This window comes from Triticum aestivum, chromosome 3B (genome assembly GCF_018294505.1).
Source record: "Triticum aestivum cultivar Chinese Spring chromosome 3B, IWGSC CS RefSeq v2.1, whole genome shotgun sequence".
Classification (NCBI taxonomy): domain Eukaryota; kingdom Viridiplantae; phylum Streptophyta; class Magnoliopsida; order Poales; family Poaceae; genus Triticum; species Triticum aestivum.
In genome coordinates this window covers 468194634-468266722 of record NC_057801.1, presented here as the reverse complement: position 1 = coordinate 468266722, position 72089 = coordinate 468194634, and positions in this window count along the sequence as shown.

Sequence of the window (72089 nt, the reverse complement as noted above, 5' to 3'; positions counted from 1 at the left end):
TCTTTTATGGTCATGCACCCTTGAAGAGTGGTCTATTTTTATTGAATCTCGATAGTAGTGATACACATATTCATAGTGTTGAAACCAAAAGATGCAGAGTTGATAACGATAGTGTGACTTATTTATGGCACTGCCGTTTAGGTCATATCGGTGTAAAGCGCATGAAGAAACTCCATACTGATGGGCTTTTGGAATCACTTGATTATGAATCACTTGGTACTTGCGAACCGTGCCTCATGGGCAAGATTACTAAAATGCCATTCTCCGGAACTATGGAGCGAGCAACTGATTTTTTGGAGATCATACATACTGATGTTTGTGGTCCAATGAATGTTGAGGCTCGCGGCGGGTATCATTATTTTCTCACCTTCACAGATGATTTGAGCAGATATGGGTATATCTACTTAATGAAACACAAGTCTGAAACATTTGAAAAGTTCAAAGAATTTCAGAGTGAAGTGGAAAATCATCGTAACAAGAAAATAAAGTTTCTACGATCTGATCGTGGAGGAGAATATTTGAGTTACGAGTTTGGTCTACACTTGAAATAATGCGGAATAGTTTCGCAACTCACGCCACCCAGAACACCACATCGAAATGGTGTGTCCGAACGTCGTAATCGTACTTTACAAGATATGGTGCGATCTATGATGTCTCTTACTGATTTACCGCTATCGTTTTGGGGTTATGCTTTAGAGACGGCCGCATTCACGTTAAATAGGGCACCATCAAAATCCGTTGAGACGACACCTTATGATCTGTGGTTTGGCAAGAAACCAAAGTTGTCATTTCTTAAAGTTTGGGGCTGCGATGCTTATGTGAAGAAACTTCAACCAGATAAGCTCAAACCCAAATCGGAGAAATGTGTCTTCATAGGATACCCAAAAGAGACTATTGGGTACACCTTCTATCACAGATCTGAGGGCAAGATTTTCGTTGCTAAAATCGGATCCTTTCTAGAGAAGGAGTTTCTCTCGAAAGAAGTGAGTGGGAGGAAAGTAGAACTTGATGAGATAACTGTATCTACTCCCTTGTTGGAAAGTAGTTCATCACAAGAACCGGTTCCTGTGACAACTACACCAACTAGTGAGGAAGCTAATGATATTGATCATGAAACTTCAGATCAAGTTTCTACTGAACCTCGTAGGTCTACCAGAGTAAGATCCGCACCAGAGTGGTACGGTAATCCTATTCTAGAAGTCATGTTACTTGACCATGATAAACCTACGAACTATGAGGAAGCGATGATGAGCCCAGATTCCGCAAAATGGCTAGAGGCCATGAAATCTGAGATGGGATCCATGTACGAAAACAAAGTATGGACTTTGGTTGACTTGCTCGATGATCGGCAAGCCATTGAGAATAAATGGATCTTTAAGAAGAAGACTGACGCTGATGGTAATATAACTGTCTATAAAGCTCGACTTGTTGCGAAAGGTTTTTCGACAAGTTCAAGGGGTTGACTACGATGAGACTTTCTCACCCATAGCAATGCTTAAGTCTGTCCGAATCATGTTAGCTATTGTTGCATTTCATGATTATGAAATTTGGCAAATGGATGTCAAAACTGCATTCTTGAATGGATTTCTGGAAGAAGAGTTGTATATGATGCAACCAGAAGGTTTTGTTGATCCAAAAGGTGCTAACAAAGTGTGCAAGCTCCAGCGATCCATTTATGGACTGGTGCAAGCATCTCGGAGTTGGAATAAACGTTTTGATAGTGTGATCAAAGCATATGGTTTTATACAGACTTTTGGAGAAGCCTGTATTTACAAGAAAGTGAGTGGGAGCTCTGTAGCATTTCTGATTTTATATGTAGATGACATATTATTAATTGGAAATGATATAGAATTTTTGGATAGCATAAAGGGATACTTGAATAAAAAAATTCAATGAAAGACCTCGGTGAAGCTGCTTACATATTGGGCATCAAGATCTATAGAGATAGATCAAGACACTTAATAGGACTTTCACAAAGCACATACCTTGACAAAATTTTGAAAAAGTTCAAAATGGATCAGGCAAAGAAAGGTTTCTTGCCTGTGCTACAAGGTGTGAAGTTGAGTCAAACTCAATGCCCGACCACAGCAGAAGATAGAGAGAAAATGAAAGATGTTCCCTATGCTTCAGCCATAGGCTCTATCATGTATGCAATGCTGTGTACTAGACCTGACGTATGCTTAGTAATAAGCTTGGCAGGAAGGTACCAAAGTAATCCAGGAGTGGATCACTGGACAGCGGTCAAGAACATCCTGAAATACCTGAAAAGGACTAAGGATATGTTTCTCGTATATGGAGGTGACAAAGTAAATGGTTACGTTGATACAAGCTTTGACACTGATCCAAACGATTCTAAATCGCAAACTGGATACGTGTTTTTATTAAACGCTGGAGCTGTAAGTTGGTGCAGTTCTAAACAAAGCATCGTGGCGGGATCTACATGTGAAGCGGAGTACATAGCTTCTTCTGAAGCAGCAAATGAAGGAGTCTGGATGAAGGAGTACATAGCTGCTTCTGAAGCAGCAAAGGAATCCAGATTTCACAAGAGGACCAAGCACATCAAGAGACGCTTCAATTCCATTCGGGACCAAGTCCAAGTGGGAGACATAGAGATTTGCAAAATACATACGGATCTGAATGTTGCAGACCCGTTGACTAAGCCTCTCTCACGAGCAAAACACGATCAACACCAAGACTCCATGGGTGTTAGAATCATTACTATGTAATCTAGATTATTGACTCTAGTGCAAGTGGGAGACTGAAGGAAATATGCCCTAGAGGCAATAATAAAGTTATTATTTATTTCCTCATATCATGATAAATGTTTATCATTCATGCTAGAATTGTATTAACCGGAAACATGATACATGTGTGAAAACATAGACAAACATATAGTCACTAGTATGCCTCTACTTGACTAGCTCATTAATCAAAGATGGTTATGTTTCCCAACCATAGACATGTGTTGTCATTTGATTAATGGGATCACATCATTAGAAGAATGATGTGATTAACATGACCCATTCCATTAGCCTAGCACTTGATCGTTTAGTATACTGTTATTGCTTTCTTCATGACTTATACATGTTCATGTAACTATGAGAAATATGCAACTCCCGTTTACCGGAGGAACACTTTGGGTACTACCAAACGTTACAACGTAACTGGGTGATTATAAAGGAGTACTACAGGTGTCTCCGAAGGTACATGTTGAGTTGGCGTATTTCGAGATTAGGTTTTGTCACTCCGATTGTCGGAGAGGTATCTCTGGGCCCTCTCAGTAATGCACATCATTATAAGCCTTGCAAGCAATGTGACCAAATGAGTTGGTTACGGGATGATGCATTACGTAACGAGTAAAGAGACATGCCGGTAACGAGATTGAACTAGGTATTGGATACAGACGATCGAATCTCGGGCAAGTAACATACCGATGACAAAGGGAACAACGTATGTTGTTATGCGGTTTGACCGATAAAGATCTTCGTAGAATATGTAGGAACCAATATGGGCATCCAGGTTCCGCTATTGGTTATTGACCGAGAATAGTTCTAGGTCATGTCTACATAGTTCTCGAACCCGTAGGGTCCGCACGCTTAACGTTACGATGAGAGTTATATTATGAGTTTATGAGTTTTGATGTACCGAAGGAGTTCGGGGTCCCGGATGAGATCGGGGACATGACGAGGAGTCTCAAAATGGTCGAGACGTAAAGATCGATATATTGGACGACTATATTCGGAGTTCGGAAAGGTTCTGAGTGATTCGGGTATTTATCGGAGTACCGGAGAGTTACGGGAATTCGCCGGGGAGAAGTATTGGGCCTTATTGGGCCATACGGGAAAGAGAGAGGGGCTGCCTAGGGCAGGCCGCGCGCCCCCCCATGGCCTAGTCCGAATTGGACTAGGGGGAGGGGCCGCACCCCCTCCTTCCTTCCTTCTCTCTTCCCCTTCCTTGTCTCCTACTCCTACTACATGGAAGGACTCCTAGTTGGACTAGGAAAGAGGGAATCATACTCCCGGTGGGAGTAGGACTCCCCTAGGGCGCGCCATAGAGAGGGCCGGCCCTCCCCTCCTCCACTCCTTTATATACGGGGGCAGGGGGCACCCCATGGACACACAAGTTGATCTACGGATCGTTCCTTAGCCGTGTGCGGTGCCCCCCTCCACCATATTCCACCTCGGTCATATCGTCGCGGAGTTTAGGCGAAGCCCTGCGCCGGTAGAACATCATCATCGTCACCACACCATCGTGCTGACGGAACTCATCCCCGAAGCTTTGCTGGATCGCAGCCCGGGGATCGTCATCGAGCTGAACGTGTGCTGAACTCGGAGGTGCCGTACGTTCGGTGCTTGGATCGGTCGGATCATGAAGACGTACGACTACATCAACCGCGTTGTGCTAACGCTTCCGCTTACGATCTACGAGGGTATGTGGACAACACTCTCCCCTCTCGTTGCTATGCCATCACCATGATCTTGCGTGTATGTAGGAATTTTTTTTGAAATTACTACGTTCCCCAACAGCCATCAGCAACACCACCACTTTCAAGAGTAGCCCAGCCTCGGGAGGAACTCCCGTAGCCATGACGATAGGAAAGGGATGGGGGAAGGTTCGAGATTGGATTGGATGCGGAAGCTGGAGTTCGAGAGAAAAAAGGATAGGGAGCGCTCAAGCAGCAGAAAGGGGAGCGGCTGTGTGCGGCAGCGAGTCCGCCTAGCAAGGTACGAAATAAGGAGGCATGGGGGAACAGTGCCGCCCATGTCCAATCAACCGCCACGCGGCGCCCAAGGCCGCAGGCTGTTAGGGCCCGTGACGCTTCACACTTGCCCTTTTGCCTCTCTGCCCGGCCAAGTTCGGGCGCGCCGTGGGCCCGGGGGCTACTGTCGGTGTTCTGGGAACGGGGGTCCACAGACTTGCCTGCCTGCTGCCTGCGGCATGGCTCAAAGGAGGCCCGGCATAGTTCATCTTCATCAACGCAAGCTCAAGACCCTCGCGAGGGGCCAAGCCTCACGGGGCGGACGACAAGGAGCTTCCTTAGGCACGGCCTCGTCAGGCTGGCTCATGAGGAGGCGGAGAGTTCAAGGCGGGGTACCTCGCGAGGTGCCCATGATGCAAGCCATGACGACCAAGGGCGCCAGTCGGGCGCCAGCCCGCGCAGTGTCCTCCTTTCCTCTTTGGTGCAAAGGGAGCAAGCGCAGGCGAGTGCATCAAGCAAAGGCATCCATTTCGGTGCAACAAGACCAAGACCAGCCCAACGGCCGGAAGGAAGTCATTGTGGAGCCCAAGCATGCGTCACCACCAGAGCCTTTGACAGGCGAGGACCAACTTTAGTAAGGATAAGTGTACCCGCTGTTCCCCTTCAAAATGGCAAATTGTTGGCGCCCTTCCCGCTCAATATTTGGGAAGAGGCCCAGGGCCTTTGCCTATAAATAGGACTAGCCACCCCAAGGTAGAGGCAACCTTGATCCTGAACAAGAAACCAGTAGATAGGGCGACTGAACTCCTCCCAACAGTTCGTCACACCAGCCAAGAACGGACCCTCGCGAGGTTGTTCTGCCTTGTATTGTTCATCATCAAGCCCAAGAGGCAATCCACCACACCACACACTGGAGTAGGGTATTACACCACAATGGTGGCCTGAACCAGTATAAATCTTATGTCTCTTGTGTTGTTCAGTTTGGTAGTTTAGGTCCTAGCGATTCGGCGAGGAGCGAGCCGGTAGAGGGTTGAATCTCCGCGCGCACCCTAGTGTTTGAACCTCAAGGGTCTGCCGGAACCCGAAATCCGACACTATTGTCGGCGTTCTGGGAATGGGGGTTCCCAGACTTTCTTGACTGCGGCCCGCGGCGTGGCTCTGCAAGCGGGCCCGTACGGCCCATCTTCACCAACAAGCATTCAAGACCCTCACAAGGGGCCAAGCCTCGCAAGGGGGATGACACAAGACCTCCTCAGGAGTGGCCTCACCTAGCTGGCTCGCGAGGGGCGGAGAGATCAAGGCAAGGCAAACCTTGCGAGGTTCTCATGATGTGAGCCATGATGATCGAGACCAGGCGGGCGCCAGCACGCACAGTGTCCTTGTTTCCTCTTTGGTGCTAAGGCGGCAAGCGCAGGCGCGGAGTACCGAGGCGCCAAGCAAAGGTTTCTATATCAGTGCAACGAGACCAGGACTGGAAGGACGGCAAGATGGAGGTCACCGTGGAGCCCAAGGCGGCGTCATCACCAGAGCCTTTCGCAGGCGAAGACTGCTTTTGTCAGGATAAGCTGTACTAGCTGTCCCCTTTCAAATTGGCCGTTGTTGGCTCCCTTCCCGCTCGATATTTGGGAAGAGGACCAGGGCCTCTATAAATAGGACTAGCCACCACCATAGCAAGGGATCGAATCCTTGGCCAGATCACTAAGCACAAGAACACCTCACCTCAGGAGGCTGTTCTTCCCCTTGTACAGTTCATCCATAGCCCAAGAGGCAATCCACCACGACCACACTGGATTAGGGTATTACACCACAACAGTGGCCCGAACCAGTATAAACCTTGTGTCCCTTGTGTTGCGAGTTCGCCGAGTTAGTTTTAGAGATCTGAGCGAATCTAGGACGCGGATCGATAGGGAGTGATCTTTGCGCGCATCCCAGAGTTTGAACCTTGAGTGTTTTGCCGGAACCCGTGATCCGACAGCCACGCCGTGGGCTGTAGGCAGGCAAGTCTGGGTACCCCCGTTCCCAGGACGCCGACACCCTCGTCTCGTCTCTTTTCCCACCTCTGTGCCGGACGACGACGAAGGAGACGGTCGTCGCGCTTTACCACCACACCGGAGCTACCTCATCTACGCCCTCGTCCACCACACTGGGTGGTCCACCAACAACGTCGGCCGCTGCAACCGACGTGCCTCACAGACACGGACTTCCACAGCATCAGTTGTGCTTCACCGATGCCGTCTCCCACCTCACCGAGGCTACTTCACCGAGACATCATCACACCACCACCCGAGGCCGTTGGGGCTTCACCAACGGTCTCGTCCACAGCATCATAGTGCTCTGCTCCACTCAAGATCTGCAGCCGTGAGCGGCCAGCCAACGCCAGCGCATCACCCTCAACGGCTCTGAAGTGACCCGCACTCTAGCTAGGCGAGCATGCCCAAACGCCGGCCCGAACTAGGTATCCACATATCAGTCCCTTGTGCACTATTCCGACGATGTCTGGATTTCCTTTCACTACTCTCTTAGCTTACACACCTATGAAACTCTGACTTTAACTCTTATTTCTTCTGGAGATATCATCTGAAACAAGCAAAATCATTTTTAGCGAAGCATGACGGTGCTACGGGATCTGGTACACATCCTGCACACTGGTATAACCTTGTAAGTACCTGTCCTCTAGTACAACAGCAAGGTTGATTCCTCTTATTTGATCAACCATTCGTTGTGTCAAAAATGCAGAGGGGGATGCAAGGAGCACAAGGCCTGCACATCCAAGCAAGTGGTAATATGGACTTGTACATGGAACATCTCAAGCGCAAGCAGAGCTGCAGTGAGCCTGTACAACGAGCTAGCATAAGTACCTCCATTTCATTTGATTCGTACTGGCCCGCGTGTATGTATGATTTGTGTGAAGTGGCGGATCCACAAATTCAAGTTATCAGGGGCGAAAATTTAACTTAAAAAATACGAAGGCACTTGCACTCCGGAAATCAACATAACTTGAGAAATGTGAAGCTACATGCACTTTGAAAACCAGCAAATGATCCAAAGTAGTTCCAGATTATAAAACACTAAATGATGTAAGCACCAAAAAACACAAAATGCAACATGGTGTACAAGGACTACTAACATGGTCTGTACCTGCTTGAATTATTCATTCTCTGGCTGAAAATGTCAAAGTGTAATTGCACCTATAACCAGTGCGCAAACTGCATATCAATATATGTATCCTGCACAAGTATGCCAATAATTTCAAACAACAGATTAGAAAAGTATTTATGCTATGTTGTCATGATAGGGGGACTTTCTGGTAGATGGCCTCGACGTTTCCTCAAGCCATGAAAACGTACTATAATTTGCTTGTCATTAATGCCTGCAAATCTCTATGTCTCTCTCAAAATAGTAGATCATCATTAGACACTAAATCCTTCAATGGGAGCTTGCAAAATGCTTGCATTAGATCCCTCATTAGACACTATATGTTCATCACCAGGAGCATGTAAAATGTTTGCATCAAATCCTTCATTAGCAGTCTATTCATTAGACACTTCAGGCTCAAGAACAACATGAGCTTGTATGTTTGCACCGGAAACTTGATTAGATACATCAGGTTCAGTATTGATTGGGGGAGTTATAAAATAAGTAGAAATTGGTTTCATTTTCTCATAGATTCCCTACATACAAGCAGTTTTACAACACCACCAGGTTTAACTATTGGCCAGAAATTGAACAGTCGAATTAGATATAATCAGGGATGTGATGTACCTGCTCGTTGCGCATGCTGCTCTTGCAAGCTGCGACTGTCCGTTTGCGTAAGCTCGATGCCATGCCCGTGTTGCCGCCGCTGCCTCCCACGCAGGCTACACCCAGGGTTGGATCTTCATCTTCTTGTCCTTCCATTCGCTTGAAGCCCGGCGACCGGCGTCCAACGAGGGCGCGAGGAAGTGCTATGTCGGTCTGTCCAGCGGCGGCTAGGTTAGGAGCGAACCAGATTGGAGGCTGGAGCGAATGAATTGGGATTTTTCCTGTTGTCGATCGATATGGGAGGCGCTCATTTGGGCCGCTAGCCTGCTATAGGGCCTGCCATGCACTTATGTTATTGGCACATCCAAATTGAAACATTTTTCTTCATTTTTTACATTGCCTGCTCGTGCGTTGGGATGAACAAAACTAGCCTGGGCCAATCTGGACGAATCAAACTAGGTGCACACTTTCCAGCCACCCGAGGCGGCCGCCCATACCAGCCCCTACGGTGGCGTCGCCCCTTTTTGTGTACATGATTGGGGTAGTGAAAAATATTCCAGTGGCACTTTTGATTTACCCATAGAATGGTTGAATTGCTTGTTTCTATGAACTGAGTTCGCCAATAATGTGAAGGATGCCAGTCTTTTCATCCTATTGTAGATTGCTTAGATCTCGATATGCCAAATGTAATCGCATGAAATATACAGTAAAATCGAGTGTGATGTGTGTGGCTACAACTAGTCTGACAACCCGTCCTCATATAACATATCAAGGACACACCATCTTATTAGATTAACCATTTGACTTACCAATGCAGTGTGGGAAGAAAGAAGTATTGGGACTGCGTATCCAAGCAATTGATGCCATGGACTCCTTCGTAGAACCTTGTAAGAGAAAAAGAAGTTGCAGTGTGCTTGTACAAAGAGCTAGCATAAGTTCAGTTACCTGCTTCTCGGAATTTTAGTTAGCCACGTATTGCAAAATTGTTCAATTATGTTGCCTGGCTTAATTTAGTTTGCTACTGATTACATAATGCCATAGCCTGTTAATCCTATTATAGACTACACCTATCTATGTGTTTGATACTTATTGTTAAGAATTACTTGTTTTCCTGAACTTAAATAGCTACTTAAGGACGTAGATAGCTGGTCATATGTACTTCTAGGGTGCAGTAGAATTCACGTGTAATTTACGTTCTGATACCATGTTTGTTTAAATGGTTTGCTGTTATCACTTGTAGCACTAGTAATGTTTGCATGTTCATAGATAGACAACTGTCATGTTTATATGAGGGACACCATCTTTTTTAACTTATATATATATATATATATGTGTGTGTGTGTGTGTGTGTGTGTGTGTGTGTGTTTGTGTGTTTGTGTGTGTGTGTGTGTTGGAATCATTTTGCTTACATCAAAGAAATTTACAGATGTCTATGCTATTGGTAAACGGTACCGACTTGTTACTTTAATACGTTGCCAAGAACTTGTTAGTTTTACTAGTTCATGTGTAATTAAATACATTGCCAAAACTGGTTAGTTTTACTAGTTTGATGTTAGTTTCTTATGGCTTGCAACACTTTATTTATGATTGCTAACATTCAAGTTTGCAGGATCCAACTAAAACTCAGTTGGCACAACAGGTGTGTTTTCAGAAACTTCCTTGTTTACCTGGTTTGCTGCTGTAACTTCTTGCTGTAATCATCTTACCAACTTCAAGTTTTCAGGATCCAATTGGAAGTCCAATTGCACAGCAGATACATTTTCAAAAATATATTTTTGTAATAGGTTTGATGATGTAAGTTGTTGCTCTAATCAAGTTACTGACTACTCAACTTTTCAGGATCCAAGAGAAACTCCAATGCCACAACAGGTTCCTTTTGCAAAACTTGTTTGTTTCACTGCTTTGCTTCCGCAACCGGTTGCTCCAATCACGTTACTGGCTACTCAAAATTTTTAGGATCCAAGAGAAACTCCAATGCCACAACAGGTACCTTCTGCAAAACTTGTTTGTTTAACTGCTTTGCTGCTGCAACCGGTTACAATGATGTTAATAACTACTTTTCAGCATCCAATTGAAACTCTTTAATTCCTTGTTTGTTTAACTAGTTTGCGGTTATAACTCCCAGTTGAGATGTTTTGCTAACTTCCACTTTTTGGAATCCAATCGGAACTTTAATGGCAAAACAGGTTAGCCCAAGATCAAAGAGCGAGGTCCCCATGGACATTGTATCATCCCACAACAGTGGCACCGGCCCAATCATGCATCATGAATTGCCAACTATTGATGCTCTATAGGCTAAACTATTGGTAGAAAGAGATTCTGCTTCTGCACTTAGATATGAAGTTGATATGTAGAGGAAGCAAACAGCACAATCACAAGCAGTACTCAAGACAACCATTAAATATTTGGTGGATTTCAAAATGAAGCAAGCTGAGACTGACCGCATTGTTAAGGTCCTGAAGGAAAAAAAGAAATTAAATCCCCACTTGGTAAATCATAGGTGAAATGTTCTTTCCATCGTCGAATAACCTTTGTGTTGTTTGTTCATGTAATCAATCAAAGCATTTGTTTTAGAGATCATGTAATAATTGTTTTTGTTTTTTGGTTTGTAATTTTTTAGCACAAGTCTGTATTAATTGATAAGACTATAAGACATTTCATTTTGATCGTTGTGCCAGACCTACAAATATGCCAATCGGGCTGAATGTGCATTCAACAATAATAGTAGTATAGATGGTCCTTAAGTGGCGCGCATCTGAAAGAGCCAAGATGTTGTACTAGCTTCGGTAAAAAGGATGCTCTTCTAGCAAAAAAAGTAGAGCGGCCCGACTTATGTATGTTAGTTGATATTATTGATCCATATAATCTATAAGTGTTTATATGTCTGTTAGTTTTGTACATTATTGGTTGATTGACTCGGTATTTTGAATCTTGAGACACCGCTTGTGTACATATCTAAATGGCAGTACACATTATGCTGCATGTGACACTTGAGTTGGACATAAAGTTGTTTCAAATATTTGAATTCACCTTAAACTGGATTCTAGCTTCTGAATTCGAGTATCGGCATTTGTAAATCATATTCATATATGACAGTGGAATACATCTTTTTCATGCTTTTGAAGATATATAAAAACACATAGAATGATTTATAAAGATTCGTATAGGAATACAAAATGGATTCAAATTTAGTTGCCAGGGTAAATGTGGATGCGTATTGTCCCAAAATTCAAAAGAAGCGGCAAAATGTCCACTCCCACATCGGCTGCCCGAAGCCAGTGTTTGGGAGATGGAAATTACTGTCTACCCCTTACACGGGCAATCCATCAGCCCAATTTCCACTGCTCTCAATAGGGGCAGGTTTGTAACTTCACTCAGACATTACACAACCGCCCTACCTGTCAGCCTCGTTCATACACCGTGGGCGCTAAAACACCCTCTCCTCGCCCGAAATCGCTCTGGGCAAATATTGGGGAGATGCGAGATTACCGTCCTATCCCCAACCGACGAGACGTCCAACTTTTAAATGGGGGCTAAGTTCGTAACTCTCCCATATTTCAGACAGGCGCATCCCAAAAACATGGTTCCCTGTACCTCTCCCTCCATTTTCCCATTCATACACCATCCGCACTAGAACATCATCCCCACACCAACCTCCTCCGTTCGCCACCCCATCCATCGCCGCTGTCCTCCACCCCATCCATCACCACCGTCCACCACCATGCCGAAGCGCCTACCAAGACCGCATCGTCCACTACTAGAGATGGACGTTTCTCATCCATGGTGACGGACCAGGAGCCTTGCATCGCATCCTCTCGCTCCATCAGCGCCGTCGTCCTCTTTGTCGGGGCCACTCACACGACCTACTCGTCCACTGCAACGGGACTTATCCCCCAATGCACCCGTCTACCGTCGCAGATCTGCTTCAATGCCACCGACAGCCATCGCACCCTTGATGCCTACATGGCGCTGCAAGAGAGGTGGTACTTCATATCTGCTCAACTTTTTGATCTCAACCAGAAAATAGATCGTAACTTGGTTACTGTACTTTCTTTTCAGCTCTTAGAATATAGTTCTTAGTTCAAAGCAAACAATGGATGCTAAATAGCATTTCTGCGGTTTGTAGCTTTAAATCTGCCATGGCACAGTCATAATAGGGTTTAATTGATCATGCTTAGGGTTTAATTGATCATGTTGGTTCTGTGGTGGTTTATTTAATAGAAATCGGAGGGGAAACCCTCTTTTGCTCAAAAAAAATGCTTAGGGTTTCCCCCTTTTATGATCACTATACGGGCAACATACATGCTTCGTGTCATAATAGCACTGCTCCATCCATCAAGCTAAACAAGCTTAGTTGTTCAAATACCAATCTGATATTATTAAAAACAAAGTCGTTTAATTAGTCAGCTAAATGTTCCTAATTTAGTTTCAAAAATGCATGTACGTCGCTCGGGTGTGTATCTATACAGGGTGCCCACAGTGGGCCGCGGCCCACCGTGGGACTTTGGGTCCGCCCAGGCCCCAATTCCCCTTTGTTCTGCTGCGCTTCCGATCTCTACTTGTCCCCAGCCGTCTGCCTCACCGGTGACTTGCCGTCCTCGGACGGCATGACTCTAGGAGGAGACGCCAGACTAATAGGAGGTCGGGAGCCGCTCGCCCAACAGCGTCACCGTGATGTCTCCAACGTATCTATAATTTTTGATTGTTCCATGCTATTATATTACCCCTTTTGGATGATTATGGGCTTTATTTTACACATTTATATCATTTTTGGGACTAGCCTACTAACCGGAGGCCCAACCCATACTGCTGTTTTTGCCTATTTCAGTATTTCGAAGAAAAGGAATATCAAACGGAGTCCAAACGGAATGAAACCTTCGGGAGCATGATTTTTGGAACGAACGTGATCCAGAAGACTTGGAGTGCAAGTCAAGAAGCAGCCGAGGCTCCCACGAGATAGGAGGGCCCCCCTATAGGGCGCGCCCCCTGTCTCGTGGGCCCCTCGGGCGGCCACCGACGTACTTCTTCCTCCTATATAAGCCTACGTACCCCAAAAACATCCAGGGGGCAGACAAAACACAATTTCCACCACCGTAACCTTTTGTATCCGCGAGATCTCATCTTGGAGCCTTCGCCGGCACTCTGCCGGAGTGGGAATCGACCACGGAGGGCTTCTACATCAACATCCTTGCCCCTCTGATGAGTTGTGAGTAGTTTACCACAGACCTACGGGTCCATAGTTATTAGCTAGATGGCTTCTTCTCTCCTTTTGGATCTCAATACAATGTTCTCCCCCACTCTTGTGGAGATCTATTCGATGTAAACTCTTTTTGCGGTGTGTTTGTCGAGATCCGATGAATTGTGGGTTTATGATCAAGTTTATCTATGAATAATATTTGAATCTTCTCTGAATTCTTTTATGTATGATTGAGTTATATTTGCAAGTCTCTTCGAATTATCAATTTTGTTTGGCCTACTAGATTGCTCTTTCTTGCCATGGGAGAAGTGCTTAGCTTTGGGTTCAATCTTGCGGTTTCCTTACCCAGTGACAGAAAGGGTTGCAAGGCACGTATTATATTGTTGCCATCGAGGATAACAAGATGGGGTTTATATCATATTGCTTGAGTTTATCCCTCGACATCATGTCATCTTGCTTAATGTGTTACTCTGTTCTTATGAACTTAATACTCTAGATGCATGTTGGATAGCGGTCGATGTGTGGAGTAATAGTAGTAGATGCAGGCAGGAGTCGGTCTACTTGTTATGGACGTGATGCCTATATACATGATCATGCCTAGATAATCTCATAATTATTCGCTTTTCTATCAATTGCTCGGCAGTAATTTGTTCACCCACCGTAATACTTATGCTATCTTGAGAGAAGCCACTAGTGAAACCTATGGCCCCCGGGTCTATCTCTTATCATATTTGCTTCCAATCTACATTTATTTGCATCTTTACTTTTTGCATCTATATTATAAAATACCAAAAATATATTTATCTTATCTTACTATCTTTATTAGATCTCACTTTCGCAAGTGGCCGTGAAGGGATTGACAACCCCTTTATTGTGTTGGTTGTGAGTTCTCAGTTTGTTTGTGTAGGTGTGTGGGACTTTTGAGGAGCCTCCTACTAGATTGATACCTTGGTTCTCAAAAACTGAGGGAAATAGTTACGCTACTCTGCTGCATCACCCTCTCCTCTTCGAGGAAAACCAATGCAAGCTCAAGACGTAGCAAGAAGGATTTCTGGCGCCGTTGCCGGGGAGGCTTCCACCAAGTCAAGTCAAGATTCGACCTCCCGCCAACGTGCGATTTCTGGCGCCGTTGCCGGGGAGGTCTTCGCTCAAGTCAAGACATACCAAGTACCCATCACAAACCCCATCTCCCTCGCATTTACATTATTTGCCATTTGCCTCTCGTTTTCCTCTCCCCCACTTCACCCTTGTGGTTTTATTCGCCCTCTCTTTTGCAATCTCCTCCTCTCTCTTTCGCTTGCCTTTTTCTGTTTGCTTGTGTGTTGGATTACTTGTTGCCATGGCGCAAGATAATACCAAATTGTGTGATTTCTCGAATACCAATAATAATGATTTCCTTAGTACTCCGATTGCTCCTCTTAATGATGTTGAGTCTTGTGAAATCAATACTGCTTTGCTGAATCTTGTTATGAAAGATCAATTTGCCGGCCTTCCTAGTGAAGATGCCACTACTCATCTAAACAATTTTGTTGATTTGTGTGATATGCAAAAGAAGAAAGATACGGACAACAATATTGTCAAATTGAAGTTATTTCTGTTTTCACTTAGAGATCGTGCTAAATTTTGGTTTTCGTCTTTGCCTAAAAATAGTATTGATTCTTGGAACAAGTGCAAGGATGGTTTTATCTCTAAATATTTTCCTCCCGCTAAGATCATCACTCTTAGGAATGATATCATGAATTTTAAATAACTTGATCATGAGCATGTTGCCCAATCTTGGGAAAGAATGAAATTGATGCTTCGCAATTGCCCTACTCATGGTTTTAATTTATGGATGATCATACAAAAATTTTATGCCGGTTTGAACTTTGCTTCTAGAAATCTCTTAGATTCGGCCGCGGGAGGCACGTTTATGGAAATCACGTTAGGAGATGCTACAAAACTTCTTGATAATGTTATGGCTAATTATTCTCAATGGCACACCAAAAGAGCGCATTAGGAGATGCTACAAAAAAAGTGCATGCTATAGAAGAAATCAATGTTTTGAGTGGAAAGATGGATGAACTTATGAAATTGTTTGCTACTAAAAATACTCCTCTTGATCCCAATGATATGCCTTTGTCTTCTTTTATTGAGAATAATAATGAACCTATGGATGTGAATTTTGTTGGTAGGAATAGTTTTGGAAACAATCCTTATATAGGAAACTTTAATGGTAGACCGTTCCCTAGTAATCCCTCTAATAATTATGGAAATTCCTACAATAATTCCTATGGTAATTTTAATAAGATGCCCTTTGATTTTGAGAATAGTGTGAAAGAATTTATGATTTCTCAAAAGAATTTTAATGCTTTGCTTGAAGAAAAATTGCTCAAAGTTGATGATTTGGCTAGGAATGTTGATAGACTTTCGCTTGATGTTGATTCTCTTAAACTTAGATCTTCTCCTCCTAAGCATGATATCAATGAGTCTCTCAAAGTAATGAGAATTTCCATTGACGAGTGCAAGGAAAGAACCGCTAGATTGCGTGCTAAAAAAGATAGCTTTATAAAAGCGTGTTCTTCTAGTTTCCATGTAAATAATGATGAGGATCTTAAAGTTATTGATGCATCTCCTATTAGATCTATGTTTTGCAATATGAATTTTGATAATTATGGGACTTATGATGAATCAACTTTGCCTAGAAGGCATCCCAAGAATTCGGAGTTTTTAGATCTTGATGCTAAATTTGGTAAAAGTGGGATTGGAGAAGCCACAACTTCAGATAACAATGAACCCACTATTTCGGATTTTAAGGAATTTGATTATGATAATTGTTCCTTAGAAATTTGTATTTCCTTGTTGAAATCCGTTGTTAATTCTCCTCATGCTTATAGTCAAAATAAAGCTTTTACCAAACATATTGTTGATGCCTTGATGCAATCTTATGATGAAAAACTTAATTTGGAAGTTTCTATACCTAGAAAACTTAATGATGAGTGGGAACCTACTATAAAGATTAGAATTAAAGATCATGAGTGTTTTGCTTTGTGTGATTTGGGTGCTAGTGTTTCCACGATTCCGAAAACTTTATGTGATATTCTAGGTTTCCATGATCTTGATGATTGCTCTTTAAATTTGCACCTTGCGCATTCCACCATTAAAAAGCCAATGGGAAGGATAAATGATGTTCTTATTGTTGCAAATAGAAATTTGGTGCCCGTAGATTTTATCGTTCTTGATATAGATTGCAATCTTTCTTGCCCTATAATTCTTGGTAGACCTTTCCTTAGAACGATTGGCGCGATTATTGATATGAAGGAAGGGAATAGTAGATTCAAATTTCCATTAAAGAAAGGCATGGAGAACTTTCCAAGAAAGCAACTCGAATTACCTTATGAATCTATCATGCAGGATACTTATGAATTTAGTGCCAAAGATGGCACCCGTTAGATCTATCTTTGCTTTTATGCCTAGCTAGGGGCGTTAAACGATAGCGCTAGTTGGGAGGCAACCCAATTTTCTTTATGTTTTTTGTTTTTGCTCATGTTTAGTAATAATTCTTGATTCTACCTTCTGTTTAGACGTGTTTTTATCTTTTTAATTAGTGTTTGTGCCAAGTAGAACCTATAGGATAACCTATGATGATAGTTGATTTGATTCTGCTGAAAAACAGAAACTTTGCACGCACGAATATAATTTTGTTAAATCACAGAAACGTGCTTTTGCGTTGATTCTTTTTGCTTCTGTTCAATAAACAAATTTTCCAGGACTTCCTATTTTGGTAGGAATTTTAGAGTTCCAGAAGTTTGCGTTAGTTACAGATTTCTACAGACTGTTCTGTTTTTGACAGATTCTGTTTTTCATGTGTTGTTTTCTTATTTCAATGCATCTATGGCCAATAAAATAGTTTTTAAACCATAGAGAAGTTGGAATACAGTAGGTTTAACACCAAAATAAATAAAGAATGAGTTCATTACAGTACCTTATGTGGTGGTTTTGTTTTCTTTCACTAACAGAGCTTATAAGATTTCCTGTTGAGTTTTGTGTTGTGAAGTTTTCAAGTCTTGGGTAAAGCTTTTATGGACTATGGAATAAAGGGTGGTAAGAGCCTAAGCTTGGGGATGACCAAGGAACCCCAAGATATTCAAGGATAGTGAAAAGCCTAAGCTTGGGGATGCCCCGGGAAGGCATCCCCTCTTTCGTCTTCGTTCATTGGTAACTTTACTTGGAGCTATATTTCTATTCGCCACAAGATATGTGTTTTGCTTGGAGCGTCGTGTATTATATTAGTCTTTGCTTTTTAGTTTACCACAATCATCCTTACTGTACACACTTTTTGGGAGAAGCCTATTTGATTAGAATTTGCTAGAATACTCTATGTGCTTCACTTATATCTTTTGAGCTTGATAGTTTTTGCTCTGGTGCTTCACTTATATTTTTTAGAGCACAGTGGTGACTTAATTTTGAAGAAATTACTAGTCTCTCATGCTTCACTTATATATTTTTGAGAGTCTTTTAGAACAGCATGGTATTTGCTATGGTTTTAAAGTTGGTCCTAGAATGATGAACATCCAAGTTGGGTATAATAAAAACTATCATAGAAAGTGAATTGGATGCTATGATCAATTTGATGCTTGATAATTGTTTTGAGACATGGAGGTAGTGATATTAAAGTCATGCTAGTTGGGTGATTATGGATTTAAAGAATGCTTGTGTTGAAGTTTGTGATTCCTGTAGCATGCACGTATGGTGAACCGCTTTGTGATGAAGTTGGAGCAAAATTTTATTTATTGATTGTCTTCCTTATGAGTGGCGGTCGGGGACGAGCGATGGTATTTTACTACCAATCTATCCCCATAGGAGCATGCACGTAGTGCTTTGGTTTTTGATGACTTCAAGATTTTTGCAACAAGTACATGAGTTCTTTTGACTAATGTTGAGTCCATGGATTATACACACCCTTTCATCCTCCCATCATTGCTAGCCTTTCTTGTGCCGCAAAACTTTCGCCGGTACCATACACCCACCATTTACCTTCCTCAAAAACAGCCACCATACCTACCTATTATGGCATTTCCATAGCCATTCCGAGATATATTGCCATGCAACTTTCCACCGGTCCGTTCATATGACACGCATTACTTTTGTCATATTGCTCTTTGCATGATCATGTAGTTGACATTGTATTTGTGGCAAGGCCACCTTAATAATTTTCATACATGTCGCTCTTGATTCATTGCATATCCCAGTACACCGCCGGAGGCATTCATATAGAGTCATATCTTGTTCTAGCTTTGAGTTGTAAATCCATAAAAGTGTGATGATCTTCATTATTAGAGCATTGTCCTAGTGAGGAAAGGATGATGAAGACTATGATTCCCCCACAAGTCGGGATGAGACTTCGGACTTTACAAAAAGAAAAAAAGGAAAAAAAAGAGAAAGGCCAAAAAGAAAAAAAGGCCAACGAAAAAAAAAGAAAAAAAAGAAAAAGAAAAAGAAAAAAATAAATAAAATGAGAGAAAAAGAGAGAAGGGACAATGCTACTATCTCTTTTTCCACACTCGTGCTTCAAAATAGCACCATGATCTTCGTGATGGAGAGTCTCATATGTTGTCACTTTCATATACTAGTGGGAATTTTTCATTATAGAACTTGGCTTGTATATTCCAGTGATGGGCTTCCTCAAAGTGCCCTAGGTCTTCGTGAGCAAGCAAGTTGGATGCACACCCACTTAGTTTCTTTTGTTGAGCTTTCATATATTTATAGCTCTAGTGCATCCGTTGCATGGCAATCCCTACTCACTCACATTGATATCTATTGATGGTCATCTCCATAGCCCGTTGATATGCCTAGTTGATGTGAGACTATATTCTTCTTTTTGTCTTCTCCACAACCACCATTCTATTCCACATATAGTGCTATGTCCATGGCTCACGCTCATGTATTGCGTGAAAGTTGAAAAAGTTTGAGATTATTAAAGTATGAAACAATTTCTTGGCTTGTCATCGGGGTTGTGCATGATTAAATACTTTGTGTGATGAAGATAGAGCAACAGCCAGACTATATGATTTTGTAGGGATAAATTTCTTTGGCCATGTTATTTTGAGAAGACATGATTACTTTGATTAGTATGCTTGAAGTTTCACTATTTTTTCATGTTAATATGAACTTTTATTTTGTATCATTTGGATCTGAACATTCATGCCACAATAAAGAAAATTACATTGAGAATTATGCTAGGTAGCACACCGTTGCCCGGGCGCACCGCCGTGCCTACCTTCCCAATCCGTTCAGGGCTTAGGCGTGCAATAGCCACCAAGCCAACCCGATTTATCATGAGATACATCCTCAATATTCAGCAACCACTCCTCATCACCCATTTTCTAATTGATTCATTACTCATTAGGCAGGACTGTCATTACGGTTTGTTGTGTATTGAGTGCTACCTACACTTAATGGTTCAGATGTATTTCAGTAATCTTTAGTACCTGTAAAGTTCACAGGGTTTCAAACCAGCCCTAGGAACAGACACTAGTCATTTTGGATTGTTGGTCATAGTGACATTGACCTAGATTACTACTGCAGGCCAGGTTTGTTGACAATTTTACGGGTCTTTCTTAGTCATTCGATATGATATTCTATTATTCACATCGATTAGTTGCAAACAATAAGTGCTAGACCAACTTCTTGATTCAGATTTTGGACGGTCTCTTACTGCAGTTACAATTCTGCATACTTGTCCTAGTAAGCTCACAAGTAATGATTGATTCACTACCTCTGTGTTTGCCTTGTCATATTTGTTGTCAATATTCTTTTAGGGTGGACCACCCTGTTTCAAAATACTGGAACCGCAAACATGAGTGAATAGTATTTCTCTGTGTGATCTCTTCCATCATATGTGGGCAACGAACACTGCATTGTATAGAAAGAAAGTGCAATTTCCACCTTTTACATAGACTATGATCTTTTACATGGAATACAATCTGCCTACTTGCTTTGTGTCGCACTACCAGCACTCCACCCTTGAAGCTAAACATTATGCCACTCATAATTCCTTAGTTTATTTGTTCAAATACGAATTTGATATGATTCTAATGTTCCTTCAGTTTTGAAATGTGTGTTTGCCTGTTATATGACATAAGAGGTTTGTATTTTTGTGTGTGGTATGGTCAGCACGGTTGGGGGTGAACTTTGCATATGCAGGGGTTTATAGGGAGACACTCTCCGAGTTTAATCCGCAATGCATTCCATAGATAATCTGACTACTTTTTATGTTTTCATGAATCTCAGATACTGAACATCATCATAATGATTATGAGCTTGCGCATATGAAAAGAATAAAGCAGAACAATGCCATGGTTGTCAAACTTGGCATTAAGTGACTAAAATCAAGTCTAGATGCAATGCAATGCAAACGCTCTCCACCTACAGATTCATGCTCAGAATATGATCCTAACAGCGATTTTGAGCTAGAGGGAGACCTAAGTCAATGTAGCTCCCTAGTGGAGGAGTCAGAGGCAGATGCCCTATCTTATTCACCCATCAAGGTGCTTGGTCTAACTTTCCAAGGTTATATTGGTCGCACATATCTTGCAACTGATGCTTTGCATTGCTTCTACTTTGTTGCACTCCATTAGCTTAGTTTACATATCTTGTATGTGAATACGCCATGCCTATCCATTTTCAGTACATATTCCATCTGTCATCATACTATATTTACCTCAAATGTTGTTCTTGTATATCAGACGTTCAAAAGGAAGAGGGCGATTGCTGATCATGGAGGAGCACGAGCAAAGTATTTGGAAAATGTAGTGACACCTGATAAATCAAATAGCCCATTAGGTGTAGTTGCAATATCACCTGACCCACAAAACAAGGCCCTAACTCTAGCAGACTCTAGCCTTACTACACTGGTCATCTCTGATGCCCCAACTCAGCAGATCCCAACTGTAGCAAAAAGTATGATGATGCCAGTTGACATAGCACCAGCTCTACGACGGAAAACCCCCATTCCAGCAAAGAGTACACCAAATACCTTTTCGAATGAGAGAGAGCCCCAATTGCAGCAAATAGGACCCCTGTTCCATTTCTTCCCAGTTTAGAAGACGAAGCTTATATTGTTGTCAGGAACTTTGTGTGCATCTTTCCTTCATGAAAAGATTATACCACAGACACAGAACAATTTCCAGTCTTCCTTCGCAACTTACGTGTAAGTACTAAGTTAGTCATGGTAATTATTGCATATGTTTCTGCTGACAGAAGACACAAGATTTCATTCTTTTAAATAGGTGAGGACCAAACTGGATAGTCAAGACGACCAAGGGTTGGTTGTGCTTTTCAAGCACTCGTTGATGAAGTATCATTCCTACCTAAGGCAAGCGCACTTCGATGGCAAGCCTCTAAATGAAATTTATGTAATGTCACTGGTGCTACATTTATCAGGCAGTGACTGGAATAATCTTGTTACACATTGGTCTCGTCTACAGCGTAAGGTACTATCTATGATATCATGTCAAAATTTGAACTACATTTCTGCATGTGCCTTACCGTCTCCCTTGTACGAAAATTGTTTGCAGAAGAGCATTCATTCTCAAGGGACCACAGAATCTCGCAACTATACTGCACACTGCATTGCTCTTGTGAGTACCTCTTGCCCTGTATGACCATACTTACTTTCATAGCTGGTTGATTATGTAGCACCACTGCACATGTTAGCCTTGTTATCATCCATTTGGTGGACATTATAAGATCCGTATGGACTCTTACATAAATTTAGAATCAACCCAATGTTTTTGAAGAGGTTTAGCTCTGTAGTCCTCCTGTAAGGACTGAATGTCGTCTATCACTGTACTTACATTAACAGCTACTCCCTCCGTCCCATAATATAAGAATGTTTTGTACAGTACACCAGTGTTCAAAACACTCTTATATTATGGGAAGAGGGATTGGTTCATTATGTAGCATTCAGCATCTTATCTCCCTCGCCCACCATTTACTAAAAAATATCAGATCTATATTTAATCTTACCAAAAAGTTGAATACACAGACAATGCCAGTGCAGAAGTGTAGCCCATTGCTCTTGTCAGTACATTTTGTCCTGCAATGCTTGTACTTCCAGGGATTGGTAGTTGATTGTGTAGCATCAATCTGCATCTTATCTTCGTTATCCTCTATCCCTTCTAGTATTATCATATCTATAATTACTCTCTACAAAATGTAGAGTACATGCAATGCTTATGAAGAAGATTTTGTGCTGAAATTCTTGAGTTATCCTTACCTTGACACGGAGAAGGGCATTATAAAGATGGTGTTAACTGTTAATGTAAGTCAGTCCTTCTAAAGCCTTTATCCTCAACTGTTGTTTAATTTGCTCATACTCCCTATCATTAACTGCTATTTAGATTGATGTTTCTATCAAAATGCATGTTCGCAACAACCGTAAGTTCCAAGTTTTACTTGTAAAACCAAATTCCTTATTCATACCATGCACATTACTCAATACTCCCTATATGTATGCTTGTTTTTGTGGATCTATAATCTAATGTGTGGTGAAGTAGACCATGTTTGCACCTTGTCATCTCCTATTTTATCTTACTGATGTGGCTGATGATATGAACAACATGACATGCACATTAACCAAAATAGATACAATGAGTCCAGAGTATGCATCGAGGAAACCCAGTGAGTCGTGTCCTGCAGTAGCATCAATAATCTGATCGATGCGGGGGAGGGGGAAGGGATCCTTAGGCAGGCCTTGTTGAGGTCTTTGAAATTGACGCACAGGCGCCAGGATTTATCCTTCTTCGGCACCATCACCAGGTTTGCTAGTCAGTCCGGATGTTTTATTTCTCTGATGAATCCAGCCTCGACTAACTTGGCTAGCTCCTCCCCCATAGCTTGCCATTTGGGTTCAGAAAAGCGCCGCAATGTGTGCTTGACTGGCTTGTATCCCTTCAATATATTGAGGCTATGTTCGGCCAACTTGCTGGGATTCCTGGCATATCAGAAGGGTGCCAGGAGAATATGTCCCAGTTCTCGCGTAGGAACGCTCGTAGTGCGGCGTCGACCGTTGGGTCCAGCTGCGCCCCGATGGAAGCTGTCTTGTTGGGATCCGTCGGGTGGACTTGAAATTTCACTATTTCGTCTGCTGGTTTGAAGGAGGTGGATTTGGGTCGTTTATCAAGGATTACATCGTCCCTATCCACCATGGAGCGTAGTGCGGTTAACTCTTCAGCCGCGACGGCCTCGGACAGTGCCTCGAGGGCCAGCGATGCGGTTTTGTTTTCAGCGCGGAGTGCTATGTCCGGATCACTGACAAGGGTGATAATACCATTGGGCACGGGCATCTTGAGCTTCATGTACCCGTAGTGAGGTATATCTTGGAAGTGTGTGAATGCATCTCGCCCCAATAGGGCGTGGTATCCACTGTTGAAAGGGGCCACTTGGAAGGTTATCTCTTTGGACCGATAGTTCTCCAGCGTGCCAAATACCATGTCGAGTGTAATTTTCCCCGCGCATCGCGCCTCTCGACATGGAATGATTCCGCGGAAGGTCGTATTGCTTTCGTCGATGCGGCTCCTATCTATTTCCATTTTGTTGAGTGTGTCCTCGTAGATGAGGTTTAGTCCGCTGCCACCGTCCATGAGCACTTTAGTGAGCCGAAAGCCATCCACAATTGGATTAAGGACCAAGGCGGCTGGTTGCCAAGTCAGTGAAGTGTAATACGTGACGGCGGTTGATGGTGTTGAGGATTCCTTCGTCCGTGCAATTATTGCAGAATACTAAAGTCGCGTCCTCGTCGCAGCAATCTTTAATCTTGTCTTTGACAAGGAGGAATCTAGCCCAAAAGTGGTGGACTCTTTCCTGAGACTATTGTCGTATGTACATGAGGTCGCATATATCCGGAGGGACGGAATTGCTTGGCAAATATTGCTTGTGGTGGGTGGGTGGCTTTAAATCCGAACCCTGACCCGATGTGGAGTCCGGAGTTTGAAAAACTTCTAAGCTTATTAGTTCAGGCTCCGGAATGTCAGATGATTTTCCAAGCTCGGCGCCCGGTTCGAAGTTTAGAGTGTCATCCCGCAAACGGGTGTCCGACTCTTGGAGCTCGGAAATTTGAACATAGCTTGTCTTCAATGTGGGGGAAAAGTTGTTGTTTTCCTCCTCTATGACCGCTATCTGATGGGTGATCGGCGGAGATTTGATTTCTCTCTGATCGGGTTTAAGCCCAATCTGATCATAGTCTGTAGCGAATCCCATGGCGGCGATGCGATCCAAAAGTTTGTTTAAAGGAGCGCGGGATCCATCCGTTTGGAGTATTCTGGGACCATACGGAGACGATTTTCAATGACTTGAGAAGTCATCGTCGGCTTAACGGCTGAACGGGCGGCCATAGTAAAGCTGCCCAGCCGGAGGGTTTGGCCTGAGGCCAGGGCTCCTCCGGAGGTGATATTGTCCTTGATAACAAGGTGAGCCATTGACCCTGTCGCCGATGTCACAGCGGAACTCTCAATGAAGCACCAATGTCGGTGTCAAAACCGGCGGATCTCGGGTAGGGGGTCCCAAACTATGCCTCAAAGGTCGATGGTAACAGGAGACGGGGGACACGATGTTTACCCTGGTTCGTGCCCTCTCGGTGGAGGTAATACCCTACTTCCTGCTTGATTGATCTTGATGAATATGAGGATTACAAGAGTTGATCTACCACGAGATCGTAATGGCTAAACCCTAGAAATCTAGCATGTATGATTATGATTGCCTCTACATACTAAACCCTCTGGTTTATATAGACACCGGAGGGGACTAGGGTTTGTACAGAGTCGGTTCATAGAGGAAGGAATCTTCATATCTAAATGCCAAGCTTGCCATCCACGCAAAGGAGAGTCCCATCCGGACATGGGAGGAAGTCTTCTGTCTTGTATCTTCATGGCCCATCAGTCCGGCCCATATCACATAGGTCGGACATCCGAGGACCCCTTAATCCAGGACTCCCTCAACCATCACGCTTGTGGTGAGAAGCTCTGGTTTGTGAGAAGCTCTGGTTTATGATAGCATGCCAAGTTTCATGAATTTCAAATGAGTTTTGGATTTACTAGAATTTAAAAACCAGGCATCTCAACGTTTTGCTGGCAATCAACAGTGCCTTGGTGTTTGAATTTCATTCACATCTCTTGCATGGGACCTAGAAATTCACCGAAGGACACACATGTGATTTTTCAACCAACTTTGGCGCACTGGAGCATGTGCTCGTAGTTCAAATTTGAATTATGCATATTAAATGCCTAGAAACTCAATTAATGTATAAAAAAGCCAAATGAACCCCGAAAAATTCCAAAAATAAACACAACGCTCCTGTTGTTCTATGTTGACACTAGAAAATTTTTGAAAGCAATAAGAGGCAACGAATATCATTCCGTCCCCAAAGGTGGCATGTTCCCTACAGAAACCATCACGCTTGTTGTGAGAAGCTTATACCCAAACCTGCCCCAAATGGGACAAAAAATTTACCACGGCATGTTGATGCCGCTCCATGATAGCATGCCAAGTTTCATGAATTTCAGACAAGTTTTGGATTTACTATAATTTAAAAACCAGGCATCTCAATATTTTGCCGGCAATCAACAGTGCCCTGGTGTTTGAATTTCATTCCCATTTCTTGCATGGGACCTAGAAATTCACCCAAGGACACACATGTGATTTTTCAACCAACTTTGGTGCACTGGAGCATGTGCTTGCAGTTCAAATTTAGATTATGCATATTAAATGCCCAGAAACCCAATTAATGTATGAAAAGGCCAAACGAACCCCGGAAAATTCCAAAATTAAACACAACACTCCTATTGTTCTATGTTGACACTAGAAAAATTATGAAAGCAATAAGAGGCAATGGATATCGTTCCATCCCCAAAGGTGGCACATTCCCTACCGAAACCATCATGCTTGTTGTGAGAAGCTCCCGTTTGTGAGATGCTTATACCCAAACCTGCCCCAAATGGGACAAAAAATTTACCATGGCATGTTGATGCCGCTCCATATGATAGCATGCCAACTTTCATGAATATTGGACAAGTTTTGGATTTACTAGAATTTAAAAACCAGGCATCTCAACGTTTTTCTGGCAATCAACAGTGCCCTTGTGTTTCAATTTCATTCCCATTTCTTGCATGGGACCTAGAAATTCACCCAAGGACACACATGTGATTTTTCAACCAACTTTGGTGCACTGGAGCATGTGCTTGTAGTTCAAATTTGAATTATGCACATTAAATGCCCAGAAACCCAATTAATGTATAAAAAAGGCCAAACGAACCCCAAAAAAATCCAAAATTAAACACAACACTCCTGTTGTTCTATGTTGACATTAGAAAAATTTTGAAAGCAATAAGAGGCAACGGATATCATTCCGTCCCCAAAGGTGGCACGTTCCCTACCAAAACCATCACGCTTGTTGTGAGAAGCTCTGGTTTGTGAGAAGCTTATACCCAAACCTGCCCCAAATGGGACAAAAAATTTACCACGGCATGTTGATGCCGCTCCATATGATAGCATGCCAAGTTTCATGAATTTTAGACGAGTTTTGTATTTACTAGAATTTAAAAATCAGGCACCTCAACATTTTGCCGGCAATCAACAGTGGCCTGGTGTTTCAATTTCATTCTCATTTCTTGCATGGGACCTAGAAATTTACCCAAGGACACACATGTGATTTTTCAACCAACTTTGGTGCACTGGAGCATGTGCTTGTAGTTCAAATTTGAATTATGCACATTAAATGCCCAGAAACCCAATTAATGTATAAAAAGGCCAAACGAACACCGAAAAATTCCAAAATTAAAGACAACACTCCTGTTTTTCTATGTTGACACTAGAAAAATTTTGAAAGCAATAAGAGGCAAAGGATATCGTTTCGTCCCCAAAGGTGGCACGTTCCCTACCGAAACCGTCACGCTTGTTGTGAGAAGCTTTGGTTTGTGAGAAGCTTGTACCCAAACCTGCCCCAAATGGGACAAAAATTTACCACGACATGTTGATGCCGCTCCATGATAGCATGCCAAGTTTCATGAATTTCAGACGAGTTTTGGATTTACTAGAATTTAAAAACCAGGTATCTCAACATTTTGCCTGCAATCAACAATGCCCTGGTGTTTGAAATTCATTCCCTTTTCTTGCATGGGACCTAAGCATGCACCCAAGGACACAGATTTGATTTTTCAACCAATTTGTATGCACTGGGCATTTGCATGTATTTCAAATTTGAATTATGCATATAAAATGCCTAGAAAACCCAGTTAATGTATAAAAATGTCCAAACGAACCCCGAAAATTTCCAAAACTTAACACAACACTCCTGTTGTTCTATGTTGGCACTAGAAATTTTTTGAAAGCAATAAGAGGCAACGGATATCATTCCATACCGAAACCATCACGCTTGTTGTGAGAAGCTCTGGTTTGTGAGAAGCTTATACCCAAACTTGTCCCCAAATGGGAAAAAATTTACCACGACATGTTGATGCCGCTCCATGATACCATGCCAAGTTTCATGAATTTCAGACGAGTTTTGGATTTACTAGAATTTAAAAACCAGGTATCTCAACATTTTGTCGGCAATCAACAGTGCCCTGGTGTTTGAAATTCATTCCCATTTCTTGCATGGGGCCTAAGCATGCACCCAAGGACACAGATTTGAATTTTCAATCAATTTATATGCACCGGAGCATGTGCATGTAGTTTAATTTTGAATTGTGCACCTGAAATGGCTAGAAAACCAGTTTAATGTAAAAAATGTCCAAACTAACCCTGAATAATTCTAATTCTTTTACGACACACATATAGTTGCATGTTCACTGTAGATAAAAGGTCTAGCGATTCAAACACCGTCCATTGCCACCGTGACCCTATTATGTAATTCAAATCAAGATGAAAAATCAAGTAGATCCCACATAGCTTATTATCGCCAACCGTGTGAGATGTAGTACAAAATATCATGGAGCACCGCCGGTGTATAGTACGCATATGGCTTACGCGAGAAGGTGCATAGGCTATAGTCTACAGCCGGCGTGTCAAGCACACTAGATCGCTCCCCAAATACTCCCGCCTCTACATCCCTCGCAATTTTGAAAATATTACTGCCTCGTAATCTCAAAAATATCTACCACCTGGAAGGTTTTAATGTTTGATAGCACACAATTAGTATGTGTGGACCATGTGCGATGTCTATTACTCCCGCTCTGCTTCAGTCCCTTGATTCAAATTTTCACTAGCCCCAGCATTTTACTCCCACCTCTGCATCCCTCGCAATCTCAAAAATATCTGCTCGCCCTTCATCCAAATTTTCAGTAGCCCCGCCTTGTTACTCCCGCCTAGTAAAATTTTCAGTTGCCGCAGTATTTCCTCAAACACCACCTTGCCCCCCCGCCACCCTCCACACACTCCCCAAAACCTCCTCTCACACACACACACACAACCCTCGAAACCATTGGTAGGTTGCCGCCATCGTCGGCGCCTCCATCCTCAACCTCTACCTATGTACCGGGGAGCTCGAGGAGCCAATGGCCAAAAAGAGGTTTATCGCGGCCTTTTTGCCCGACGCCGGTAAGGTGGCCGCTGAGGTGTCCCCGTCGTCCTCCGCGGGCTCAATCCGACGTCGTCGGTCCCCCGATCCGCCCACCGCCGCACCCCTACGCCGGTCCGAGGACTTCCCCATCCTTCCTCAGACCCGGCAGCCGACGAGGTCCTTCCTCGGGGTCTGGCAGCGGCGGTGGGGACGTGGGTCATCGAGATTACAGATCGGGAGACCCACACCCGCCGGTGGCTCGGTAGCTTCCACACGGCTGAGCTCGCGGCCATGGAGTTCGACCGCTGGCAGGTCTGCTACCACGGCGCGGCGGCTAGGCTCAATTTCCCCTTTGGCACATGTCTGGTCGACCTTGTTCCGCCGGAGCCAGGGTGGTGAGCTCGGCTATGGCACGGGAGGACCGCGAGGCCTGGGAGCGCCTCGAGGTCGAGGCCGCCGATGAGGCCTACATGCAAGAGCTCCGCCGGCAGCATCCGGAGCTCATGGAGGCGGAGCGAGCGATCTTTGACGGCGTGGAGGGCGGCGAGGTTATCGCGCTCTCCTCCGATGACGAGGTCGAAGGCGGTGAGGACGACGGCACGGAGGGCGGCGAGGTTATCGCGCTCTCCTCTGATGACGAGGTCGAAGGCGGTGAGGACGACGGCACGGAGGGCAGCGAGGTTATCGTGCTCTCCTTCGATGATGAGGTCGAAGGCAGCGGCGACGGTGTGGAGGGCATCGAGGTGGACCCCGAGGACGAGGAGATCGACATTGACGAGTGGAGGAGTGCCTTCCCCAACGACCCCGACGATGGCACCGGCCCGGACCCGGCTCGCAGCACACCGTACATGACGAGGAAGGATTGGCTCGACCTCTACTTCAACCAAAAGTAGTTTAGCTTAGTTTAAATTTATGTTTTATGTTCAGTTATGCAAAACTATCTATGTTTATGTTTGAATGCATGCTACTTTTGGTTGAACCTGCTTTGAACTTGATCAAATTGAAGCTTACAACGTTAAGTTTAGGGGATCGACTAGAAAAGGCCAAAAATTGCTGGAGTATATATATAGGGACAATTGCATTTTTTCCCTAGTTGGTTCCTACCCATGGGTTTTTCCCTTACTTTTTGAGCTTGCTCAGTTTTGCCCTTACTTTTTCCGTCGAGGTCCCTCGAATGCCCTTTGACCATTTGACCAAAACTTTGAAAATTCATAACTAATTCATATGAACTCAGAAAAATGCAAATAAGATATCAAAATGTTCAGATAAACATTACCATTATGTGCATATCATTTGCATTCAAGACAAAAGCACCCTTTAGACTACCTGAGGTAAGTAATGTTATTAACATTATTAAAAATAAAAAGGTATAAACAATATTTTTTCATGAATAAAAATTACATGCAAATGTAGGTGATGTTTCCTGAACATCCTGATATCTTATTTGCATTTTCTGAGTTCGTATCAATTTGTTATGAAGTTTCCAAATAATGGTCAAAGTCGTTAGAACATTCATAACAAGATGATACGAACTCGGAACAATGAAAATAAGATATCTGGATGTTCAGGAAACATCACCTACATTTGCATGTAATTTTTATTCATGAAAAAAATATTGTTTATACCTTTTTATTTTAAATAATGTTAATAACATTAATTACCTCAGGTAGTTTAAAAGGGTGCTTTTGTCCCAAATGCAAATGATATGCACATAAGGGTAATGTTTATCTGAACATTTTGATATCTTATTTGCACTTTTCTGAGTTTATATGAATTAGTTATGAATTTTCAAAGTTTTGGTCAAATGGTCAAAGGGCATTCGAGGGACCACGACGGAAAAAGTAAGGGCAAAACTGAGCAAGCTCGAAAAGTAAGGGCAAAACCCGTGGGTATGAACCAACTAGGGGTAAAAATGCAATTGTCCCATATATATATCCACTAAGGGTTTTAGTCCTTTAACTTTTAAAGGATCGGCGAGAGATGGCCTTATGACTTGTTTATTTCAGTTCTTCACAATGAGATACTCTATATGTGCAACTATTGTGCAGTTCAATTTCATCAATAACAGTTTCAACAATACCACCATGAATTACGATATTTGGTTGTTGTTAAGGATATTGCAGTTAACATGCCTTTTCATTTTTTTAACAATAACTAGAGCACTTTAGACCTGCACAATACCAGTTTGAATGACTATTTACTTGTTTTTAAATGTTATGCCTGATGCAGTTAACACACCTTTCCACTTCTTGTTTTGCTTAACTAGCATGCTTAAGCCTGCACACTGAAGCTATCATTGGTAGATTATGTTGTCTACCATGGATATATTTGGTTGATGTTTAGCCTGTTGTGCTTAACATGCCTCTATATGTACTCATGCAAGACAATATTGAGAACAGTGTTGTTTTCCATCAAGGTTATTTTCATTGCATTGCTTATATGTACTCACTATTCAGGATATCGGTAGCTGGCCATATCCCCTGGGGTTGATAAGGGATTAATCGTCCAATCAGACATTTCACTGAATATATCTATAACCCATTTATCAGTAGGTTAACTAGGGCCATATTTAATATATCTGAGGCTACATAGCAACATACGTTGTACTGAATGACTAAATATGCAATCCCAGGCTACATAGCAGCAAGGAAGAGTGTTACCTCAATGTTCTAATGATGTCTAGATATACATGTAATAAAATCTTATATAATGGGATGGAGGCAGTGTTGTACTACATCATTTTTCAATTGTTGTTTAGCTTCTAATATCAACTTGGTGCTTTTAGGTACATATATCATTGCCAAAGTTCCACAGTTCAACCCTTTCTGGGGCATTGAGATATTCATGAACCAGCATCAAGTGAGGAAACTGATAAAGATTGTTATTAAAATGGGTCCAAAGACGTCAATCAAACTATTTGTTTACACTTTATGCAAGACAACAGTGAACTGCAGGATGGTAAGTAAGAACCATGTAGCCTTCTTTTTACTGCCCGTAATGAGTTGTGTTAGATGACAATGTCTGAATCTTTTTTCCTTTGCAGTGGATCCTGAAGCAGTTTACTCAAGATTACCTCTCAAACTACATGATTGGCAGACGGCCATCACAAGGGGTTGGGCTAGAGTCCTGCGTTCCTTCTGCATCCAGGAGAGCACAATAGGGCCATTCTGCTTCACCTTGTTCAGCAACCAGAATGTCTGTCGCCTCTTTCTTTACCATCTGTAATACTACAAGTATAGAACCCTGGTTCATCATTCTTTATTTGGTGCTTATGTAATTCTTAAACATATGTACCTGTGAATCGAATAATGCATTGGTTGTTTGAACCTAATGGATATGAATAATGCTAAAGCCTACTTTCAAGTTTCAATTAGGTACAATTTTAAATAGCAGCAATTAACTTAGGGCGAAATTATGGTGTGCAGGTCATTACGGCACACATGGTTAATAAAGCACAGCATGTGCGATATATATGATAATCCGACACGGTTCACGGAGAGGAAACGTGTGTAACAATGCACACTGTTGCCATTTGCAAAGCGTGTGTGATGTCAGACACTATCGCATATGGTGCCGGAAAACTAAATGTGTGTGATTGTCTACCTATCGTACACGGTTTATAATCATGAACTGTTTGTGATGTACCAGGCATCGTAAAACTCACGTGCATGGAATCTGCCTGGAAAACTCTCATGCCTGGAATCTGCCTGGATTTAGGTAAAACCACAAAACTCCGACTGCGATGGCAATGCAAGCACAAACGAGTAGCAAGGATGAAACGTTCAGGATATTCGAGATATCAGAAACGGTTATATAGGGACAACTGTATGCATCAAGGCTCCCTATCCCCGGTGGTTTTGGGGTCATGTGGGAAGGACCTCCTATCACTGTCACTCACTAGGCGACGGTTCCAAATGCCGTCGTGGAAAGGGGTTAAAAACTGTTTGTATAGCACCGACGCGTACCAGTGAGATCAACACACCACCTATGGTATGTCATTCCATCTTAGAGAAGCTTAACCCCAAGTCATGAGTCAAAGCAACTCAACAAGATGTGAATACATCAAAATGCTTAAACGAAAAATGGTAACCCCATTTTGAGATTAAATGATGAGTATGACCTATGATCAAGTAGTCTCACTTGACTCCTAAGTCAATATACTCTAACATAGGTGACTTTGGTGCCGACCCCTTCTAGATGAAATTCTCTAGTGTTCCTTTGCTCTTTTACTTTGTGTTCTTGCATACGTTCCTTATTATTTTGTCTCCCTCTAAAACAAAAAAACTTCATCTATATATATTTTCTGTTTTTCTTTTGTGATACTGTTGTCAATTCATTGCAAATCCTTCTGTTAATTCCTTGCAAATCCTTGTGAGATTTCATTTGCCAAGTGAGCTGAGTTGAAAAAATCTTTAATCTGTGTTGAACTCGGTCCCTCTGATCCAAACCCATCGGCTCGACCAAAACACAAGGTCTTCTTCTGGATAGTTCATCGTTACAACTGACATGGACTGATTTGGTCCCACCGATCGGGACTGTGTGTGACTCTGGTATCTCGGTGTCACCGACGGAAAATAGTCGGCATCAACGATTTCAACTCTGAGAATTTTTTTGCCATTTCTTATTGTCTATTTCCTTCAGCTCCACTCGATGATTCTATCCTCCATCAGCATCTCAGACTACCTATTGCTTTGTAGTGACTCTCGAGGACAACACCTACTTGACTCATGCCCCAGAAGTACCCTTCTTGGAAATTGATGTCAGAGGGGGAGAGAGAGAGAGAGCACATCAAAGTTTATCATATGAGCACATCTAAGCTCTTATACAGATGCTTGTAAACAAAGAGGAGAGAAGTCACATGTCTTTTAGAGGGGAAAGGCATGTCAATATGTTTGATCTTAGCTATTGCTACTGAAAATTCTTGTTGCTCTGATTTTAGTTGACATTACCTTATTTTGTGCTCTGATTTTATCTCACCCTACCCTACCTTCTCCCATTATCCAATATCAGATTCAGGGGGAGAAAAGAGTCCAAGTTTAAGGGGAGAAAAATCTTTGGAATTCATTGCACATCTTTAAACCGTTGGGGACATGTCTATATCTAAAGGAAGTACTAAGTACTCACCCATTACATGTCATCCCAGTCTTGGTATCTTTGTGGTTTTCTGAAATAGCTTTATTAGGAGTATTCTTGTGTTATCTAACCCTGTTTTCTCAAGTCCACTCCTTCCAAAGTCATCTCAAGATCACAAGGTAAGTATATGCATTACACTCATGTGCATGATTCTTGCTGATGTACATATTGTTTGCAAGAGGGATTCATAAACATGGAGGTACACTCCTTTACCACATCATTTGCTCTGGTGCATATAGCCAAGATACATGTAACTCTTTGCCTGCTCATCATGTTTATGCATTCACATGTCCGTATATTCTACCTTGACACGATTGCATACATGTAGGGGGGGCTTATGTATGTTACATGTCTTTCCAAAGCTTTACCCATTACTCGGTATATCTTTAATTTAAAGCTTTGATGTATGTTGTCATCAATTACCAAAAAGGCGGGATTGAAAGCACAAGTGCTCCTGGGTGATTTTGGTAATTTATGTCAACATATCTCTTGTTTGACTAATGTTTTTATCTAGTGTATTTCAGACAAGTTCAACAATGGCGTGGAAAGGACAAGAGGATGTGGAACCCCTTCAGAATGCTAAGGACACACATTGGCAAAAGCTCAGGACTCTTCATTTATATTTTAGTGATCCAAGATCACACTGAATCCATAGGAAAGTCAATACTATTAAAAGGGGATGAGATGTTGCTTAATGGTCTACTTGCTCAAATGCTTAGTGATATTGCTCCAAAGCCCTCAACCACTTTCTCATTCCAAATATGTCCAAAACCCAAAGTCAAACTCGGCCCCACCGAAATATTCTATCGGGCTCCACCGAGTTCATTTGACATAGCACTGCCAGAAACCCTAAACACTTCGGCCACAATGATACGGATCTCGGTCTCACCGAGATGGCCTTGCAAACTCTCTGTTGCTTGTTGCATTGTTTTGGTCTCACCGAAATGTGCAATCGGTCCCACCGAGTTTGCTTGGCATTCTCTTTGTTGCCTTGTTACTTCACTTTGGTCTAACCGAGTTGATGCAATCGGTGCCACCGAGTTGATGTTTTCCCTAAGCCCTAGCACATCGGTCCCACTGAGTTGTTCCAGTCGGTCCCACCAAGATTCCTAACATTCACATTTTGAACCAAAATGGTCTCACCGAGTTCTTCTATTTGGTCCAACAGAGTTGGGTCAAATGTGTGTAACGGTTGGATTTTGTGTGGAGGCTATATATACCCCCCCTTCTCCATATGTGAAAGAGCCATCAGAACGTGCCTACACTTCCAGCTTACATTTTCTGAGAGATAACCACCTACTCATGTGTTGAGATGAATATATTCCAATCCTACCACAAGATTCTTGATTTCTAGCCTTCCCCAAGTTGGTTTCCACTCAAATCATCTTTCCACCATATCCAAATCTGTGAGAGAGAGTTGAGTGTTGGGGAGACTATCATTGAAGCACAAGAGCAAGGAGTTCATCATCAACACAACATCTATTACCTTTTGGAGAGTGGTGTCTCCTAGATTGGTTAGGTGTCGCTTGGGAGCCTCCGACAAGATTGTGGAGTTGAACCGAGAAGTTTGTAAGGGCAAGGAGATCGCCTACTTCATGGAGATCTACCCGAGTGAGGCAAGTCCTTCGTGGGCGATGGCCATGGTGGGATAGACAAGGTTGCTTCTTCGTGGACCCTTCATGGGGGGAGCCCCCCGTGGACTCGTGCAACCATTACCCTTCGTGGGTTGAAGTCCGCATCAACGTGGATGTACGATTGTACAACCTATCGGAACCACGCCAAAAATCTCCGTGTCTCCATTGCGTTTGCACACTCCAATCCCATCCCCTTACTTTCTTGCAATTAGCATGCTTTACTCTTTCAGCTGCTCATACTCTTTTCATGCTTGCTTGAAATGTATTGTGAATGCTTAAACTTGTGCTAAAACTCCACCTCAACTTGAAGAACTTAAAAATTTCCACTTTTACTTGTTGAGGGTCTAATCACCCCCCCTCTAGACCCCTCTTCTTGATCCTTTCATTGTGTCACAAGAGGATCAAGAAAAAACTACTTTTACATGCCCTTTTGGTACCTTTGCTTATAGACGTATGCCTTTTGGCTTATGCAACGCACCTGCTACTTTTCAAAGATGTATGACTGCTATATTTTCTGACTTTTATGAAAAGATTATTGAGGTTTTCATGGATGATTTCTCCGTTTACATAACTTCTTTTGATGATTGCTTAAGCAACCTTGATCGAGTTTTGCACAGATGTGAAGAAACTAATCTTGTATTGAATTGGGAGAAGTGCCACTTTTATGGTTAATGAAGGTATTGTCTTAGGCATAAAATCTTCGAAAGAGATATTGAAGTGGATAGAGCTAAAGTTGATGCTATTGAAAAAATTATGTGTCCTAAATATATCAAAGGTATAAGAAGTTTCCTTGGTCATCCTGGTTTCTATAGGAGATTTATTAAAGAATTCCCTAAAATTTCTAGGCCTCTCACTAATCTTTTGCAAAAATACGTTCCGTTTGTTTTTGATGATGATTGTGTAGAAGCATTTGAAATTCTTAAGAAAGCCTTAATTTCTACACCTATTGTTCAACCAGCTGATTGGAACGTACCCTTTGAAATTATGTGTGATGCTAATGATTATGTTGTTGGTGCTGTTGTAGGACAAAGAGTTGATATGAAATTAAATGTTATCCATTATGCTAGTAAAACTCTAGACAGTGCTCAAAGAAATTATGCTACTACTGAAAAAGAATTTTTAGCGGTTGTGTTTGCTTGTGATAAGTTCAGATCTTACATTGTCGATTCCAAGGTAACTGTTCACACTGATCATGCTGCTATTAAATATCTAATGGAAAAGAAAGATGCTAAACCTAGACTTATTAGATGGGTTCTTCTGCCACAAGAATTTGATTTACATATTATTGATAGAAAGGGAGCTGAGAACCCTGTAGCAGATAACTTGTCTAGTTTAGAAAATGTTCTTGATGACCCACTACCTATTGATGATAACTTTCCTGATGAACTATTAGCTATCATAAATGCTTCTCGTAGTACTCCATGCTATGCTAATTATGCTAATTATATTTTTGCTAAATTTATACCACCTAGTTTCACATACCAGCAAAAGAAAAAGGTTTTCTATGACTTAAGACATTACTTTTGGGATGACCCACACATTTATAAAGATGGAGTACATGGTGTTATTAGATATTGTGTACCTGAGCTTGAACAGGTACAGATCCTACGCAAGTGTCACTCCGAGGACTACGGAGGACACCATGCTGGAGATAGAACTGCACACAAGGTATTACAATCTGGTTTTTGTTGGCTTACTCTTTTCAAAGATGCTCGTAAGTTTGTCTTATCTTGTGATGAATGTCAAAGAATTGGTAATATTAGTAGACGTCAAGAAATGCCTATGAATTATTCACTTGTTATTGAACCGTTTGATGTTTGGGGATTTGATTATATGGGACCTTTTCCATCCTCCAATGGGTATACACATATTTCAGTTGCTGTTGATTACGTTACTAAGTGGGTAGAAGCTATTCCAACTAGTAGTGTTGATCATAACACTTCTATTAAAATGCTTAAAGAAGTTATTTTCCCGAGGTTTGAAGTCCCTAGATATTTGTTTACTAATGGTGGTTCACATTTTATTCATGGTGCTTTTCGTAAATTGCTTGGTAAGTATGATGATAACCATAGAATTGCATCACCTTATCATCCTCAGTCTAGTGGTCAAGTAGAAATGAGTAATCGAGAAATTAAATTGATCTTTCAAAAGATTGTTAATAGATCTAGAAAGAACTGGTCTAAGAAACTTGATGATGCATTATGGGCTTATGGAACTACATATAAAAACCCTATGGGTATGTCTCCATATAAATGGTTTATGGAAAAGCATGTCACTTACCTCTAGAACTAGAACATAAAGCTTATTGGGAAATTAAAGAACTCAATTATGATTTCAAACTTGCCGGTGAGAAGAGGTTATTTGACATTAGCTCACTTGATGAATGGAGAACCCAAGTCTATGAGAATACCAAATTGTTTAAAGAAAAAGTTAAAAGATGGCATGACAAAAGGATACAAAAGCATGAATTCAATGTAGGTGACCTTGTCTTGCTATACAATTCTCGTTTAAGATTTTTGCAGGAAAACCTCTCTCCAAATGGGAAGGGCCTTACATTATCGAGGAGGTCTATCATTCTGGTGCCATCGAGATCAACAACGCCGCGGGCAATAACCCGAAGGTGGTAAACGGGAAAAGAATTAAACATTATATCTCAGGTACTCCCATAAATGTTGAAACCAATATTATTAATACCATAACACCGGAGGAGTAAATAAGGGAGACCTACCAGAACATCCCAGACCCGCGAAAAGGAATAGGTCTATGATACGGTAAGTAAACCGACTCCAAAACTTTTCCAATGGCAATTTTACTCCATTTTGGAATATTTAAAGAATTACGAAAATAAAAAGTAGTCCAAAAAGTGCACGAGGAGTCGACAAGCCTTGGGGGCGCGCCTCCCAGGCTTGCGGCCCCCTCGTGTGCCCTCCGGACTCCGTTTTCTTGCAAAATACTTCTTTTAGTCAGTACAAATTCATTATATAATCTCCCAAAGGTTTTGACCACCGTACCACAGCAAAATCATTTGTTCTTGTTTCGAGCTATTTTTCTGACAGATCTAGATCGATATGATGTCCCCAAACACTCCAAAGGACAAGTTCTTCGAGAAGGTCATCAACCCCTACCTTGCGGAGGTGCTGCAACACCCTCAAACCATTGAGATGCGTGAGGGGGTGCTGCACATTTGCGATGTTCAAAGGCCAAGGAAGACCAGAAGCGTGGAGACAAAGCTCGAAGCAATGGAGCAGCAAGTCTTCAAGTGCCAAGGGATGGTGGAACGCGGACTCAACGCCAATCACTCCATGACCATGGAATTTACCCGTGACCACAAGCTAGACGCCAAGAACATTGGAGAGGCCATCTTCAAGCTTCATGAGAAAATCAAGCATCTCCAAGCCCAGATCTATGACCCGCAAAACCAAAACTGTGAGTATGAATACAGATTTAATAGGATGAGCTTAGCTGCGGATTTGAGAATCTCGGAGATTCGATCATCCTTTTACGATGGTGAACCGATGCCTTGGAAGATGGAGGGCAAGCTTCCCGAATCATCAACTCCATCATCACCACCTCTGAAGAAGGAAAATTGAGTACATGGGTATGGGCACTCCCCTTGGCTTGTGCCAAGCTTGGGGGAGGTGTCCCGGTATCATATCATCATCACATCTTTACCTTTATTGTTTTTCTTATTTAGATCCTTTTGCTTATATCCTGATCTAGTAGAATAAAAGTTTTAGTACGATTTAGTCTTCAAGTTTTGCTTTGTGATCTATCTATGTAACTGAGTCCGTGAGTTATATAATAAAGAGTAGTTTTGAGTAGAGGGCTTTGCTTTCTCGCTTTGATCTTGAGAAAAAAAGGAAAAAAAAAGTAAAAAGATTATATAATGATCTTATGGAGAGTGATGACTTAACATATAAAGGGTATGATGAATAAAATTTGTTGGAAGTTTACAAACATAGTTTTGGTCATTGTTGCAATTAATAGGAAGTAATAAAGAAAGAGAGGTTTCACATATAAATATACTATCTTGGACATCTTTTGTGACTATGAGCACTCATTAAAATATTATATGCTAATAAGTTGATGTTGGACAAGGAAGACAACATAATGAGTTATGTTTTCCTATATCCGAATAGAAGTTATATTGTCATGGATCCTCCAACATGTTGAGCTTGCTTCCCATCCTACGCTATCCAAATCTTCTGCACCAAGTATAGATACTACTTGTGCATCCAAATATCCGTTAACCCAGTTTTGCCATGAGAGACCACTATACCTACCTATGGATTGAGTAAGATCCTTCAAGTAAGTTGTCATCGGTGCAAGTAATAAAAATTGCTCTCTAAATATGTATGATCTTTTAGTGTGAAGAAAATAAGCTTTATACAAACTTGTGATAAGGAAGAAATAAAAGCGACAGACTGCATAATAAAGTTCTTTATCACAAGCGGCAATATAAAGTGACGTTATTTTGCATTAAGATTTTTTGCATCCAACCATAAAAGCGCATGACAACCTCTGCTTCCCTCTGCGAAGGTCATATCTTTAGTTTTACCTTCTACCTTCATACAAGAGTCAAGGTGATCTTCACCTTTCCTTTTTACACTTTTTCTTTTTGGCAAGCACTATGTGTTGGGGAAATATCCAGACATATATATCCACTTGGATGTAGGTTATCATAAAGTATTATTGTTGACATTACCCTCGAGGTAAAAGGCTAGAAGGCGAACCTATAAGCCCCTATCTTTCTTTGTGTCCGATTGAGGCTTTGATCTCATAAGTATCGCGTGAGTGTTAGCAATTGTGAAAGACTAAAAGATAGTTTAGTATGTGGACTTTCTATACAAAAGCTCTTACACTGACTCTTTCCGAGGTTATGATAAATTACAGTTGCTTCAATGACCGAGATCATAGTTTGTTAGTTTTCAATGAAGTTTATGATTCATACTCTACCTTGTGAACGAATTGTTACTTTAGCATAAGAAATTATATGACAATATATGTTGTTGTTCTAAAGATGATCATGAAGCCCTCATGTCTGTATTTTATTTTAGCGACACCTCTATCTCTAAACAAGTGGACATATTTATCGATTTCGGCTTTCGCTTGAGGACAAGCGAGGTCTAAGCTTGGGGGAGTTGTTACGTCCATTTTGAATCAAGCTTTTATATTGATACTTATTGCATTATGGGCTGTTATTACATATTATGGTACAATACTTATGCCTTTTCTCTCTTATTTTACAAGATTTACATGAAGAGGGAGAATGTCGACAGCTAGAATTCTAGACCGGAAAGGAGCCAATCTGAGAGACCTATTCTACACAACTCCAAAAGTCCTGAAAATTTACGAAGAATTATTTTTTGAATATATAAAAAATATTGGGCGAAGAAAGTACCACAGGGGACCCAGCAGGTGGCCACAAGCCTGGGGGCGTGCCCTACCACCTGGGCGCTCCCCCGGGGCTTGTGGGCCCCCTTGCAGGCCTCTAGCCCCCCTCTTCTGCTATATGATGTTCTTTGACTTGGAAAAAATCGGAAGGAAGCTTTCGGGACGAAGCGCCGCCATCTCGAGGAGGAACCTGAGCAAAAGCAATCTAGGGCTCCGGCGGAGCTGTTCTGCCAGGGAAACTCCCCTCCGGGAGGGGGAATCAAAGCCATCGTCATCACCAACGAGCCTCTCATTGAGCGGGGGTCAATCTCCATCAACATATTCACCAGCACCATCTCCTCTCAAACCCTAGTTCATCTCTTGTACTCGATCTTTCTCTCAAAACCTCATATTGGTACCTGTGGGTTGCTAGTAGTGTTGATTACTCCTTGTAGTTGATGCTAGTTGGTTTATTTGGTGGAAGATCATATGTTCAAATCCTTAATGATATTCAATACCCCTCTGATCTTGAACATGAACATGCTTTGTGAGTAGTTATGTTTGTTCCTCGGGACATGGGAGAAGTCTTGTTATAAGTAATCATGTGAATTTAGTATTCGTTCGATATTTTGATGAGATGTATGTTGTCTTTCCTCTAGTGGTGTTACGTGAACGTCGACTAGATGACACTTCACCATGATTTGGGCCTAGGGGAAGGCATTGGGAAGTAATAACTAGATGATGGGTTACTAGAGTGACAGAAGCTTAAACCCTAGTTTATGTGTTGCTTCATAAGGGGCTGATTTGGATCCACATGTTTCATGCTATGGTTAGATTTATCTTAATTCTTCTTCCGTAGTTGCGGATGCTTGCGGCAGGGGTTAATTATAAGTGGGAGGTTTGTCCAACTAAGGATAGCACCCAAGCACCGGTCCACCCACATATCAAATTACCAAAGTAACGAACGTGAATCATATGAGCATGATGAAAACTAACTTAACAGTAATTCCCATGTGCCCTCGGGAGCGCTTTGCTTTATATAAGAGTTTGTCCAGGCTTATCCTTTGCTACAAAAAGGATTGGGCCACCTTACTGCACCTTTGTTACACTTGTTACTTGTTACCCGTTACGAATTATCTTATCACAAAACTATCTGTTACCGATAATTTCAGTGCTTGCAGAAAATATCTTGCTGAAAACCGCTTGTCATTTCCTTGTGCTCCTCGTTGGGTTTGACACTCTTACTTATCAAAAGGACTACAATAGACCCCCTATACTTGTGGGTCATCACGGAGAGGTCCTCTAGTTACTTACTATGGACGAAGGAAGGACCCCAGGATGATCGGCCGTCAGGGCGACCTTGGTGCCATCAAGGCTTTCCTGGTAAAAGACCTCATCTTAAAAATCAATCGATATCTCTAGATCATCGTGTTACCCCGGGTCATCATCACGGGAATGACTCTCCGGTTGATGAGAGGGGCAGTTGATGGATTCGATCTGACGCCTCCAACTCTGTTTAAAGCAGAAATTCATCTGGTTAATGTTCAAACATAATCTCCATATCAAAGTGTGGGAGGTTAAAGCTTACCCATTCTGCCAGAATAACCCTCTCGGGTTCCCGATCGGGCGAATTCTTCCTCTCCCTTGAAGAGATCAGCTAGTATTTTGGCTAGGGCCCCTGATTGTCCGGCCCTTGTCGCTTGTAATGTGTGGCATCATTACTACTATTATAGCACCACGGAGGATGCATCCTCTGCTGGAGGGGTTGAACGCACCGAGTTATGGCCACGGCCATTACGTTGATCATAGTTAGTTTACTATGGTCCTACAGCCAAACCTTGGTGGCCAGAAGGCGCACCTCCTCGTCATCTCCTTGGGAAGGGCTCTTGGGCCTCCGGTTGAACCGCTTCTTCACGAGGCGGCTGAGATTCAGGTATCCCCCTCCGGACTGGTTCGGATAGTGGGATGTCCTTGATATAGAACCATTCTGAAGTCCACTCTTCACGGTCCTTCCTCGAGGTCCCGAAGGAATATCCCATCCCAGCTATATGCCACACTTCGGCTCCGCCTACTTCAAATATTGATCCTCCTCGGGCATGAGGGACGAGGCAAAAATATTTTCTCCACAGATCAAAATGGGCCTCGCAACTCAAGAATATCTCGCAAAGTGCCACGAAGCCAGAAATATGCAATATGGATCCTAGGGTGAGGTGGTGGAGCTGGATCCAGTAGAACTCCAATAGACTCCGCAGGAAAGGGTGAATGGGAAAGCCTAGGCCTCGTAGAAGGAAAGGCACTAAACATACCCTCTCATCCTTGCTTGGAGCAGGGGAGCTCTCGGCGAGTGCTTGGTCATCGACAGAGATTAATCCGACACGGATGGGAACAAGATCCGCTGCAAGAAGATATCCTTGCATCTCCAAATTGCTCGACCAGAGGCGTGAAACTGAGCAGCTCATCCAATCACCAGGGAGAGGACCATGAGGGCGTGAAGATGAGCTTGGGATGTCGGCAATGGTGCCTAAAAATTTTCTGGTGTTGGTTTTTGCGGAGAGGATGGGTCAGTCGTCCTCCACGCCTTTGGATCTATAAGTAGGCGAGTCGTCTTAAGCTGAAAGGACGAGTCTGCAAAAGGGGGGGCATTGGGCCGTTCACCTTCTAAAAAGGTGCACGACAGTCAAAGTTGGCCTTTGCCCCGAGGTAAGCATTAAACTCCGATGGCCCCACCATGATCTGATGAGGTCCTCGAACTCCGGATTGTTGAAACCGGTCGGGCACGAGTGCGGAATTGGCACGGGTCGCACTGGGCGATGAACCTCCGACGTTAATCCATATTCCGTATAGTATTTGGCAAGGGAACACTATTCAGAATGGTACAAGGAAGGGTGAAGAACTCACCTCGCAAGCCGAAGATTTGAAACACGCCAGATGGCAATCCCTGGTGTTGGAGGCCATTTCGGGGGCTACTGAGGGAGTCCTTGATTAAGGGGTCCTAGGGCTGCTGGCCCATTGTTTATGGGCTGGACTGATGGCCTACTATGGAGCCAAGCTAGAGCTCGGATCCGTGGCCGGATAGAAGATCTTCGGAGCCGTGGTGTGCCCTCCAAGTAAAGAGTAGGCATGATCTTTCCTTTATTGTAACCGGTCATATGTAACCCTAACCCTACTGGTGTCTATATAAACCGAAGGGTTTTAGTCTTTAGGGCTAGAGCAACATCCAATACCCCCTCAACCTAGGGTTTAGCTCGTCTAATCTTGAGGTACATCAACCCTATAATCATAACATACACATCAAATACAATCAAGCGGGATGTAGGGTTCTACCTCTTAGAGAGGGCCCGAACCTGGGTAAACACCGTGTTCTTCGTCCCTTGTTCCCCATTGATCCTAGATCCACAGCTCGGGAACCCCTACCTGAGATCCGCCGGTTTTTACACCGACAATCAACACTACTAGTTGGAATAGCTTCTACCCACTTAGTAACATAATCAACAGCAATCAAAATATGTGTATACCCATTAGAGGAAGGGAAAGGTCCCATGTAATCAAAACCCAAACATCAAATGGTTCAACAACAAGTGAATAATTCATAGGCATTTCCCGACTCTTACCAATATTACCTATGACATTCATCACAAGACAAGACAAACTACGGGCATCCTTGAAGAGAGTAGGCCAACAAAAACCAGATTGTAATACCTTGTGAACAGTTCTCTCTCTCGCATGATGTCCTCCATAAGCTTGGGAGTGACATTTCCGTAGGATTTGTTCCTGTTCATGCTCAGGTACACAATGTCTAATAATACCATCTATTCCTTCTTTATAAAGATGTGGGTCATCCGAAAAGTAATGTCTTAAATCATAGAAGAATTTTTTCTTTTATTGGTATGTGAAACTAGGTGGTATAAATTTAGCAACAATATAATTAGCATATTCAGCATACCGAGGAGTATTATGAGAAACATTTATTGCATCTAGTTGTTCATCAGGAAAGCAATCATCAATAGGTAGTTGGTCATCAAGAATATTTTCTAACCTAGACAAGTTATCAGCTGCGAGGTTCTCAGCTCCTTTCCTATCAGTGATATGTAAATCAAATTCTTGTAGCAACAGAACCCACCTAATGAGTTTAGGCTTAGCATCTTTCTTTTCCATAAGGTATTTTATAGCAGCACGATCAGTGTGAACAATTACTTTGGAATCAAGAATGTAAGATCTGAATTTGTCACAAGCAAACAAAATTGCTAAAAATTATTTTTCGGTAGTAGCATAATTTCTTTGGGCACTGTCTAGAGTTCTGCTAGCACAATGGATAACATTTAATTTCTTATCAACTATTTGTCCTAGAATAGCACCAATAGCATAATCACTACCATCACACATATTTTCAAAAGGCAAGTTCCAATCAGGTGGTTGAACAATAGGTGCAGAAGTTAAGGCTTTCTTAAGTGTTTCAAATGCTTCTACACAATCATCATCAAAAACAAATGGAACATCCTTTTGTAAAAGATTTGTAAGAGGCCTAGAAATTTTAGAGAAGTCTTTAACAAACCTCCTATAGAAACCAGCATGACCAAGGAAACTAGGAATACCTTTGATATCTTTAGGACATGGCATTTTCTCAATTGCATCAACTTTATCTTTATCCACCTCAATTCCTCGTTCAGAAATTTTATGCCCCAAGACAATACCTTCTTTAACCATAGAGTGGCACTTCTCCCAATTCAAGACAAGATTAGTTTGTTCACGTCTCTGCAAAACTCGATCAAGGTTGCTTAAGCAATCATCAAAAGAAGTTCCGTAAACGGAAAAATCATCCATGAAAACCTCAACAATCTTTTCACAAAAAACAGAGAATATAGTAGTCATACATCTTTAAAAGGTAGCAGGTGCATTACATAAACTTAAAGGCATACATATATAAGCATATGTTCCAAAAGGACAAGTAAAAGTGGTTTTCTCTTGATCTGGTTGTGAAATAGGTATTTGAGAAAAACCAGAATATCCATCAAGAAGACAAAAGTGTGTGTGCTTAGATAATCTTTCTAGCATTTGATCAATAAAAGGCAGAGGGTAATGATCTTTTCTAGTGGCTTTATTTAATTTTCTAAAATCAATTACCATCCTATAGTTAGTAACAATTCTTCGTGGAATAAGTTCATTTTTATCATTAGGAACAATAGTAATACCTCCCTTCTTAGGGACACAATGAACGGGACTTACCCATCTACTATTAGTTGTGGGATAGATTATAACTGCTTCTATAAGTTTAAGTATTTCAGTTCTTACCACTTCTTTCGTCTTAGGTTTCAAACGTCGTTGGTGATCAACAACGGGTTTAGCATTAGGTTTCATATTAATCTTGTGTTAACATAGAGTGGGACTAATGCCCTTAAGATCATCAAGAGTATATCCAATAGCAGCAAGGTGCTTCTTCAGAATTTTTAATAACCTTTCTTCTTCATGTTTTGAAAGGTTAGCACTAATAATAACAGGATATATCTTTTTCTCATCAAGATAAGCATACTTCAAAGTGTTTGGCAGTTGTTTTAATTCAAACACAGGATCACCTTTAGGTGGAGGAGGACCTCCGAGAGTTTCAATAGGCAAATTGTGTTTAAGGAGTGGTTGTTGTTCGAAGAAAATTTTATCTATTTCATTTCTTTCACGCAAGTGCATATCATTTTCATGGTCTAGCAAATATTGCTCTAGTGGATCAGTAGGAGGCATAGCAATAGAAGCAAGACCAATTATTTCATCCTTACTAGGTAATTCTTTCTTATGAGGTTATCTACTAAACTTAGAGAAATTAAACTCATGAGACTCATCACCAAAGCTAACACTGATAGTTTGTTTATGGCAATCTATAGTAGCATTGACAATGTTCAAGAAAGGTCTACCAAAGATAATGGGACAAAAGTCATCTTGTGGGGAATCAAGAACTAGAAAATCGGTAGGGTATTTTCTTTTCCCACACAAGACTTCAACATCTCTAACAATCCTAAGTGATGTGATGGTGTCTCTATTTGCAAGTTTAATAGTAACATCTATGTCTTCTATTCCAGTGAGTGCTATGTCATTCATAATTTCTTGATATAAGGTAAAAGGAATAGCACTCACACTAGCACCTAAATCACATAAACCATGATAAAAGTGATCTCCTATTTTAACTGAGACAACAGGCATGCCAACAATAGGTCTATGTTTATCTTTTTCATCAGGTTTGGCAATTCTAACAGCTTCATCACAGAAATAAATAACATGCCCATCAATATTTTCTACCAAGAGATCTTTAACCATAGCAACACTAGGTTCTACATTAATTTGCTTAGAGGGTTTAGGTTCCTTAATATTACTTTTGCGAACCACATTTGATACCTTAGCATGTTCCTTTATCCTAACAGAGAAAGGTGGTTTTTCAATATAAGCAGTGGGCACAACTGGATCAACATTGTAAATAATAGTTTCATCTTTAGCTTTGACTGTTTCTTTAATTTCTTCTTTAATAGGGGGATGATATTTAAACCAGTTCTCCTTTGGGAGATAAATATGAGTAGCAAATGATTCACAAAAAGAGGCTACTATCTCATAGTCAAGTCCATATTTAGTGCTAAATCTTGATAACCCACAAGTGTAGGGGATCGCAACAGTTTTTGATAAGTAAGAGTGTCGAACCCAACAAGGAGCTAAAGGTAGAATAAATATTCCCTCAAGTTCTATCGACCACCGATACAACTCTACGCACGCTTGACGTTCGCTTTACCTAGAACAAGTATGAAACTAGAAGTACTTTGTAGGTGTGATAGGATAGCTTTGCAAGATAATAAAGAGCACATAAACATAAACTAGGGGCTGTTTAGATAAAGATGCAATAAAGTAAATATAGCGATTGTGGAAAAGTGGTGGTAGGAGTTGTGAAATTGTCCCTAAGCAATTGACTATGTTACTAGACTGGTAATCACTATTGCAATTCTATTTGAGGGAGAGGCACAAGATAACATACTTTATCTACTTGGATCATATGCACTTATGATTGGAACTCTAGCAAGCATCCGCAAATACTAAAGATTCATTAAGGTAAAACCCAACCATAGCATTAAAGTATCAAGTCCCCTTTATCCCATACGCAAACAACCTACTTACTCGGGTTTGTGCTTCTGTCACTCACGCCACCCACCATAAGCAAATCATAAACATATTGCAAACCCTACAGCGGGGATCCCTCACGCTTGCACGACACAGAGAGCACCATAGGACAGCACCAATAATAAAACATGCAACTCAAACCAATCATAGCAATTCATCAATCACCGATAGGACAATGAAAATCTACTCAGACATCATAGGATGGCAACACATCATTGGAAAATAGTATGAAGCATAAAGCACCATGTTCAAGTAGAGGGTGCAGCGGGTTGCGGGAGAGTGGACTGCTGGATATAGATGGGGGAAGGTGATGGAGATGTTGGTGAAGATGACGGCGGTGTTGGTGAAGATCGCGGTGATGATGATGGCCCCCGGCGGCGTTCCGACGCCACCGGAAGCAAGGGGGAGAGGGCCCCCCTTCTTCTTCTTCTTCCTTGACCTCCTCCCTAGATGGGAGAAGGGTTTCCCCTCTGGTACTTGGCTCCCATGGCTTGGGAGGGGCGAGAGCCCCTCCGAGATTGGATCTATCTCTCTGTTTCTGCGTTCTGGAATTCTGCCCTGGCACCGTTTCCTTTATATCTGGAGATCCATAACTCCGATTGGATTGAAACCTTCGCCCAGATCGTTTTCCAAAAATTAGCTTTCTTGCGGCAAAAGAAGGGCATCAACCGCCTTACGGGTGGCCCACGGGATAGGGGGGCATGCCCCCTTGGAGTGGTGGCGTGGGCCACTCTCGTGGCCACCTCGGGCACCGTTTCGCGTTGATTATTCCTCCCAAAAATCACAAATATTACAAAATAATTCTCCGTCCGTTTTTATCCCGTTTGGACTCCGTTTGATATTGGGTTTCTGCGAAACATAAAACATGCAACAAACAGGAACTGGCACTGGGCACTGGATCAATATGTTAGTCCCAAAAAATAGTATAAAAAGTTGCCAAAAGTATGTGAAAGTTGAATAATATTGGCATGGAACAATCAAAAATTATAGATACGACGGAGACGTATCAGCATCCCCAAGCTTAATTCCTGCTCGTCCTCGAGTAGGTAAATGATAAAAAAGATAATTTTTGATGTGGAATGCTACCTAGCATAATCTTGATCATATGTCTAATCATGGCATGAATATTAAGACACGAGTGATTCAAAGCAATAGTCTATCATTTGACATAAAAAAACGATAATACTTCGAGCGTACCAGTAAAGCAATCATGTCTTTTCAAAACAACAAGGCCAAAGCAAGCTTATCCCTACAAAATCATATAGTTTGTCCATGCTTCATTTTCGTCACACAAAATGCCCCCATCATGCACAACCCCGATGACAAGCCGAGCAATTGGTTCATACTTTTTAACGCGCTTCAGCTTTTTCAACCCTCACGCAATACATTAGTGCAAGCCATGGATATAGCACTATAGGTGGAATAGAATATAATGATGGAGGTTATATGGAGAAGACAAAAAGGGAGAAAGTCTCACATCAATGCGGCTAATCAACGGGCTATGGAGATGCCCATCAATTGATGTCAATGCGAGGAGTAGGGATTGCCATGCAACGGATGCACTAAGAGCTATAAGTGTATGAAAGCTCAACAAAAGAAACTAAGTGGGTGTGCATCCAACTTGCTTGCTCATGAAGACCTAGGGCATTTGAGGAAGCCCATCGTTGGAATATACAAGCCAAGTTCTATAATGAAAATTCCCACTAGTATATGAAAGTGACAACATAGGAGACAATCTATATGAAGAACATGGTGCTACTCTGAAGCAAAAGTGTGGAAAAAGGATAGTAACATTGCCCCTTTTCTTTTTCTTTTTTTTCTTTTTTTCTTTTTTTTTCTTTTTCGGTGGGCTTCTTTGGACCCCTTTTTTATTTAGGCTTCTTTGGTCCTTCCTTTGTTTTCTTTTTTTTATGGGGCAATGTTCTATAATGATGATCATCACACTTTTATTTACTTACAACTCGATATTACAACTCGATACTGGAACAAAGATATGACTCTATATGAATGCTTCCGGCGGTGTACCGGGATGTGCAATGATCTAGCGTAGCAATGACATCAAAAAACGGACAGGCCATGAAAACAGCATGCTAGCTATCTTACGATCATGCAAAGCAATATGACAATAAATGCTCAAGTCATGTATATGATGATGATGGAAGTTGCATGGCAATATATCTCGGAATGGCCATGGAAATGCCATGATAGGTAGGTATGGCGGCTGTTTTGAGGAAGATATGAGGAGGCTTATGTGTGATAGAGCATATCATATCACGGGGTTTCGATGCACCGGCGAAGTGTGCACCAACTCTCAAGGTGAGAAAGGGCAATGCACGGTACCGAAGAGGCTAGCAATGATGGAAAGGTAAAAGTGTGTATAATCCATGGACTCACATTAGTCATAAAGAACTCATATACTTATTGCAAAAGTTTATTAGCCCTCGAAGCAAAGTACTACTACGCATGCCCCTAGGGGGATAGATTGGTAGGAAAAGATCATCGCTTGTCCCCGACCACCACTCATAAGGAAGACAATCAAAGAAACACCCCATGCTTCAAATTTATCACACAACGGTTACCATACGTGCATGCTACGGGACTTGCAAACCTAAACACAAGTGTCTCTACAATCCACAACCACCCACTAGCATGACTCTAATATCACCACCTTTATATCGCAAAACTACTGCAAGGAATCAAACATATCATATTCAGCGATCTACAAGTTTATGTAGGATTTTATGACTAACCATGTGAATGACCAATTCCTGTCATCTCTCTAAAAAGATATAAGTGAGGCAAGAGAGTTTAATTCTTTCTACAAAAGATATGCCCATGCTCTAACAAATATAAGTGAAGAAAAAGAGCATTCTACAAATGGAGGTTTTCTATGTAAAGCGAAACAGGCAATCCAACTTCAAATGATATAAGTGAAGCACATGAAGCATTCTATAAAGCCATACTCAAAAGATTTATGTGAAGTGCAATTTGCATTCTATAAATCAACCAAGGACTATCTCATACCAGCATGGTGCATAAAAGAAAAGTGAAAACTAAATGCAAAAGACGCTCCAAGACTTGCACATAATGCATGAACGAAACAAATCCGAAAACATACTGATACTTGTTGAAGAAAGAGGGGATGCCTTCCGGGGCATCCCCAAGCTTAGACGCTTGAGTCTCCTTGAATATTTACTTGGGGTGCCTTGGGCATCCCCAAGCTTGAGCTCTTGCCTCTCTTCCTTTTCCTCATATCGAGTCATCCTCGATTAGACACTACATCCACACAAAACTTCAACAGAAAACTCGGTAAGATCCGTTAGTATAATAAAGCAAATCAGCACTCTAAGTACTGTTGCAAACCAATTCATATTTTGTTTTTTCATTGTGTCTATTGTAATATAACTTTTACATGGCTTAATCCACTAATATAAATTGATAGATTCATCAAAACAAGCAAACTATGCATCAAAAACAGAATCTGTCAAAAACATAACAGTCTGTAGCAATATGAACATCCACCATACTTCTGGTATCCCAAAACTTCTACCACAATTAGGAAAAATAAAAAGTTGTATAGCAAGACAGTGCAAAAGGAATCAGAACCATTTGACGTTCCAGATAAAAATGTAAAATCGCACACTACAGCCAAAGTTTCTGTCCTGCACCGTACAAACCAACAAGCATTGTAAACATCCTAAAGGAAAACCTTAGCACATTATTTTTATAATACAATGGAATTGTACAAGGGGATAATTATTTTTGTTGAAAAGTTTCTGTAATCACGATTCACAAAGTTTCCGTGAGCATGAACAAAGTTCAAGGCTAGCTCCCACTTCAACAATGCTTGTCTTTCTCACTTTCACTTTCCTTTTTGAAAAGTTTTTAGGTTCCCCTCTTTATTTTTGTGTTTTTAAACTATATAAAAGCACTCAACAGAAATAAATGACTCTCTAAAACTTTCGGGTTGTCTCCCTGGCAGCGCTTTCTTTAAAGCCATTAAGCTAGGCATTTAGTGCTCAAGTAATGAATCCGCCCGGATCCCAAGGTATATCAAAGCCAATTTTAATTAACAATGATTTGTAATTTAGTAGTGAGCAAAAAGTAACATATATCATGCAACAACGAAGTCTAACTCTCTTCCTATGCATCGGCATGTCATAAGAGAACAATTCATGCACACATAGTAAAGGCCAATGCATAGTATAAGCAGTTTCTTGCAATTTCATAGTATGGGAAACATAGAGAGGTGGAGAAATAGTTCCTCTCTCATAATAATTGCAAGTAGGAGCAGCAAGCACATGCATATTACATTCATCAAAATCATCATGTGCAATGGTAAAAGGCAACCCATCAATATAATCCTTAATAAGCACAAACTTCTCCGATATAGTGTAGTTTGGAGCATTCAAAAAGAGAATAGGACTATCATGCGTGGGTGCAATAGCAAAAATTTCATGTTTAACATAAGGAACTATAGCAAATTCATCTCCATAAGCATAATTCATATTGGCATCTTGGCCACAAGCATAGCAAGCATAATCAAAAAGGGATATTTCAAACAAATTCAAGGAATCATAGCAATCATCCTTCGGTAAGCATGAAGGGGAATTAAATAATGTATGAGTTGGAGGGTTACTCTCATTAGAAGGTGGGCACGGGTAGCTAATCCGCTCTTCCTCCTTTTGTTCTTCGCTCTCCTCATCATCTTTTTCATCTAATGACCTCACAGTTTCATCAATTTCTTCTTCCATAGCTCCTGCAAAATATTAATCTCTTCTTGGACAGCGGAGAATTCCTCAATGTATGGTCTAACATAGGCATTAGAAGCATAATTATCATAACAATATTGAAATATGGCAAAACTTTCAGATTTTTAAAGAGTAGCATCATACTTTTCAATCAAAGAAGCAATCTCATAAGCACCCTTAAAAGCAACAAATTCTTCAATTTGTTGAACATCATAGTAATTATAAACACCCTTAGCATACGAAGATACGATTCCATTATCACTAAACAAGCATTGATAGGGTAGGTGTTTCTTAGGGTCTTCAGAACAACAAGTAAACTCATAGATTTCACATAAATTCCAAGCATAGCATTGCAAACGTTGAATTTGATCCCATAATAGTTTCCCTTTTTCAGATATACGGTGTCGCACATAACAAGCATGCTTGTCGGTGTCAAAACCGGCGGATCTCGGGTAGGGGGTCCCGAACTGTGCGTCTAGGCGGATGGTAACAGGAGACAAGGGACACGATGTTTTTACCCAGGTTCGGGCCCTCTCGATGGAGGTAAAACCCTACTCCTGCTTTATTGATATTGATGATATGGGTAGTACAGAGTGGATCTACCACGAGATCAAGGAGGCTAAACCCTAGAAGCTAGCCTATGGTATGATTTTTGTTATTGTTGTTATGTCCTACGGACTAAAACCCTTCGGTTTATATAGACACCGGAGAGGGCTAGGGTTACACAGAGTCGGTTACAATGGTAGGAGATCTACATATCCGTATTGCCAAGCTTGCCTTCCACGCCAAGGAAAGTCCCATACGGACATGGGACGAAGTCTTCAATCTTGTATCTTCATAGTCTTGGAGTCCGGCCGATGATGATAGTTCGGCTATCCGGACACCCCCTAGTCCAGGACTCCCTTAGTAGCCCCTGAACCAGGCTTCAATGACGACGAGTCCGGTGCGCATATTGTCTTTGGCATTGCAAGGTGGGTTCCTCCTCCGAATAATTCATAGAAGATTGTGAACACCTGGATAGTGTCCAGCTCTACAAAATAAATTCCACATGCCACCATAGAGAGAATAATATTTACACAAATTCAATCTGCTGACGTATTGCGTGGCGTGACGTCGCACCACAACCAAGCCTTTACGAATCGTTTTTATTATACCACCTCAGCGTGTTTAGCGAAGCGGTTTCCTTGGCATGTCTTGTCGAAGCAGAGATCGTGTTCCCCTTATTCCGGGATTCCCATCAATACGGACGTGGGTAACCCAACCGCGCCTTTGATTGTGGCGCTTGGGAGATAAGCGAGTTTTATCAGGTCAGTAGGGACGCATAGTTTCATCCGCCCATATATAAGGGGATAAGGATCCACCTTTTTTACCTACGCCTTCTTCCTCCTTTGCTTATCCATATCCGTGCACTCAAGCTCCAGCACCCAAGTCCGCACATCTCACCTCGACCTTCTCCAGCCATGTCCGGAGCGGGAGGCAAGTGGATGGCCTCCTCCGTTACGGAGGGGCACATCAAGAAGTTGCGCGACGCCGGATATCTGTCCAGCGATATCGCGCATCGGCTCCCCGACGAGGGGCAGCTCATCCCCACCCCCGAGCCCCATGAGAGGGTAGTATTCCTTCCCCATTTCCTCCGCGGACTGGGTTTCCCACTCCATCCTTTTGTCCGGGGGCTCATGTTCTACTACGGCCTGGATTTCGACGATCTGGCCCCGAATTTCATCCTCAATATCTCGGTGTTTATCGTCGTGTCCGAGGCCTTCCTCTGCATCCAGCCCCACTTCGGCTTGTGGCTAAAGACCTTCAATGTCAAGCCGAAGGTTGTGAAGGGCAGCCAAGCGGAGTGCGGAGGCGCCATGGTGGGCAAAATGCCCAACGTTACTTGGCTTGAGGGCGCCTTCGTGGAATCCGTCAAAGGGTGGCAATCGGGGTGGTTCTACATCACCGAGCCGCGTGACCCCAAATGGGCAACGGCCCCCGAATTCAGATCTGGCATCCCTATGCAGCTCACCTCCTGGAAAGAGAAGGGCTTGCTATGGGGTAGTTCGGAGGAGCTGACCAGACTCCAGTCCTGTCTCCAGACCCTGGTGAACAAGAAGCTCCAGCTTGTCAATGTGGTCCAGGTCATGCTCGTCTGCCGGATTCTCCCCTGCCAGCAACGGGACTTCAATTTGTGGGAGTTCAATCCGGTACAGCACCAGACCTTGAGCGGGCTCTTTGATACTACATACAAAGACGCCTGGAGGGTGCTGTTCAAGGGTGCCGAAGCCCCCGCATCTGCTACCGAAGATCGCGGATTCAGCTCGCAGCGTCCATCTGACGAGGTAAGCCATGTTATCCTTTATGGGACACTTGTTTTTCATGTTTTAACTTCATGTGGGATCTAAACTCCCAATACCTTTGACAGGCCTGGCAGACGACGTCCGGACAGGTTAACTGTCCGGCTCCCCTTCCAGAAGACCCAGCAGATGCCCGTTTGACCGAGCTACTGGTCCTGGCACTTTACGTGGTGCCGGAGAAGAAGGCCAAGAAGAAGGCCACGGGAACCCGAAGGAGTTCCCGGTGCCAAGTGGTATCGGACTCATCGTCCGATGACTCCAAGGCGGACTCCTCCCCCGAGGACGAGGAGGAGAAGAAGGAGGACTCTTCCCCAGCGGGGGGAGAGAAGAAGAGGAAGGCTTCCCCAACGAGGGAGGCCGAAGGGTCTAAAAAGGGAAGGACCCTTCCCCCGGACTGTTCCGCCAACGTCGGCGATGGCGGCGAGGAGTGGCCTTCAAGGGCCAAGCCCCTGGCGAGATTGTAAGTATCCGGATTCCTAGATGATTTATAATTTTTCCTTTTGTCACATAGTGTCTCTCTAATGCCGCATACAACCCTGCAGTCCGCCCAAGGACGATCTTCCCGCTTCGTCGAGCGGGTCCTTGGGCACGCCGGATATGGATTCCCTTCCGACCGCCTCCACTCCCCGTGGCGCTGACGATGCCGAGGTTGGATCCCTGGAGGGGACCCACCAGGGGGAGGAGGCTCTGAAGGTGCCGCAAGGCAACCTCCCGGACTTCGCACCAGACTCCGCACCGGAACCTGCAGTGGTTCCGGAGTCCGGCGAGCGGCCCCTTCGTAAGAAAGGCAAGACTGTGACACCGGCGGCCTCCGTCCAACCGGAGGCGCCGGATAACTTGCTGGAGGCGCTCAACAGCGCTTCCATCAAAGAAGAACACCGCACTGTCATGAGTGCGGTGATTCAAAAGGTTCAGCTTGCCAAGAGCGGGCTGGCCGAAGCCTACAGCAGCCTTCTAACAGGCTTTGAGGTAAGAATTTTAAGATATGCAATATAATACCGCATAGACAGTAGCCCCTGATGCTCAGTTCAGTGTTCGAAAACAAAAGCCGGACTGAGGATCTAAAAAGATATACGCAGGAGTCTGGAAAAAATGTGTCAATATGGGATTGCAGGCTGCGCTGCTGACCTCTGCCGGATTGACTGCGAAGGTCAATACTTTGAAGGAAAGCCTCGAGCGGTCCGAGAGCGAGCTCGGCCATACCAAGAAGCAGCTCGAGGACAGGGAAGGTGAGTAACACCATGTGAAAATTGTACCTTACAGAAAAGGATTTTGTTGCAAGAGAAATAACAAGGATAACGGGGGTACTCCAGGGGCCACAAACAAGGTGGCGACCCTGAAGGAGGCAGTGTCCATGGCCGAACGCAATGCGGCCGCGGAGCGGGCCGAGCGAGAGAAGCAGGAGGCGCGGGTGGCAGAGGTACAGCAAGAGCTCCGGGCTCTCGTGGAAAAGCACGAGGGTTTGGAGCGTGACTCGAAGGCTCGAGAGTCCGAGCTTGCGGCGGCTCTTGAGAGTGCCAAGGCCGCTAAGGCCGATGCCTACAAGGCCCTCCAGGAAATCGAGGATTTGAAGAAAATAGCGGCGGGTAAGGCATTCTTCATGCAAAGCAAGCATGTTAAAGTGAATTACCTTTTACTTACCCGGATTCGGAGCTCTCCAGGGACGTTCGTAGGTCTGCCCCGCAGCGTATCCGATGCTGCCACATTTTACCGGGCCGAGGAGGGGAGCTCGACGGAGAAGGTCTTCTGGTCTCAGTATGCTGAGGCCGGACATCCGGTGCCCCTTAGCGACCAGCTGACGCAGCTGGTCGAGCTCCACAAGGTGGCCGAACAGGCCATGAAGGGCCTCATAGTTCGGCTGTGGCCCAAGGAGGCCATGCCTGGGAGCTACTTCGGCCTGGTGCGGCGGCTGGTGGATGCGTGTCCCTGGGTTGAAGTCGTCAAGCACTCCGCCTGCATTGAAGGTGCCTGTCGGGCCCTTGCCCGTGCAAAGGTGCACTGGGGCAGGATGGACACTGAGAAGCTTGTGACGGACGCGCCACCGGCGGGCAAGGAGTATCGTACGCCCGAAATGTATTATAAGAGTGTCCTGAAGGGTGCCCACATGATTGTGGGTGAGTGCTCCCAAGATGTAATATTTGAGTAAACTCGCATTTTGTTATCCTGTGCGCTGAAAACTTTGTTCATATGCGCGAAGCAACGCTTATTGATTTAAAATATTACCTTCTGTGCGGTTGTTTATGAAATCTGAGAGATGGCAAGTCGTTGGCTTCAGCCCCCACGCCTCGAGTGCTGGGGTGTTCGGGATAAATTTGAGCGCTCTTGTTCCCATTTTTGGGTCCGTCTAGGGAGGCGCTCAACACAACAAACAAGGCAACCGGACTTATAATGCTTGAACACTCTCACTTAGCCATAGAATTCTATAATTTTAAATTTCGGCGAAGCCCCTAGTGTTCGGAAGACCGAATTCGGGGCGCTATCCACGCCTGGGCCGGACAAAAGGTCGGTTCCTCGCTCTAAGCGGCATAAGTCTTTAGGGACTCGAAAGACCTCTCGAACAGCGACCAGCTCTCGCCTCATCATGACGGTCAGTTTTAGTTTTCTCCACTAAGGCGCTCGCCCAGCTCAACTGGGGCACAATTGCAGTGGTTCTCCCAGTGCTACCTTAGCCGATACAACGGAACGTAAGGTACCAAAACATGGGAGCCGGGCAAACCCAACTATTGACCCAAGACATGATTCGGAGCCGATGCATATAATGCTATAAGTTCGGGGTGCCGCACTTGTGAAAGTGTTCGGGCTTATCACACCATAATGTGGGGAACTTAAGCCCCTGGTGTATTTAGCCGTACCAAAGTGTACGGATGCGACATGTCATAAATAAACATATGTATAAGAAAGAAATGCAATTATAAGCAAAAAGCGATGCATTGTTTATTCAAAAATGCTGCCATGAATGAAGAATGATACAGATAGTGCGGTAAGCAAGGGATGGGACTGTTAAACATGTCGCCCTCCAGTGGTAGGCTGTGGAATGGTGTATAAAACAGATTTAATGCTCGTAATGGAGACCACCTGGATACTCGTCGTAGCCTTTCTCCTTCCCTAGCTGTTGCATCGTGAGTTCGGCAGGTCTACTGCCGGACAGGGCCTCTGGTGAACGGAGTCCTGTGGGTAAGAAAAAAGAAAAAGGAAATAGAATGACACACTTGGGAGCTCCTGGTGTGGTTGAGCCGCACTCTGGGCCTGTTGTGGTCGTGCCCCTTCCCCTATGCCCATGGTATCTCCAGAGGGTAATGATGTACGCGAAGGACCGGTCTTGCCATTTTGCAAAGGCTGGGGTTGGGGCCGCATTGCTACGCGTGCTCGGAACGTACCAGATGGTCTTGTTGTAGGTTACTCCGGGCGCGTTTAGCCGTATCCAGTCGCTTAACGACCGGACTCGAGAATTGCCTTAAGAGGTTGCTCTGTACTTCTGCCGCGAGAGCCGCTGTGTGTTCCTCCGTTCGGAGGGAGCATTTAGTGTTTCCGTTGACCATGATGACTCCTCAAGGGCCTGGCATCTTGAGCTTGAGGTATGCGTAGTGTGGCACCGCGTTGAACTTTGCAAACGCGGTCCGTCCGAGTAAAGCATGATAGCCGCTGCGGAACGGAACTATATCGAAGATTAACTCCTCGCTTCGGAAGTTATCCGGGGATCCGAAGACCACTTCAAGTGTGACTGAGCCTGTACAATTGGCCTCTACACCTGGTATGATGCCTTTAAAGGTCGTCTTTGTAGGTTTAATCCTTGAGGGGCCTATGCCCATCTTGCGCACTGTATCCTGATAAAGCAGGTTCAGGCTGCTGCCGCCGTCCATCAGGACTCTGGTGAGGTGAAATCCATCGACGATTGGGTCTAAAACCAATGCGGCGAATCTGCCGTGGCGGATGCTGGTGGGGTGGTCCCTTCGATCGAAAGTGATCGGGCAGGAGGACCATGGGTTGAACTTCGGGGCGACTGGCTCCATCGCGTATACGTCCCTGAGTGCACGCTTCCGCTCCCTCTTGGGTATGTGGGTTGCGTATATCATGTTCACCGTCCGCACTTGTGGGGGGAAACCTTTCTGTCCTCTATTGTTCGGCGGCCGGATCTCTTCCTCGTCATCGCTGTGCAGCCCCTTGTCATTATTTTCGGCAATTAACTTGCCTGCCTGCTTGAATACCCAACAATCCCTGTTGGTGTGATTAGCTGGCTTTTCGGGGGTGCCGTGTATTTGGCACGAGCGGTCGAGTATTCGGTCCAAATTGGACGGACCCGGAGTGGTTCTTTTGAATGGCTTTTTCCGCTGACCGGGTTTGGAGTCTCTGAATCGGCATTGACTGCCGTATCCTCAGTATTGTCGCCGTCAACGCGGCGTTTGTTCTTGTTGCGACGCGACCTGCCATTGTGGTCCTTGGTATCCGGACTGCCAGAATTTTTGTTGAGGTTGTTGCTGCGAGCTAGCCAGCTGTCCTCTCCCGCGCGGAAGCGGGTCATGAGTGATGTGAGGGCTGCAATGGATTTCGGCTTTTCTTGTCCTAGGTGCCGGGCGAGCCACTCGTCGCGGATGTTATGTTTGAAGGCTGCGAGGGCCTCTGCATCCGGACAGTCAACGATTTGATTTTTCTTTGTCAAGAACCGTGTCCAGAACTGTCTGGCCGATTCGTCTGGCTGCTGAATTATGTGGCTTAGGTCATCGGCGTCTGGGGGTCGCACATATGTGCCCTGGAAGTTATCAAGGAATGCGGCTTCCAGGTCCTCCCAACACCCAATTGATTATGCTGGCAAGCTGTTAAGCCAATGTCGAGCTGGTCCTTTAAGCTTGAGTGGGAGGTATTTGATGGCGTGGAGATCATCGCCGCGGGCCATATGGATGTGAAGGAGATAGTCCTCGATCCAAACCGCGGGGTTCGTTGTGCCATCATAGGATTCAATATTTACGGGTTTGAACCGTTCAGGGATTTGATGATCCATTACTTCATCTGTGAAGCATAGTGGGTGTGCGGCGCCTATATATTGGGCTATATCACGATGTAGCTCGAGCGAGCTTTGTCTACTGTGTTCGGCTCGGCCGGAGTTGCTGTATCCGGCGCGACGGTAGTCGTCGCGCATCATGGGGCGCCCACGCGATCCGTAGATCGATCTTGATTGTCTTGCCTTATCCTCCAATATGTCTCGCAAGTCCGGTGCATTCCCCCGTGGCTTCGTACTTTTCGAGAGGTGCCGGGGTACGGTTCTGGTGGAGGGCCTAGAGGCCTCTCTGTCGCAACCACGAGGTGGTCGGTCAGCCGTGTTGTGTGCTGGTGATGCAGGTTTATATGCCTCCTCCTCTAATCGGGGGAGCAGCTTGCGTTTGGGGTAGCTTTTGGAGGGGCCTTCGAGTTCATGCTCTTCGGCCGCAAGGACTTTAGTCCATCTGTCGGCTAGCAGATCTTGATCAGCTCTAAGCCGTTGCTGCTTTTTCTTGAGGCTATTTGCTGTGGCCATAAGCCTACGTTTAAAACGCTCTTGTTCGACGGGATCTTCAGGCACGACGAATTCGTCATCGTCGAGGCTTGCCTCGTCTCCAGAGGGAGGCATATAATTATCGTCCTCTACCTCTTTGTCTGCCGCTCTCTCGTGAGGGCTGGCTTCTCCATCCTCCTGTGCTGAATCTTGCTGGAGGGGTTGTCTTCGGCACTATCTGGGGTGTTATTGTCTCCGGTGCCGGAATCTCCATTCTTGCTATGGCGGGATTTAGAGTGGCGCCGCTGACGCCGACGCTTAGGCTGCTTCTTGGAGGAGTCTTCCTCCGCTGCTTCCTCGCCATTCCCATCCTTTGGGATGTCCACCATGTATATGTCATATGACGAGGTGGTCTTCCAGTGCCCCGTAGGCGCTGGTTCTTGGTCGTCTCCGGCATCGTCGTCCATACCGTCGATGTCTTCGGAGTCGAAGTCTAGCATGTCGGTTAGATCGTCGACAGTGGCTACAAAGTGGGTGGTGGGTGGGGTTTGAATTTCTTCGTCATCCGCATCCCAACCATCCTGACCGTAGTCCGGCCAGGTCTCTCCTGATAACGAGAGATATTTCAGCGAATTCAGGATGTCGCCGAAAGGTGAATGTTGAAAGATGTCCGCAGCGGTGAACTCCACGATCGGCGCCCAATCGGACTCGACTGGAGGGGGCGCGGGAGGTTCGGAGTCCGGCACCTCGGAGTCACGAGCTTCACGAGGGACAAGGTCAGTATTCGGCTCCATCGTCGTAGATGTTGCAGCCCCCGAGGCGGTGTCTAGCCACCCGTCCTCGATCTGCGCAGTCGGCTCTGAATTAGGGATCGGGGCGGACTTGTGTGCGGCCTCCAGGACACTGTCCGGCAGCAGAGCTAAATCATGCCCATCGTGACAGTGCGACGCGCTTGGCTGTGGCTCGAATCTATCGAAGATCAAGTCTCCGCGGATGTTAGCCGTGAAGTTTAGACTTCCAAATCTGACCTGACGGCCAGGGGCGTAGCTTTTGATCTGCTCCAGATGGCCAAGCGAATTGGCCCGCAGTGCAAAGCCGCCGAATATGAAGATCTGTCCGGGGAGAAAAGTCTCACCCTGGACCGCGTCATTGTTGACGATCGAAGGAGCCATCAAGCCTATTGGGGACGACACAGAGGAACTCTCAATGAAAGCACCAATGTCGGTGTCAAAACTGGCGGATCTCGGGTAGGGGGTCCCGAACTGTGCGTCTAGGCGGATGGTAACAGGAGACAAGGGACACGATGTTTTTACCCAGGTTCGGGCCCTCTCGATGGAGGTAAAACCCTACTCCTGCTTGATTGATATTGATGATATGGGTAGTACAAGAGTGGATCTACCACGAGATCAAGGAGGCTAAACCCTAGAAGCTAGCCTATGGTATGATTTTTGTTATTGTTGTTGTGTCCTACGGACTAAAACCCTCTGGTTTATATAGACACCGGAGAGGGCTAGGGATTCACAGAGTCGGTTACAATGGTAGGAGATCTACATATCCGTATTGCCAAGCTTGCCTTCCATGCCAAGGAAAGTCCCATCCGAACACGGGACGAAGTCTTCAATCTTGTATCTTCATAGTCTTGGAGTCCGGCCGATGATGATAGTTCGGCTATCCGGACACCCCCTAGTCCAGGACTCCCTCAATGCTCATCTAAAGATTTGCCCTCAACTAAGCTAGTTTTGGTTTCAGCATGAGCACAAAGGGATCGAAGATGATCCAAGTAAAAAGCTTCAGGAGTGTGATAGATTTTGAGTGGTTCTTCAACCATTGGTTCAGTAGGTACAACTAATTTTTTTGGTATTTTGCGTTTCCTACCCATAACTAAAGATAGAAAACAACTAAGAACAGCAAATAAAAATTACTGTGATAAAGCAAACAATCACACACGAGAATATTCACCCCACGCTACGACTCCCCGGCAACGGCGCCAGAAAAAGGTCTTGATAACCCACAAGTGTAGGGGATCGCAACAGTTTACGATAAGTAAGAGTGTCAAACCCAACGAGGAGCTAAAGGTAGAATAAATATTCCCTCAAGTTCTATCGACCACCAATACAACTCTACGCACGCTTGACGTTCGCTTTACCTAGAACGAGTATGAAACTAGAAGTACTTTGTAGGTGTGATAGGATAGCTTTGCAAGATAATAAAGAGCACGTAAACATAAACTAGGGGCTGTTTAGATAAAGATGCAATACAGTAAATATAGCAAGTGTGGAAAACTGGTGGTAGGAGTTGTGAAATTGTCCCTAAGCAATTGACTATGTTACTAGACTGGTAATCACTATTGCAATTCTATTTGAGGGAGAGGCATAAGATAACATACTTTCTCCACCTGGATCATATGCACTTATGATTGGAACTCTAGCAAGCATCCGCAAATACTAAAGATTCATTAAGGTAAAACCCAACCATAGCATTAAAGTATCAAGTCCCCTTTATCCCATACGCAAACAACCTACTTACTCGGGTTTGTGCTTCTGTCACTCACGCCACCCACCATAAGCAAATCGTAAACATATTGCAAACCCTACAGCGGGGATCCCTCACGCTTGCACGACACAGAGAGCACCATAGGACAGCACCAATAATAAAACATGCAACTCAAACCAATCATAGCAATTCATCAATCACCGATAGGACAATGAAAATCTACTCAGACATCATAGGATGGCAACACATCATTGGAAAATAGTATGAAGCATAAAGCACCATGTTCAAGTAGAGGGTGCAGCGGGTTGCGGGAGAGTGGACTGCTGGATATAGATGGGGGAAGGTGATGGATATGTTGGTGAAGATGACGGCGGTGTTGGTGAAGATCGCGGTGATGATGATGGCCCCCGGCGGCGTTCCGACGCCACCGGAAGCAAGGGGGAGAGGGCCCCCCTTCTTCTTCTTCTTCCTTGACCTCCTCCCTAGATGGGAGAAGGGTCCCCTCTGGTACTTGGCTCCCATGGCTTGGGAGGGGCGAGAGCCCCTCCGAGATTGGATCTATCTCTCTGTTTCTGCGTTCTGGAATTCTGCCCTGGCACCGTTTCCTTTATATCTGGAGATCCATAACTCCGATTGGATTGAAACCTTCGCCCAGATCGTTTTCCAAAAATTATCTTTCTTGCGGCAAAAGAAGGGCATCAACCGCCTTACGGGTGGCCCACAGGATAGGGGGCACGCCCCCTTGGAGTGGTGGCGTGGGCCACTCTCGTGGCCACCTCGGGTACCGTTTCGCGTTGATTATTCCTCCCAAAAATCACAAATATTCCAAAATAATTCTCCGTCCGTTTTTATCCCGTTTGGACTCCGTTTGATATTGGGTTTCTGCGAAACATAAAACATGCAACAAACAGGAACTGGCACTGGGCACTGGATCAATATGTTAGTCCCAAAAAATAGTATAAAAAGTTGCCAAAAGTATGTGAAAGTTGAATAATATTGGCATGGAACAATCATAAATTATAAATACGACGGAGACGTATCACTAAACTTGTGAAAAGCATCGATATTCATAAAAGATTTAATACAACCAAACTCAAGCTTAATACCTGACTCTTTACCTTCGTCGAGTTCCCAATCCTCAGAGTTGCGTTTAATTCTTTCTAAAAGATCCCACCTGAATTCAATAATCTTCTTCATAAAAGAACCAGTACAAGAAGTATCGAGCATGGATTGATCATCACGAGAAAGCCGAGCATAAAAATTCTGAATAATAATCTCTCGCGTGAGCTCATGATTAGGGCATGAATATAACATTGACTTAAGCCTCCCCAAAGCTATAGCGATACTTTCTCCTTCACGAGGCCAAAAATTATATATATATAATTCCGATCATGATGAATTAGATGCACAGGACATTTTTTTTGGTGAAGTTCCAATTTCAAGATTCCAGTTCCAAGATCCAATATCATCGCATAGCCTATACCATGTCAATGCTTTTCCCTTAAAATATAAAGGGAAAACCTTCTTCTTAACTTCATCTCCAAGCAAACCTGCAAGCTTAAATAATCCACAAATTTCATCCACATGTATCAAGTGCAAATCAGGATGTTCTGTTCTATCTCCTGCATAAGGATTAGCTAGTAGTTGTTCTACCATACCCGAAGGTATTTCATAACCAATATTTTCAGTGGGTGCAGTAGGTTGAGGGGAAACTCTTTGTGTTTCCGGTCGATGTGAAGATACCCCAAACAAACCAAAAGTATAGGGGATCAATTGTAGTCCATTCAATAAGTAAGAGTGTCGAACCCAACGAGGAGCGGAAGGAAATGACAAGTGGTTTTCAGCAAGGTATTTTCTGCAAGCACTGAAATAGTTGGTAACAGGTAGTTTGATAGCAAGATAATTTGTAACGGACAAGTAATGGTAATGGCAAATAAAGTGCAGCAAGGTAGCCCAATCCTTTTGTGGAAAAGGACAGGCCAAAACAGTCTCTAATAATAAGCAAAGTGTTCATGAGGGTACACAGGAATTTCATCTAGTCACTTTCATCATGTTGGTTTGATTCACGTTCACTACTTTGATAATTTGATATGTGGGTGGACTGGTGCTTGGGTGATGTTCTTACTTGAACAAGCCTCCCACTTATGATTGACCCCCTCGCAAGCATCCACAACTACGAGAAAAGTATTAAGATAAAATCTAACCATAGCATTAAACATATGGATCCAAAGCAGCCCCTTACAAAGTAGAGCATAAATTAGGGTTTAAGCTTCTGACACTCTAGTAGCCCATCATCTAATAACTACTCCACAATGCATTCCCTTAGGCCCAAAGATGGTGAAGTGCCATGTAGTCGATGTTCACGTGACACCACTAAGGGAATCTCAGCATTCATATCATCAAAATATCGAACACATATCAAGTTCACATGATTACTTGCAACATGACTTCTCCCATGACCTCAAGAACGAAAGTAACTACTCAAAAATAATATTCATGCTCAATATAAGAGGGGTATTAAATAGCATAATGGCTCTGGACATATAATCTTCCACCAAATAAACCATACAGTAATCAACTACAAGATGTAATCAACACTACTAGTCAGTGAGGGAGTCCTGGACTTACGGGTACCAAGGCTGTCGACCCATTACCTATGGGCCGAATTGGTGGGCCACTATGAGCCCAAGCTCGAGTGCGGACCAGTGACCGGAAAGGAGATCTACAGAGCCGTGGTGTGCCCTCCAAGTCAAGATTAGCGTGATCTTTCCTTCATTGTAACCGATCACATGTAACCCTAACCCTACTGGTGTCTATATAAACCAGAGGGTTTAGGTCTTTATAGGTAGAGCTACATCCATCACCTCATTGACTTAGGGTTTAGCTTATCTGATCTTGAGGTAGATCTACTCTGTAACCACATCATACATCAAATACAATCAAGCAGGACGTAGGGTTTTACCTCTTCGAGAGGACCCGAACCTGGGTAAACATTGTGTTCATCGTTCTTGTTCCCCATTGATCCTAGATCCACAACTCGGGACCCCCTACCCGAGATCTGCCGGTTTTGACCCCGACATTAGTGCTTTCATTGAGAGTTCCGTTGTGGATCTTCGAAGGATCGATGGCTGAGCCATTCGTGGGAAACCCCACCAAGGCCAGGGACATCTTCGTCCCCGACCAGATCTTTACATTCGGCAGCATCACTTTCTGCGCCGACCTCACCGGACGTTTAAACCCGGTTGAAAACCTCACCACCGATCGCGAAGCTAGCCACCGGAACTTAGAGTCCGACGTCAGCCCTCAGCAAGGCCCTGCTTTCGAAGAACCCGCTGAGCCCGATGCCTTGACCTCAGATTCAGTGGGCATAAAGGGAACCAATGTAGCCCTGGATCTAGCCCTAAAACCGAATCCCATCGAAGTATCTGAAGAACGTCCCGCCGAAAACCTAGGAGGCATGCCCCCAATGGGGACCTCTTCGGTAAACGACCTTTTGGATCGATTCCTGGCTATGAGAATCTTCGTCAGCAGGCCTACGGCCTATGACTAGATCGGGCTTAAACCCGATGATAGAGAGATCCACATCCCACCCATCACTCACCTCGTCGCTACCATCAAAGAAAGGACGGAGGAATCACGATCTCCAAAGCTCATGACAGTATACACTCGGGTCTCTAGCCCGGATGCGGACACCCGTCAAGATGAAAGTTCGGACTCGGTCTGTGATACGGGATCTGACCTTGAGTCGACCCAACCACATACAGGCATTCACCCGAACACTGCCCTATTAGATTCAGATATATCCCAGGCATGGCTCGCCGCTACCGATGCCCCGGACTCACAGAAGACGGGATCGCCCAAAAATTTCCCACCCACCTCCCACGCCGAATTTTGTCTGAATGCAGGAAGACTGGACATATGGGACCTGCTGTACGTCAAGCAGTAGCCCGAAAAAATGGTCCATCATTACTGGGCCAGATTTCTCCTGGTAAAAAACAAGATAATCAACTGTCGTGACGAAGAAATAATCGAAGCCTTCTGACTCAATTGTCGGGATGCAGGGATCTTAAATGCCCTCGCCCGCCGCCTCGTGCAAAACTTTGCCGAATTATCGTACACGGTACGCAAATATTGCGCCAAGGAAAGCATGTGGAGGTTATAGCAGATGCGCAGGGAGCCAGTCCCTGCCCCGAGGCCCAGGAAAACCCAAGCAAAGCGGGCATACGCAAGAGGTTCTCCCAAACACGAGCTCGCCAAAAAAGGAATAAACCCAGAACGGTTCTGGATGAAGTGCTAGATAAACCATGCCCTATACACTCGGCCCTGCTTAATGCAAATCTGACTCACAGGCTTCGAGCTTGTTGGGTGGTAAGGAAGGTGGCCAAAAGCGGTGAAAACATACTTTGTCTCACACCCCCTGATAGACAATCAACAACGCCACCTCACGACGACGTCCTGAAAGTTTACGAGACTTTCTCCTCAAATAAGGAAATGAAAAAGGGTTCTTCAAGAGCTCGGCCAAGTCTACCAGGTGATGGCCACACAGCCATGGGCGGACGCACCTATCACCTTCGATTAGAAGGACGAGCCAAGGTCCCGCCCCACCCACGTGCCCGCCGCACTAGTCCTCGACTCCATAATCGATGGCTTCAGGCTAACTAAAGTACTAATGGACGGGGGCAGCAGCCTAAACCTCATCTATGAAGACACACTCGACAACATGTAGCTCAACAGATCCTGCATCGAGCACAGTCATACCACATTCCGAGGAATTATACCCGGTGGGGAGGCGCGTTGCTCCGAACGCATAAACTTGGACGTACTATTATGTACTCCTGATAACTACAGATCCAAACCCTTTTTATTCCACGTCGCACCCTTCCACGGCGGATACCACACCCTCTTGGGATGTGAGGCATTCACACAATTTCAAGTTGCACATTATGGATACATGAAGCTCAAAATGCCAGGGCCCAATGGCCTGATTTTGCTCGCCAGCAATCCGAGCACAGCCCTCTGAGCCGAAAACAAAACCGTATCTCTTGCCCTCGCAGCACTATCCGAGGCCCTAGTAGCAGAAGAATTAACAATGCTCCGCACTACAGTTAACAGGGATGACGTGGTCCTCAGTAAAAGGCCAAAATCCACGCCATTTAAACCAGTTGACGAGATAGTAAAATTCCAAGTACACCCGATAGCCCCGAATGAAATGGCGGCCATCGGAGCACAACTGGATCCCACGGTTGATGAAGCACTATGCCGTTTTTATGCAAAATTGGAACATATTCACCCGGCACCCTTCTTATATGCCAGGCATCCCACGGAAGCTGGCGGAGCACAACCTGAACATCATCAAAGGTTTCAAGCCAGTCAAACAGACACTATGTCGATTCTCCGAACCTAAATGACAGGCTATGCGTGAAGAGTTGGCAAAACTACTGGAGGTTGGATTCATCCATGAAATAAAGCATCCAGAGTGGCTAGCAAATCTAGTCATGGTACCCAAGAAGGACAATTCATGGCGGATCTGTGTTGACTTTAAGGACCTAAACAAGGCCTGCCCCAAGGATCCCTTCCCCCTACCTCGCATAGACCAGATCATCAACGCCACTGCCGGACATGACTCACTATTCTTTCTCGACGCATACTCTAGATATCATCAAATAAAGATGAAGGAGCCCGACCAAGCTGCAACCGCGTTTATCACCCCCTACGGACCATTCTACTTCAACATGATGCCTTCCGGGTTAAAAACGCAGGAGCCACATACCAACACATGATTCAAACGTGCCTGGAAAACCAGATCGGGAAAACGATCGAGGCATACGTAGATGACGTGGCCATTAAAACCAAAAAAGTCAATCAATTCGTGGACGATCTCCGCCTGATCTTCAAAAACCTACGGGCCTATGACATACGGCTCAACCCGGACAAATGTGTCTTAGGAGTCCCTACCGGCAAACTGCTCAGATTTATTGTCTCCCATTGAGGAATTGAGGCCAATCCGGCCAAGATCAAGGCCCTATCCCATCTTGCAATACCAACGGAACTCAAACACGTCCAAAACCTGGCAGGTTGTGTGGCAGCATTAAGTCATTTCATCTCCCGCCTCAGCAAAAAAGCACTACCTCTCTACAGGCTACTTAAGAAAACAAAAAACTTTGAGTGGACCAACAAGGCGACAGCTGCACTAGAAGAAATCAAAGCACGTTGTAACATCCCAAATTTTCAACTTGGAATCTTATACAATAGATCATCATTGCATATCATATTTTATTGCATTTTTGCTTGATCCTAGAAATTCTACACAACTCAAGGACCCACGGAGAGAGTTGGGGATTTTGATATTTTCATATTTGAGTTTTTTTTCAAATTTTGAAAATAGGATCATTTGATTTTAATTATTTTATCTTCGAATATTTCAATTATAAAAATAAGAGAGAGGGAATAAAATGACTTTCCCAACATAAAGAAATATTGGAGATTTAATAATAAAATCAAATAAGATTTTATTTCGGAGTTTTACCGCTATTTTTTTTGAATTAGGAAAAATATGCGTTTTTCAAAATTGCATTTAAGGCCCAAATAAATGTTCATTGTCCAGCTTATTTTTAGAGGACGGGGAAATTTTATTTCAGGATTTTTGGAGTCCGTTTAGTATTTCTTTTCTTTCTTTTTCTGCACGTCCGAATTATTTAAAAAAAGGAAACCAACTTGGGCCGCCGTGGGCAACCCGGACCCCGTCCCGCCCAGCCTTTATAAGCCGCCCGAGCCGCCCAGCCACCCCAGCCCACGCCGCCACTGAAACCCTAACCCTAGCCGCGCCTCGATCCGTGCGCCGCCGCTGCCGCCGGTTTCCGCCGCCGCCCCTCGCCCCTCGCTCTGCCGCCCCTCGCCCCTCGCCTCGCCGCCCGCCGACGTCGCCGCCTCGCCATAGACCGCCGCCGCCGGAGCCCATTGTCGGAGCCGCCACCGCCGCCCCACCTCGCCGGAAGTAGCCGCCCGCCGCCGCCGGTTTTCTCTAGAAGACGCCCAGTTTTTTTTAAGAACCGCGGTTTTTTTATAGATTGGTTTAGTTTTTTCCAGTTTATTTATTTTGCGGACGTTCGTCCGTACGTTCGTTTTAACGAACGGTTTTCATCATCTAGCCGCAGACAGCGAACGTTCGTTAGCCTGTTCGTCAGTTTTTCTTTTTCTCGGATTTTCCGCGATTATTTTCGATTGTGATTCCTGATCCGATTTTTGTTCTAGTATAACTTTTCGCTCGCTTATCGGAATCAGGCGATTCAAGCGCCTAGAGTTTCGTCTCGAAACCCTCTTTCCGTTTCACCAACTCAAACAAGTCTTTGCTACTGTAAAACTTGACTTAGGTCTAGGTTAGTAATCGAAGCTTGTTTCTTTCGCCGTTTGAGTTTCGTTGCTTCGTTTGATTTGATTCTTTTTGCAAACTGGAGTTCTTAAGTTGAACTTTCTGGTTGGATCTCTTTTATTTGAGTTTTACCCGTGCATTAGATGAGTACTTATTGTATGCTTGTTGTTTGCGATAAAGTACCCGGAGTGCGCAGCGTGCTACTACGAGGCTCTAGGTTTCACGGATCATCAGCAAGGCAAGTAACACTTTGATCATACCTCTTTACTACCTAGTTTTATTGCATTAGATCAATCCTCAAACAATTGCATGGTTAGGATCTGATTAATATGTGGGTTCTAGGAAGTAGATGAGGTAGTACCTATTACCTGTTCATTATCAAACCTTTGGGAGTTACTTCTACGTTTGCTTATATCGCTATGCTATGCTAGTAGACGTGGATTGGGTGAGTGTATCCATGACAGATGTGAGATTGTTAATTCATGGTTTACATAAGGTGGCAACTTTAATACACATCTGGGTGGATTGAGGCACCTGGGGAACCCAATGTTGCCTGTATTTTCGGAAATCCCAGGGTACCGTGTGATTCTCCTATGGACCGCCACCCAGGCTCAAAGGGATCATGAGATTATTCATGCTAGAAACTTCCATGTGTAGCAACAAGCTATTATGGGCTCGAGCATAGTTGATTAAGTAGTGTGAACTCTTACAGTGGTAGACTAGCAGATGTAGGGGAAAGTAGGTGTAACTGTCTACCCATCGTAAGGTGCAAACGCTTCTGAAAGACTATGTCCGATCATTCGTTTCACAAACACCATGTAGTGCGAGAAAACCAATGGAGGAGATCAAGTCTTGTGGGGAAAAGTGTGCAAACCTCTGCAAAGTGTACAAACTAATCATGGTTAGTCGTGTCCCCGATTATGGACGTTTTGAGTATCTAGTACCTGGATTATCATGTGAATCTCATCATGTTACTTAATTTAAATTGTTGGGTTTTAATGTTGATGCTTAATTGGGATTGAGTTGGGTGAACCTTCTCAATGTTTAACAACCACCATGATAGTTAAATAAAATTTATTCCTTTGTTGTAGGGAAAAATTGGCTTTATGCAAAACTGTAACCATAGAGCTTTCCACCAGCCATATATGCATGTAGTGATAGCATTATTCTGTTCATTACTCTCTATGTGTTACATTGCTAGCATATTCGATG